This window comes from Sinohyriopsis cumingii, chromosome 15, assembly GCF_028554795.1.
Source record: "Sinohyriopsis cumingii isolate HCF-2022 chromosome 15, ASM2855479v2, whole genome shotgun sequence".
Lineage (NCBI taxonomy): Eukaryota > Metazoa > Mollusca > Bivalvia > Unionida > Unionidae > Sinohyriopsis > Sinohyriopsis cumingii.
This window is the reverse complement of record NC_142975.1, coordinates 7,934,483-8,006,571: the sequence shown is the minus strand read 5'-3', so window position 1 is coordinate 8,006,571 and position 72,089 is coordinate 7,934,483. Positions and strand designations below refer to the sequence as shown.

Genomic DNA, 72,089 nt, shown 5'->3' with positions numbered 1-72,089 from the left:
AACCCCAAAAATGAAATAATGAATTCAGATTTCAAATGATGTGGCGTTAAATGAAATGATCTGGCATTAAATAAAATGATTAAAAGAACAAAACGGAATGATTATATCTGCTTCCAAATGACGTGCAATTAAATAAAAGGATGTAGTCTAAAATGAAATGATTTAACTCAACAAATGAAATCATGATTTTAAATTCCAAATGATCTGATATTAAATAAAATGATTTAAAGAACAAAACGGATTGATGAAAACTGCTTCCAAATGACTTATTATTAAATGAAATTACGTAGTATGAAATGAAATGATTTAACTCGACAAATAAAATGATGAATTCAGATTCCAGATGATGTGGTATTAAATTAAATGATTTAAAGAACAAAACAGATTGATGAAATCTGCTTCCAAATGACGTAGTATTAAATGAAATTATGTAGTCTAGAATTAAATGATTTAACCCAAAAAATGAAATGATGTATTCAGATTCCAAATGATCTGGCATTAGTTGAAATGGTCTGAAGAACAGAATGGAATGATCAGATCATATTCCAAATGATGTGGTATTAAATGAAATGTATGGAATGTAAACGGTCTGATCAAAGTGTAAATCAGCTAGCGTAAATCCAAACAAACACAGGGGGGCGCTGTTAGCCAGACTTACAATAGACGGGCGTATTTACAGCATTCGTCTGAGATTTTAGCAGACGACATTTAACAGCTAAGGTTAGTGTTTCTTCTCATTTGATATAAACAAGAACTATGTTTTCCAATCAGGATAAATTGACTATCCACATTAATGAATGTCTGTGTATTTTATTTTAGAATCTGCCTTGTACTGCACGAATTTTTAATGCTTCATCTCAGCTAGAACTATCAGCTAAGTGGATTAAATCTTCATCTTATTTGATAAATAGTAATTACCATGTTTAACGACCTAACGTAGCATACGCACTAAAGCAGCAATTTGTTGCCCGCCACTTTTTTATGAAAGCTTTTTCATTCTCACACACACACACACACACACACACACACAAGGGCGCGCGGGGGGGGGGGGGAACTGACCATAACCGGTTATTGACATTATTTAGATTGTATCCATTTCAAACGCATGTGACGAAAGGAATGCTCTGATTGTTCTTCTTTAAAGGAGACCAGAAACCAATGGAAATATTAGATAATAATAAAGGTACTATAGCAGTAAACCTTATTCTGAAGTATCATTTGCGACCGAAATGCCAATATTAAAATATTGGCCTATCTTCTAGGAGCTGAATTTCCGTGACCTCGTATGCAAAATTTCCGCGCCTATTCGGTTACTTTCGGGATGTGACGTCATAGTAGCGACTCCAGCAGCCCAAGTGGGAGTTGCCAGAGTAAAAGACAATACCGTTTTGCGTTGCTTACGGGTGTAATAAAACATTAAGAAAAGCCAGTGGACAACATTTTTTTTTTCTTTTCCGAAAGATAAAGGCATACTGAAAGAATGGATACATTATTACAAACGAGTCGATTTCAAAGCAACACCATACAGCCCTATGTGCTCGTTACATTTCTCAAAGAACTGTTACGAGAGGGATTCTGAAAAAATGGCAGCTCAAGGATACGCAAATGCTAGGCTTAGACAAAAAGTTGGCTCTGTTCCAGACATAACGTTGAATATTTTAAATCCTGGGAAAAGTCTTAAATGTGTGAGTTACGAAAATAGGCAGAAGGCCGAGTAAGTGACCACAAAATGCAACAATCAATTCACAGATCTTTTATTTACACCAGCAGTGCTAAAAATAAATCGGATAGCCCGACACCCTGGGTCCCTCTGATTTTAGTTCCGGCCCATCCGCGCGCGCGGGAGGGGGGAGCTGACCATAACCGGTTATTGACATTATTTAGATTGTATCCATTTCAAACGCATGTGACGAAAGGAATGCTCTGATGGTTCTTCTTTAACATCTCTAGGTAGACAGTTCCAAATGATTGGACCCAAACTATTTTTATGCAATTCCATTTCGGGCTTAGAAAGAAGAAAGTTATAATTTTGCATAGAGCGATGTATCGATAGACCAGAAACTGTATTGACATTATTTTTCCTTTTACTGAACATATCGTTTATATAGTTTGGCGTCGAATCATTAGAAACTAAGTCTTTATACTTTGAATAAATTTATTTTAGTAAAATTTCCACGTATGATGTTGTCACTCATATTTATACGTAACATTACTTTCATGTCATCCGCTATCATTATTCTCATCGCGTTCTAAGTCATACTTGCTGTACATACCTTGCATATTGATTGGAATGCATCTATCGCTCTTCTTTTCATAATATATTTTCTCAGCGCGCGCCTGCACATGTGATACTGCTGACATATATACATATTTTACAATCACCATCACTATTTAGCACCACTTAGACCAACAACTGGATGGCGCCTCCAGTCATGTCAGAAAAATGCGGAGAGGTGGTTGAGGGTGTGTACAGCACCACAATAAAACAAATATGAAGAGAATAAATTAAAGACACCAGCAGCACAAATATCATGTTCACCAATAATAATAATAATAATAATGATAATGATAATAAGAAGAAGAAGAAGAAGAAGAATTTACTTGACATAATAAATCTGTTGATTGTGCACAAAGTTAGCTTTTCTTAAACTTTACGGTTTCGCTTGTTTCTGTTACTTAGTTTAACACCAAATAGTTGTAACACTTCATATGACCCAAACTTAAAGTAGCAAGAGATGCTAATTGTTGATACACGTTCCATGTTGATTTGCTTGATCTTTTTGAAGATGTGGACAGTATGTTTTTCTAAGGGCTCATCACATACCACTTTACCAATATGGAAGTCCTTGTAGTATTGAAACATATCGAAAGAAAAAACAGCAATGGAATCGATTTCTTTTCTTCTGTCTGAATTATCCCAGTATCATATCTCTATGATTCTTGTACAATATTTTGTTTTCACAATTTTTCAAGGAACTTTACAAAATCATATATTACCATGAAGGTTCCATCTTCGTTTTTATTAAAAATGTAGACGCACCAGAAATAATATGCAGATGGAAACTGGAATAGAATTACGAAACTACCTGACATTAATAATTCATTCAAACTAGATATTCTTATAAAATACAAAGTTATTATTTTGGTACTAGGTTATATATATATATATATATATATATATATATATATATATATATATATATATATATATATATTGGAAGATAAAAGGCTAAAGGTTTGGCTTATGAAAAAGATAAAATGTGGACAGAAATAGAAACTACAAAAGAATAACTATTTAATTATTATGCAAATTGATAAAACTTGTTGCACGAATGTTGCATGCACAAGGTTCGTGTAAATTTTAATCATAAACGTTTATAAACTTCCATGTTAACATCATTTCAAAAATTAAATAAAAGTTAATTTTTATTTTTATTTTAAATTATTTATTTTAATTTAACATTTTAATATTTTAATGGCCATAGTTTCTTCAGTGGTACTTCTAATATACATATAGCCATATATTATTACCGTTTACTGGTAATACATTTAAAATATAGCCAAAAAACAATGTCATGCCTTAAGTACATCCTCCTTTATAGTGACCAATATATAAGAAATAAAGCAACATATACACTGAGTTTCTTGATATGAGGAAGCCTGTAAAACTGACGGGATTATACAATTTTGGAGACAACGCTGTTATTGGTTGATCTTAAAATTAGTCAGTACTGAAAAGTTATAAGCTACCATGACAATAAATAAATAAATAAATAAATCTATGTATTCCTCTTCCTATTAGTATTGTAAGAAGGAGAAGAAAAGCAAGAACAAGAAGAAAATGAATTATCTAAACTGATATAATGGTATGGTGATGACAACAATGATGATAGTGCTGCTAATGGTAATGATGATGAGCTGGAGGTTGCTTATTTTTTTATTGAACATTATTTTTAACCTGATTGTATATATTTGTGATCACCTAAAAAAAACTCTTCTGCTAATACACTTTTGGGAACCAATGAAAATTGGACTTAAATATTTCATGATGAGGTACAGTGCTTTTGTGGAATTGGTTTTTATATTTGTGTGTATGTGACACAATTACACAAACGTATAAATTTTTTTTCTCACTTCCACAGATTATCACATCATCAGCTAAGGGTGATTTACCCTAGCTACCTTATGTTTTCTCGTCGCGGAATACACAAGGATGATAATGTCCTACTTTAATTATAAGTTTGAAGCTCTTCTGACTAAAATGGACTATTTTAGTAATAAACTAATATCCCTCATTCATTTTATCTGATATTAAGTGGCATGACAAGGAGATCAAACCTTTGGGGGAGTAGTGCTCCACTGAGCTATTGGGCTTGACTTATATTTGGAAGCATACGATTAAGAAACCTTGATTTTAGGTATATGATGTCAGGAGAAGGAAGTACATAATATAAACTTGCATGCACCAGTGTTGTAAAGGAGGGTGGGGGTACGGACGGAGTGTTTGCTCCGGGCGCTAGTGGCATTGGGGCACCAAAACCATGGATGGGCGCCAGAGGTGTCGTGGCGCAAAAAAAAACCCTTAGGCTATCATCGTCGTCCCGACGCCATTTACCTTTAGTACGCCACTGCTTGCATGCAAAGTTAGAATGTAATTATACTTTAAAACAAACATTGCTCTTGTGGCAATGACAATTTGTTACTTTTGACATGACATATAATTATTATTATTATTATTATTATTATTATTATTGATATTTTGTTCTTGTTTGCACTGCCAATGACATCAAAGTAGAAAAGTGTTAAAATTTGCTTCGCTTCTGTAAAACAAGACGAGAGTTTGAAACTTGCGGCGGCATCCCAATTCTTTTGTAAATAACTTTTTTGGCATTTTTATTTTCAAAATTTCTTTCAAATTCGCTCATCCCAAATTTACTTTTTTAATTTTTATCTTGAAAATGTATCGCTTTTTTATATTGATCGTTCTATGTGTCAAGCTGTCTAACAAGAGGTCACAATTTTTTAAACACCTTTTTTGTATTTTTAAATTCAAACTTTTTAAAAAAGTTTGCTCATCCCATTATTGTTTTTTGTTTGTTTACTTTTTGAGAATTTTTTTTTATGTTGAAACAGGCAAGTGAGCTAGGTACAAATAAATACCTAAATAGCCACTACTTAAATTGATGGATATCAGGTAAAATCTAGCATGGGTCCAGCAGTCAGCAGAAAGTACAAGCTTCGACCGTTCTATGGCAGAGAGAGAGAGAGAGAGAGAGAGAGAGAGAGAGAGGGAAGAAGAGAGAGAGAGAGAACACGTCTTTACCCTAAGGGCTACGTGGTATCACTTACAAATCGCTGATGCTGTTGTCTTCTTAAATAAAATTCTGATAGAATCCATGACCTTTCCTTGTTATTTTCATACATCATTTGCTAAATTTTGGGTTTATTCAAACATGATCTGTGCTTCTTCTTCGCCATAAAACACTCCAAAGGAGGTAACTGTTTATTGTTCACGTATTATTCTTTCAAACTATATGACTAAGTTCCCCCACCCCCCAAATTTTCAATACGTTTGGAAAGGAGAGTGGAGTGTTTGAAGTACGCTAAGATTCGTGAATAAGGGATTCTAAGAAAAATTATATTCGATATCAAAGAGGAAATATAATGAAGAAAGAAAAAAAACCCCACTAATATGTCGCTGCAAACTGGATTCAATGGCGGAAAAAGAATTGATAACATATGGACCTTGGACGAATAATGCGTATGCACGTAGGGCCGGTAATGTAAAATATACCAAAAGTGATGGGAAACACATTTTTGGCTTAGTGTGTAAGGTCATTAAACATGGTAATTAATATTGATCAAATAAAATCAAGATTTAATCTCTTTAGTTGATAGATCTCGCTTTGTTGAAACCTAAGAAACTCGCGCAGTACAGGGCAGAACTTGAAGAAAAAATACACGCACATTCATTAATGTGGATAAAATCACTTTATGCTGATTGGAAAATATGGTTCTTGTTTATAAAAGAAAAGAAACACCTTTGCTTTGCTGTCCAACTGTCGTCTGCAAAAATCTCAGCTGAATGCTGTAAATATGCCCGTCCATTATGTTTCGGCGCGCTGACATCATACGTCATAGATAACAGCGCCCCCCGTGTTTGTTTGGATTTACGCTAGCTGATTTACACTTTGATCAGACCGTTTACATTCCATACATTTCATTTAATACCACATCATTTGGAAAAAGAGCTGATCATTGCATTCTGTTCTTCAGACCATTTCAACTAATGCCAGATCATTTGGAATCTGAATGCGTCATTTCATTTTTTGGGTTAAATCATTTAATTCTAGACTACATAATTTCATTTAATACTACGTCATTTGGAAGCAGATTTCATCAATCTGTTTTGTTCTTTAAATCATTTAATTTAATACCACATCATTTGGAATCTGAATTCATCATTTCATTTGTTGAGTTAAATCATTTCATTTCATACTACGTAATTTCATTTAATAATATGTCATTTGGAAGCAGATTTCATCAATCCGTTTTGTTCTTTAAATCATTTTATTTAATACCAGATCATTTGGAATTTAAAATCATGATTTCATTTGTTGAGTTAAATCATTTCATGTTAGACTACACCATTTTATTTAATAGCATGTTATTTGGAATTCTGTTTTGTTCTTTAAATCATTTTATTTAATGCCAGATCATTTCATTTAACGCCACATCATTTGAAATCTGAATTCATTATTTCATTTTTGGGGTTCAATCATTTCATTTCATGCTACATCATTTCATATCACACAACATCATTTGGAATCTGAATTCATCATTCCGTTTGATGGGTTAAATCATTTCATTTCACTCTACATCATTTCATTTAATACCACGTCATTTGAAATCTAAATGCATCATTCGGTTTTGTTCGTTAAATCATTTCATGTGACACCACATCATTTGGAATCTGGATTGATCATTTCATTTGTTAGGTTAAATCATTTGATTTCATACTAGATCATTTGATTAATGTAATTTTGGCGGCGACGGCTGCCCATAAAGATTACCAAGTGTGATTGCTGCATTAAATAATGAAATCACTCGAACAACTGCCATGAAACCTATTAGCACGATCGAAAAGAGAAAAAAAAAACGTATACCAGTACAACGACGTGATTAGTCAGCGCAGCCAGTGCTTGGTAATGTGATTGTAAGATAATTATATGAATCCGGTGAACTTGAAGGTGGTAAAAAAAGAGCGACTGATCCTATCTGGAGTATTACCACACACAAAATTTCCAGTGTGGTTACATCTACGGGTAGACCAGCAATCTACAGACTAGATTCAAGTGCTCCTCAACGTGGATATACACGTGAACAATTACAAGTAATTCCTGAAGACACACAATTACCACCGTGATAACTTAACTAGCACCCTTATGCCGATTACACTCAAGACAGGTCAGCATCACATTTTCACGCGTATGACCAAGTCTGCTATCTTTTCTATCCATGATACATTGTCTTGGATCATTATCTGAATATCGCCACAACATTATACGATTACAACTTGCACAATGATTTTGTTGTTGTTGCTGTTTTAGTGCTATGACAAATTCAACATCAAAGTCTTGTTTTTCTTTTGTCACCTTGTTTATAACGAACTATTTTTTTCCCTTACTATATCAATGTCATCGAGGACATCATTGATGGTTTCTGTAATGTCTATGACAAATCTCCGCAGCTGAGATATTCTTCTGACTCTAGATACTGCGAGAAAAAATAAGTTTGACCATTCGACCCGATCATCAACAGTCCAAACTCAAGTATTAGAGATGGTCAACCCCTGAGATGAGTAAATTGTCATTGCGTATCCTAACATCCACGGGGATTTATCAGCGCGTTGCGCATCCTCAACAACACTGACATCAATCAAAACAACATCATTTAATACGAGATCTGTTTCTCAGTCTGTTCTGGTATATCGTCGATATTCTGTCTTCGTATATCAACTGGTCTATAACAAAAGAGTACACGTAGATCTGAACATTTTTTCTTTATGCAACTTAAATAACCGCTGTTGAAGTGTATCATGAACTATCTTTTTACTTGCCACTATCATATCATTATGTATCCACACTTGCAGAAAGTCGTTCATAGAAGTTTCTGAAATTATTTTACGCTTATTTCACATTGAATTTTATTCGGTTGTAGCCTGACTAATTTTTTTAGCTCCCTTAATTCTACCTCAAGGAATATATGATCGTCAGTTATCTCCTCGTAATAATCCACAAAATTCTTTAGCCACCCGTGCGGAGATGACCCAACAAAAACAATGGTGGTTGACCGTGATCGCCGCACATTATCACAGCTATATTTTTCAATGACAGACAATCGAGAAACATTTTTAATATATATTTAGATACTGTGCACACTTCATCCCAACAAATAATTTTTGGAATATATTTCTTTCCCATTCGGTCAGGAGTCTATGCGTCACCCTTGTATCGAAAAAAGCTATGATAAGTACATGATTTTGCACTCCTTGTTGTTTCATTTCTCTTGTGAGTCTCTGTGTAGGTGTTAAAAGAACCATATCATTTGAATTCTATCGAAATAATTCGATCACCCGAATCGTCTTAACAGAACCTCCCAGTCCGTTTAGATAGACCGTCTTGTGTCTGGATACTGGATCATACAGATGCCGCAGACGATAATTCTAATATCTGATTATTTTTGTAATCATAACATCTGCGGATACAGAATAATTATATAACATTTCTTGTTTTAGTCTCCATTTACCCCACAATGCATCAGTACTTGTAAATTGAGTCAGTAATTCTGAATATTTGTTTTCGATATAGAATGAATCCGTAGCAACTCTGACTGCAGTGGTAGGGAATCTATTTATCATCGATAATAAACTTATAGAAACATAAGCGAGCATTGAAGATCTTAAATGAGTAAACTGAGGCAACTCACTATCAATATAACCAACAATTGTACCTAATCGTGTTCCGTTAGACAAGTAGGCGTTTTCTCGACTTACAAATATATCTCTCTTTGTTGCATCGGTGATAATAAAATCATATTCACTATCATCTAGAATTAATCGTGCATAATCTCGTTATGATCCTATGCCCCGCCTTGAGTAAATTTACGATCATTCTTCCACCGAGATGCTTTTCGATTTTATCATCATCAGGTGGTGGTAACCAAAATTCTATCTGCTTCCGATATGATATAATTGCCTCACTTACAATCAACGATATTAATATTTTACAATCAAGCATTGATCGTAATAAAACTACTGGTGCCCAGCGTTTTTCTGAAAAGTGCCTACCAAACCTAACATAACAGATCGGTTGAAGACCTTTAGCAAACTCAAATGATACAGTACAATCGAATCCAGTTAGATCAAACTCATGTAGAGGTCCGTTTATCGATACTCTGGTCATTTCGTTTGTGGGGTGCCCACATCATTTAAAATATCCAGAACATTCTCCGTAACCAAGAAAACGTCCTGGATAACACTCGACCATATCAACTGAGATAACGTCAGTGTAATTATATTTGTATTTCACAATCCAACGTGTCCATATTCACAGCAGCTTAGTTGTACGTCTTCGAGAAATTCAAATCGTGTTGGCTTCTCTCTTGCAAAGTGAGCTGCAACCGATGCAACTGTAAAACCATTATTTAGTAATTGCTCAGTATTTTCTGTTCAAAATTTCTTTACGATATATTTCGCCGTTAGGTCGTACACATTGATCATATTTTTCATCATCTGAACTTTTAAATAACCACGCTGATACATGATCGTTTTTACTTATTTCGTGAATAAAATCAAACATACCTCCTTGGTAAAATCTTACAGTCCCATCTAGTGGAAATATATCGACTGCGCTGGTCCAGGCATGAGCATTATGATCAATAAAATTAATTGGAGCTCCTGTCGATTTATTCCTTGATTCATATACAATCTCACCTGTTACCGTTGCTACGATTATTGGAAATTTTAATTATTTCCTAACTCGGCGACATCATTTATTGAGCTCCGGTACCCTTGACCGATTCGGCCCATTTGTTTATTTTATTTTTTCACGTCGTAGATCCGTTAACCCATTTCCACGCATCGCATTTGTTAAATGTTCGATTACTCGTTCAGCTACGCAATTGAGCCTTGACTCTGTCAAGGATAAAAAATCTCACTGGCGCAAAATCGTTTTCGCCTGCTCATCGTTCATTGTAGCATCAATGACTTCATCAACACCTTTGGTGTTGCGTATAATTTTGAATGTCGACCACGTGTAAGATGCTCCATGGTCGCGAAATTCTTTTTTAGCATTCCGAATATTATTAATCAGAGTATTCGTCAGATCAGCCAGAGCTCGCCTCCACAAGTCAAGGGTTATTCTGTCAAGATCGAATCTGGATTCAGGAAACGAAGATTTCCAAGGCCTGATTGTAGATAATATCTCAAACTCATCCATATTATATTTCAGACAAGTATTTAAATAAAAAATAATATATATATATATATATATATATATATATATATATATATATATATATATATATATATATATATATATATATATATATATATATATATATATATGATGATTGAAATAAGAAATGAGTGCAGAAAATTTAAAATTCTGTAGATTAGCTTGTGTTATCGAATAATTTTTAAGAAATTCTAGCTTGGGTTTTTCTTCTGACTTAACTACAGTTTCACAAAACTTTCGTGAACAAATTTAAAATCAAATAAAATTCGATTTGATATTTCTCTCTGTTTGATAATTTCTTTTTCCGGAAATGACAAATCAAAGATATTCTGTAAAACTCCGTCAGATAGAGAGAAACGGGATAGATTGCACAATTATCACAATAATATTGACTTGTAAATAAATATTGTTTTTGTTGGGGTTAATTCTGTTTTGTCATGTATTTTTAAAGTCACAAAATATAATAGTTGAAAAGAACAATTTGTAATACTGTAATGTTAATTCGACAAACCGAAATTGAACAAGGAAGTAAATAACTACGGTCTATCGCAACAATCAACCTGATTTCAGGGAAGTATCTATTTCAAGCGCTGACAGTTATCTCCATTATGACATTACTTCCCGTTGACTTCTATCAAGGACTGTTAGTACAGGTAGGTGTAATCGTTTATTAAGGATAAATAATATATTTTTTTAAAAAACAATATTCCCGTTTTACTGAGAGAGAAAAAAATATTTTTCTTTTAAACGTATATTTAGTATATAATAAATTACGAAAATATAAATGATATCATTCCTGCTATTAAAAAGTTAGAAAAAGACGGCATACATATATCTGATGAAATAAATCCTGAACAAATTATTTCTGATTTTGAAACATTACAAGAACGTAAAAGGAGGGGAGATAACGTTACCATCAGAACATCGACTCGTAAATTTTTTTTAATTCAAACATGAATGTTTCAATCGCTGGCCGCAGTAAAAGAAAATGACGTGAGTCAATTCCTCTCTCTCTCTCTCTCTCTCGTGCAATCAAAAAAAATTATATCAGAACTATCTCGTGAATATGAGGCAAAAAAGACAATTAATACTCGTATAAGACAATTACGAAAAAATTATGTCAGAAACTGTTAGTGGTAATGAAAAGGAAAGTTATACTCATTCGTGGAAATGAAAGTGAAAGTGTGTCAGATTTTAGTCCATCTGTCAGTAAAACAAATATCCATCCTTGATGTTATCAAGGAGGAGAATTATTATTTTATTTTTTTTGCTGTTTTTAATGTGTTTCATCCGTCAGTGACATTTTTAAAGTATGTCCTGTTCCCTTGATTTTATCAAAGAGAGATAACACTCTACGAGTAAATCATTAAGATTTTACATATAAATTCAGACTTAAAACCTCTCCACGAAGGTCAATCAAATTATTGCTTTGGTCAGTTAGTTTGAAATTTATTCTTGATAATAGCAGATTATGACATCGAAACAGACCGGGTTAATTGGTTCCTGCACAATGAGAGATCCAGGTGGGACTTGCGGGTAAAAGTATAAAGAATATATCCTTGCTGTGCCTGCGTTGATATTTCTGTGTTTGTCTGATAGCTTCCATCAATTACGTCACATACAAGATTGACAGCCATCGTCGAGGTTATATTTTCGATTCCCGGAGAAATATGACGGACCTGTCAGTGTTGTCCATTGTTGTATCTGAGAATGTTATCCTGGGGTGGTGTTATCTTTCTCCACTCGGCGAGTATTTTAGGGATGGATGATATCGTTGAAGGATTTTTTTTTAGTTCGTCTGGGTTATATCCAGGAAATTTAAAATTCGGTAGATCATATTCTGTTATCGAATAATGTTTAAGAAATTCTAGCTTGGGTTTTTCTTCTGACTTAACTGCAGTTTTCACAAAACTTTCGTGAACAAATTTAAAATCAAATAAAATTAGATTTGATATTTTTATCTGTTTGATAATTTCTTTCTTCGGCGATGACAAATCAAGAAGGTATTCTGTAAAACTCTATCGCATTTTTTCTTGATATTGTTTGTGTTTTTCTTTAATGTCACCGAGTAACGTCTTTAAACGTGGTATACCACCACCAGTCTTATAGGTGCCATCAGTGGCAAAATATGTGTACTCCCAATGTAAAATCACATCAATTAACAATATTTTACCGTTGCCATCAGAATCATTAATTATTGATTTATAAAAAAATATTCTAGGTAATAGTGTGGAACAATTCCCCAGTACGAGCTTTTGTTCGAAGTAAAATCAACCCGTGTAGACTCAGGTATCGGTGGAGGTATCGGCGGGGCAACACCAGGCCATCCTAGCACTAATCTGGTCGATGACTGATACATATCCACGGCGCAATCGGGGAAATATATCTCTATCACGGCAGACAGTGTTCGTTCATGAACTGTTATTGCTATCTTGGATTCTTTCTCGGTGATATTTTGTATTCTGCGCTGGAATTCATCATCGATTTGTTCTATTTGATAACTGCCGGATGGTATTCCAACAATTATTCAGTCAGGTGTTCCATCTGGTTTATTTTTATTTGCAAACATCAACGAATTATTCGATTGTAAACCACCGAATGAGTTTGATCTGAGATTTGGCCAACTGTAGTAAACTGGCAACTGCGCAAGTGCGAATTCTTTTACTGGAATCTCGGTTGGAAAATTAATGCTGAATTCAGGGTCGGTTGAGCTTACTGATATCATCATGGTTTTCAGCGGGTTTATATTTGCGACTATTATATCAAATTCAAAATCTGATATCGTTGTATCGCCAAGGCTGGATGATTTCAGCAACGATAATTTCGAGTACGCGTTTGTTGCCGTGTGTAATCGCACAGATAATCGTGTAATTTTATACTCGTGCACGTGGATATCTTTTTCGCGATAATATTTTTTAAAAAATCAGCGATGGCCGCCGATGATGAAACACATATCGTTGCTATTGCTACCGTTAGCGGGGTCAGCGCTGATAACACTACCCCGGTGGATGCAACGAGTGTAGATACCAAATATACAAACAGCAATGGCAACTACAAGTCTTCGGTAGTTTTTTTACTTTCGCGCTATACTTGTCAACGATGGTTTTTTGTGATGTTTGCCATTCACGTACTTGATCATATCTAAACTTTTGAACGTCCATTATACCTTACACAGCAACCAATTGAGGCACTGCAACAACAAATTCCAGACACCACCAATAAGATGTTGCGGATAATTTCTTATCAGCTGTTTCTAGTATAAATGTCTCTTCGTTCGCGCTATTTAACAAAGCAGACACGACCAAGGAAAACTTATCGGTTGAATTCCGCCAGGGATATGAAGTGTATGTACTAAACTTTGCAGCTCTGAACACAGACAATCTGTACACACCAATGACTACCGCAGTATGTTTGATAGTATTATTTTGCTGTGACCATGTTGAGAATCCCAAAGACACTGTGTATACTATATTGGTGATCTGTTTTTGAGGAATTTTAATCAGATTAATTGTGTTAACGACATCAGGAATTCCATTTTACGACATCTTCTAATGCTTTTTTAATCATTTCAATGTTCGTCTTGGTATCAGAGAGTTTCAAGTCAGCGGTCAACGGGGTGCCAAAGAAATCGTCTGCGATTTTATTTAGTTTTTGAAAATTTCGAGTGGTGTTCATGAACATATTTACACAAACATCATGCTCGGCCCGCAACGTTGATAGTTTACCATCAACTGTGCTGTAGTTAACGTATAAATATTATTTTGTTCCCGCGTCTACATCGGATATTGGATCTTCGAGCACTACTATTTTATTTCTGTTCATGCTGAGTTCACCTGTCATTGTGTCACCGGTATTCTTCAAACGATTAGCAACACTTCTTGGAATTTCATCTCTGTTGGTTGTAAATTATATATTTGAGTCTCTGATTCTAGGATGTTATCCGTGGTAGCACCGAGAACTCTACGAATTATATTACGAATTATATAATTCCATTTGATATTGCTCGTTTTCAAAACACCGTATTTATCCTGAAAAACAACAACCTCATCTCGGTCAACCCAAGAGAGGTTCATGAAATCATTATAATCGTCTTTAGTCGCGTAATTTGACAAGTCTACGCCGTAAAACTTTTTTTTTTACTCGCAGTAGTATTACCGCGAGATCTTCCGTAACCATTGTTCTTTTCTTTCTGATCTAAATCAATGATTTCTCAAACTGTCGACTTGTATAATTGTGGCCAACTTTGTGAGGTGGCAACGATGATTTTGATACAGACTTGAGTACAGCAAGTGCTTCATGGCCACATATCGGTGTGTTAGTTAGTAGCGTTGAGTGCCAAACTTTTTCTTGTTGCGGTGTAACATACTTGATAAATTCCTGCGGTGGAGCTAATCCATCCGAATGGAAATAAATAATTCAACGTGGATCAATCGCGCATGATACCCAATGAGTTCCAGGTCCAGTGCTGTTATCAAGATTAATAATACCGGTTTCAATATTGTTTGGTCGTTGTGGTAATTGATCTCGCATAAAAACGCCTCTAAAAAATTATTTTTAGTTGTTTAGCAGCATCAAGTTAATCAAAATCTGACATCGGTAGGACGTGTAATCGTCCCATCAACGAAGTGTTCCTGGAAGTCTCAGACCTTTTCCTCGATAAGTTCCCGGAAGTCTTAAGCCCTTTCCCGTTGCTTTTTAAAATGCCATTCCAGCAGCTGTTCCAACAGCTGTTCCAACAGCACCTAACGCGGATGCTTTTGCAACGGCTGGGGCAGCATCAGCAGCTATCAGAGCTGGTACTGCTGAGACAAGTGGGAATATCCGGCCTGTCATAGCGATATGGCTAGTGGCACCGGCGGAAAGTTTTAAGTCGTATTCCAGTCTTGGATTGTTTAGCTTTATTAAGATGTTTAAGATGGCGTTCTGTCAACGACAGTTTATCTTCCCCGCCTGGAATCTGATTGTGCTTCAGAGTTATTGTGGTTCCTGTTTTTTCACTGATGCAGTTTGAAGTTTCTTGATCTGACCAGGAGTCAAACTGACACTAACATCATGATATGACGACTTTTATGATAATACTCGTATTTCTAAATCACGTGGATTAAGGTAAGACATTAAGATTTTCCACTGGGGTATCAACAACCTTCATTCGACGACCAACACCTCGATTGCTCTGTAATTAGCACCATCACCTGGATTCACGTTGGCTCTAAAGTGTATATCAACGACAGATTGCCTGAAGAAACCTAAATGTTCTAGTGAAAAGTAATAGATTCGATACAATGCTGTAAAATCCAGCTGAGATTTGTAAACCAGTATCTTCGTTTGATCACGTCCCATATATGACAACAATCAATGATACCCACGCGCAACATAATTGTTTTCAAAATTTAAAATTATATCCTCGGATGGTTCTTGATGACCGTTTATTCGTAAAGAAACCTCACTAACTCCAAGAGTATCAAATATCATATGGGAGCGTTCTTGATTACCCACCCGATCAGTATTATGCAGCGCAACAAATATGTGTCTCGGTGCAGAAATACCCTGCTGAGTCGCTATTTGCCACGTAAGTAAACTAATCGGCAACATTACTTTGGATACTATCTGTGAACACTGCAACCATGACAACAGAGACTTACCACCTGTGTTCATAAAAGAAAGTAATCGCTGTTCTTCATCACTCGATGGAGTCATTACTGGTATCCACAGCGACAGTTTAAACAGTATTACTTTACCAGCAGCAGTAGCAGCTGGTCGCCAAAGAGCATCGTTATTGTCACCTTTTTGTACAAGCACAACTGTGTGTTTCGATCCAAAGATGACTTTTCGGACATTCTGCAAAATCCAAAGATATGGGATTGTGGAATCGCGGATGAAAATCTACGGTCACCTTTCAGCGCTAATTTACGTGTAGCAAATCCATAATTTTAATTGTGGTTGTAGCTCTGTAACATCAAAAATTCAGCGCCGGGTCTATCTAAAGCTACAGCTGGTTGTGGATCAGTCACAGTATTTTGTGGTGCTTGTACTTGAAGAAATTGCTTGTTATCAGAATGATTAGTGTTATCTTTAGCAAATATCATTGACGGACCGGTTGATCTTGTATAATCGACGGAGTATCCTGCTAACCCTACTATTGTTGTGGCAATATCAACCTCCTTTTGATTTGTCTCGATGTTGTTTTTTTTTTCTTCTCCATCGATCATGTATGTGCCCCTGTCAAATAACGCCATAATACCGTTATTAACAAAACCAAGACATTCCTCCCATATGGTGTATTGAGAGGAACATCTGTTAGAAGTTCACCTTCTACTTCAATAAAAGCCTCAGCGGGTAGAAAATATCTACTTGCATCATGGACCTGCAATTCAATTCTTCCTCGTTACGTGCGTCATAAGAATAAAATTGATAATCGCGCACATATTCATCTTTGTGAATAGTTTCATCCATGTCAAATGCTGTAACGGATACACGTTTGAACATCTTTATTATACTACTCATTTTTTAAATCGTGGTCACCTGGATCTTTGGGAAACTCTACCTCCTGAAATAAAACTCGTGTTTATTTTTTCATCTCCACCTTGATTTACCAAGACTGCTAGTTTTTGATTTGCTTCAAGGCTTATTATTTTACTCACATCCGCGGGCATAACCTCTGTGGATGGTAATTTTACTGGTTGTTGTGGTTGTACCGGACGTCTGCATAATAGTCGTGATATTCTGTCTTTGATTGCCGTGAAGGCTTTACCAGCAGCACTAGCAACTGTACCAGGAGCTTTTTCACGAATAACATCGATGGCTTTCATTGATAATTGTTTTGCGATTGGTGCTGCTTTGGGAGCCATCCTTCTAAATAATCCCTGAATAACATTACCGAGTCCATCTCCGTAATACGCTCTATAAACAGGTAATCGTGAGTTTACTACTCCGACCATCACGAGTCTGCGGTGACCGTTGTTGTGTATGATCATCTTATTTGTTATTTATTTGTTTAATCGCTGTAGTAGCCGTTTGCGATTTAATCAATGAGAGATCGATAAACATTAATATCCATGATAACGCCGCGAAATAATCGTTGACAAAAATCAGCTGCTTCATGGATTATTTCCGGAGAATTATTACCGGCTCGCCTTCCTCCTATAAATAACTTCTAAATGTTGCACATCCTCGAGGATATTGTTAGGACAAGCAACAAGACCACTTCCTTTAAAACCACTACCAGCATTTGCATCGTAAAATATATCTGTAAATTGTGGCAGAGAAAGTTGTTTTTTTCTGTTGCTGTGGTGTGAGTAGCTGTGGTTGTTGTTTTTTCTGTTGTTGCGGTGGTTGTGGTAATTGTGATTGCTGTATCCATGAAATATATTTGTCTACTGCGTTAATAAAGGTGATATATCTAGTATCACTGTTTCTAGCCTGATCTACTCCATAGTGTATACGGAATATCCATTTGTACCAATTATCACGACTTATAACATCATCGGCACACTCAGAGTGTAAAACTTTGATTATAACTTTGCACGACAAACCCATCTAACTCATCTCTGTTTTTAATCTTGGACCTTGCTTATTCTGTTTCTGTTTCTGGTATACATTCTTTGATATCACTTATTTCAGCGCGAATTTTGCCAATACCTTCAAGTATTTCTTCACTGATAGGTGGAGGTTGAGCTGCAGCTATTTCAGTCGGAAGTTCTCGTAAAATCGTTTTGCTTTCTTAGTTCTCGCTGCTATTTTTTCAGTTTGCGCAGCAGTTTGTTGTATTAGCACAAGTAGACCTTCAGTAGCCGTTGCGACTCTTTCAGTAACTTTTGTAACGGGTTTAAACAATTGTTCTGCACCTTCTGCAAACTCAGCTTGGCCTTCTTGTCGCGCTTGTAGTTTTTGTTTAACATAATCTGTCAACGGAATATATTTCTTAATTACTTCTAATCGCTCTCGAGCTAATATAGCTGTGTAAGATTCATACGCTGATGTCATAATTTGTAATAATTTTATTTAATTAATAGCAGCAGAGAGTGCGAAGTCTCCTACTGGGCACCCAGCTCTTTCTAGCGATTTCTTTTTGTTGCGATTTTCAGGAAGGCTTATTTTTGCAATTCGAGGGTGAGTCAGTTAGAGATTTTGCGATTTTCAGAGGAAGGCTTATTTTGCGATTTGACAGATAAGTCAGTTAGAGTCTGTTCACCCTCTCTGCTACGAGGATAGCAGCACACGTGCTCAGTCGTTAAAGCATCTCTAAATAAGGTCTCACTGGACAGTTTATCTGGTGAATTTTCATCCGACAATGACCTTTAGATGATTTTTAGATACTTACCTCTGTAGCAGACACATGTAAATACGTAAGCCACATCGGCTGCTCATTTGCAGCCCAAGTTAGCATTTGATCTCCAATACTCGTCTGGCTGTGACGGACAGTCACCAACAAGCCAACCCATTTCCAAGCCTAACTCTAAGTAAATCTCAACCACATTACAGATTTAGCTTCCGTGTGAATTAACAAATGCTAGGCTTGTGATAATAAGGTTCATGCCTTCTACCTTAAAAATTAGGGAGGTGTCAAAATACGGGGTGTCAAAATACGAACTATCCAGTGAGACCTAACAACTCCGATGAGTAAACTCTACTTTTACAGGCTTGTTAGCAACGAGGTGCCGTTGTTACAACTTCTCCCCCTTATTACGCTGTTTCTTTTCTCCTCGACGAAATTCGTCAGGACATTTTTCGTGGATGGACCTCTATCCCTTTGAGATAAAATGTCAAAGAAGGGTCTATGTTATAATCTTACGGCATGTGGCTGAGTCGGCTCAACAACATTCCTCAGGACTTCTTTCGTGACTACACTATCCTCTAGAGATAACATGTCAAGAGGGATCCTTGTCAAATCTCTTTAAAGGTGATGCTTAACGACCAAACTGTATAAGAAAGATATAATCTTCTTGCGGCATGTGCTTTACCCGCCCTCCACTCCCCTTTATGTTACCAAGATTTCTGGAAAACGGTTACAAGTATGCTAAGTTCCCCAGTTCCATAGACTTCAAGACAATATTCAAGTCAACTGAAGGCTTCTTAAACTAGTAAATACTCCACATATTTCTCCTCTAAGGACATGACGACCACACAAGAGAAATCTCCAATTTCACACTTGTACGGTTATTTGTGGTTTCCCTTTTATTTGAGTCATTAGTAAGCTTTTCGAACCCGAATACTAATACTTAAGGCCGTGTTTCACAGGACACGACCCTAATGCCTAACACAGCTAATTAATCCTATATCAAATTACTAAACATGTATTCCTATCAATATCCTAAACCATTCCTACATATAGTCCGTGATCTGTCTATATTCAGCTTTATATAACACTCGCATTTTTCCAATCAGGTTACAATTACACCAATGCATGCCCTAAAAACTTTCATCTGCATTAACTAAGTGGTAACCAATTACATACTGAATTAGGAATAATGAATAAATAAAAAGCTCGGTGTGAATAAGGAATAAGTATTCAAATGTATGAAAAGTATTTGAATCAGGAATAAGTAACTAGTTACTTATTCCTTATTGAATCGGGAATAAGGAATAAGTAACCAACTTGATTTCGCTTGCTAGACATCAGTATATACTGCCACACTGCACACATCGTAGCGATATGACTCAAAAATTGTTAGGTACGTTAAAAATCCAAATCACACACACACACACACACACACAGGTTAAAGGAGGCAGTTGTATGTGATTGAATCTGATATCTGCATGAACCTTTTTGGAAAAGCTACAACGCTTTTTATACGATGTCAGAACATGCTGGTCTTCAAAGGCCAAAACAATGGAAAGCGGCAACCATTTTGGTGTGCAATGCTGTTTGTCTACAGAAAGTAGTTCAGCCCCCTGACCGTTTTTAAAATCATCAAGGATAGCAGTACACGTGCTCAGTCGTTAAAGCATCTCTAAATAAGAACTCCGTTGGGGTAAACTCTACTTTTACATGCTTGTTAGCAACCAGGTGCCATTGTTACAACCCCTCCCCCTTGTGAGGACGAGTTGCAGTTAAAACCTATCGAAGCTTTGTCGAGATTCGATGCTGTGTCATGTATGCTAACTGGGAAAGAGTATGCACACGACTATCGTGCACATAATTTATTTAACTTCTTTCTGCGGCCGTTGATTAAAGGCGTATTAGAGCTTCTGCTGAACGTTGTTTAAAATCATGCTGACTTTAAATAAATCTTATCTTATCCTACCTGATACGTAAAGGGCATTTGCACGGCTCTGTAGCAATCGCGGGAATAACTAGTCCAACTTTTTTTTTTTTGTTGTTGTCATTTTAGAAATGACATTATCAAACATTCAGTTAATTCTTATATACAAATAAATTCAGAACCTTTAATGTCACATTTGCAAGTAGTTTCCTTTAAAACTAGCGCAGTGTTGCATTCCGTTTTTTCACAGAGATCCAGAAATTGGGAGGGGGTGGGCAAATTAATTTGAGATGAAACCCTTGACACAGTCATGGGTGGTGAAGCTCATGGAAACTCCTGCAATTTTAGCGTTTCCAATACAAAGTTTTATCCCTCATACTGGATAGAAAACTTTCTTTAGGAAACGTTCTGTTTCACGCTAGTTTTAAGGGCATTTATATGTTGGGATAGTGAACCAATAAATATGTAACATTGTCATTTCAGGGTTGAACGCATCCCCTCCCCTTAATATGTATGTTGTAATTTTATAATTGCAATCATGTCAGATTGTTGAAGAAGAGTGTTATATTAGTGTCCACAGTTAATAAATAGCCCCAACAAGTTAATGTTTCTCATTATGTAATGCTAGTCCTTCCTTAAATAAATTTCTTCTATGTCTTTACTAACTGATACTCGTAATTTTATTTTTAAAGGGTCCGTGTGTTCGCAGGGAGATTTGATACAAGGTTATTCAAACCGATTCGGACTTGTCACTAGTGCATTCGCCGGTTGACATACGAATAGTCTTGACATCCAAAATTAAAATTCTGAGATTGGGTATGTGCATTTCGTTGCTTTGAAGGATATGTATATACCCCTTTATACCCTGTAAATATATTTCCTGTTTGACATTGGAATCCCATAGACATCTAAGTTAGCCCCTACATATGCATAGTAAAAAAGAACAGTGGTCGAAGTTAAGTGTACCACAAAAGGCAGTTTCACGTTGGTAGACCTAGCAACACAATCGACTGTTTTAGTCCGATTTCGAGTCTAACAGCCGTTGTTGTAGCTGTTCTTGTGTTGTTACAAATATTCAATTTTCTCGTTATCAACGTGGAAGGAGGGTGCATCAACTCAAACTCCAAGTAGAAAGGAGGAATTCGTCATTATCTCTGTTTGTTTTTATTTGGCTTTGGCTGTAAACGCCAAATATATACAAATTTTAACCAAAAATCTAAAAATCTAACAAAGTATGGAACTCGATATTTTTCTTGCTACATATTATGCAACTCAATAAGATTCATTGATCGAATATGCAATGTCCTGAAAAATTAAATAAAACTTTATTTTTTTATTAAAAAAACAAAACAAACCTGACTTTCTTACGTGCGATTTTTTTTTTAAGGAAGACCAGGAACTGGATTCTGATATTAAGTCTGGGAATAAACTATTTTAAAACTAAACTGAATCAGATGAACTAATCTAGTTAAGTTGTACTACTACTACTACTACTATGCGATATACAAGAGAAATAAGCCCTTTTTAATTGTTTTGGAGAGGAAATTAGGTCAAACACGCCTGGATATTCCTGAACAGTCTATTTGCGGGGGAAATTAGAAAGGAAAGAAATCAATAACAGCAACAACAACATATACCATATATATTTAAAAGCCGCTTGTCTCCAACGTTATTTCGAATTATTTTGTATAAATGGAGCAATCCATTTTCGGAATATGAATTGGCTCACCTTGGGAAGAATGTACCAACTTAAAAACCGAAGTAATGCAACCTGTGACGCGTAATATTAGGATTTTCCTTCTGTAACATTGTCTAAAACGTATATATTCTGCATATACAAATTCAGTCACAAAACGAAACAAAAATATAACATTTTTAAAATATTGATATATGCTACTGCTGTCTACGTTCGCTGATTTGTTCAATACAGCTTCCAGTGTTCCAAAGGTTAAAAGCAGAATACATTATGCGGATTTACCTGTAAAATGTACAAAGTAAAGGATACTATTGGATAACGATGGCAAGATACGCTGGCAGTGATTGGTTATGCGGGTTTGTGTACATTTAGTTTCGTTTTAAGGTAAGTGTATGTTCGTACTGGTAGTCACGCCAGATGTTAGATTCCGAGCAGGAAGAAGACACATCAAGTCACCTTTTTGGGTTCGTCATAGCGCCTTGTTCTTTTCTAATGATGTATTTATAGCTCACCTAGCCCTATCACCAAGTGAGTTCATGTGACCCAGTATCCATCGGGTATCGCCCGTCCGTTGACAATTGCTACCACTCGGGAGGCCATGTTTCGGATTCGATTTCGATGGAATATAGGTGGAGTCGGAGGTATTATGACCCTCTGGTTGAACCGTACCGTTTATGAATAGCTATATAATTCATCATATCATTTCGACCAGTTGTGCGTCGGCTGATGGTAAGTATCTGACCTTACATATTGTTACGGTGTTTTAAGTATTTTACCTATTGCTTGTTAAACAAATAATTTCCACATATTAAAAAATAAATTTTGTTTTTAAGCTTGACTTGGAAATGTCATTATATAACAAAAACGCGCGAATTAATACGCTTCTGCTTAATTACAGGGTATTACAGGTGCAATGACAAGTTCAGCATTGCAACAGAAAAAAAAAGACATTAGCGGGTCGCGTTTTTTTTTAAATCACTTTGTAACCGCTCGGAAACAATATAGACTACTCCATATTTAGAAAATGCAACGTCAATATCATTAACACTTTGATTTCATAAAATAAAAACAATGTTCCAAATTTATAAACAAAAAACAAGAAAGACCCAGACATAATCCCCCAATCTGTTTATTGCTTGAGTGCAAAATTATAATTCGATTATACGTTGTAAATGAAAGAAGATGGACACCATATAGCATGATGACCTACATTCGACTTGAGTATATAAAAAAATCGACTCGTAACTGAATGTTTTCGACTTGAGTATAAAAAAATCGACTCGTAACTGAATGTTTAAGTCCGAAAATGAAAGTAAAACAGTGTTTTCGCGGAATTCGTTTACAAAACTGAATTTCCTGGAGATAAGGGGTAAGCATATTTCTACTTAAAAATTTTCTGTCAAATTTTCATTAAAAATATAATAATTTATATTTTAAGAGTGAAGGTACAATACTGTTTGGCATTTCTGCGCACCATAGGTTTCGATCACCAATAATGAAGCAAAACGCATACCGAATTCGAGCGACTAACTAAAACAAAAATACTGTAATGCTTACCATTTGAAAAGAGGCAATTGTCACCAGAATATTCTGTTCAAAATAATATTAATTTTGGACGCACGAGATACCCCCCTCCCCTCTCTGTGTTTTCGTGACTCGCGAGATATCGGCCTATTCTACCCACAGCTTTGAAAATATGTAATGATTCAATAGATAACTGCCAACTTACTAGATTCAATAGATTGCTCTTTGCCTGCTTAGTAGATTCAATAGATCACTTTGTGTCAACTTACTGGATTCAATAGATCACTCTTTGCCTGCCTAGTAGATTCAATAGATCACTTTGTGTCAACTTACTGGATTTAATAGATCACTCTTTGCCCTCCTTCTGGATTCAATAGATCACCCAATGTCAACTTACTGGATTCAGTAGATCACTTTGTGCCCACTTAATGGGTATAATAGATCATTCTTTGCCTACTTATTGGGTTTAGTAGATCACTCTTTGCACACTTGCTGGGTTCAATAGATCACTCTTTGCCTGCCTAGTAGATTCAATAGATCACTTTGTGTCAACTTACTGGATTCAATAGATCACTCTTTGCCCTCCTTCTGGATTCAATAGATCACCCAATGTCAACTTACTGGATTCAGTAGATCACTTTGTGCCCACTTAATGGGTATAATAGATCATTCTTTGCCTACTTATTGGGTTTAGTAGATCACTCTTTGCACACTTGCTGGGTTCAATAGATCACTCTTTGCCTGCCTAGTAGATTCAATAGATCACTTTGTGTCAACTTACTGGATTCAATAGATCACTCTTTGCCCTCCTTCTGGATTCAATAGATCACCCAATGTCAACTTACTGGATTCAATAGATCACTTTGTGCCCACTTAATGGGTATAATAGATCATTCTTTGCCTACTTATTGGGTTTAGTAGATCACTCTTTGCACACTTGCTGGGTTCAATAGATCACTCAATGTCAACTTACTGGATTCAACAGATCACTCTTTGCTAACTTACTGGGTTCAATAGATCACTCTTTGCCTGCTTATTGGATTCAAAAGATCACTCTTTGCCTGCTTACTGGATTCAATAGATCACTCTTTGCCCACTTACTGGTCACAAGATATAGATTTTTTTGATGATTGTTAATCAGCTATCCTAAGACAAGTGTTTGAATATGGTGAATGTTCTTATTTCCAATTTATTTTTCGAAAAACCAAAACTAGTTCCACTACCAGTCTAATATAGGTGTAAAATACCTATATGGAAGAATTTGTGCTGATATGAATTGTGATATGGTTACATACCAGTACTGACATATTAATATGATGTTACATACCTATTGTTACTTGTCACTATATTTGTACAGATAAAGAATTGTATAAAAGAACTAATAGGAACAGGAGCAGGTTGGAAGCCTAATCATTTGTCCTCCAAACTATGAATCTGCATTTTAGGATGCCAATAACTTTTGAGACTGTGTCTTATATTGTTGAAATGTTTAAGTGCATTTTCACAGAGGCTATTCTTTTACCTGTATGTAGTGCCTAGTGGAGGGAGAACACAGGTGAAAGTAACATTTCTTGGAAGAGAATAATGATAGTAAACAAACTTACATTCTGAGAATAAATTTTAATTTTGTTTTCAGTTTTTAATGAGCTGCTGAGTAACCAGGACTGTAAAAATAAGTAGTCAACTTAATGATTTAGGAGACATCATGAATAATAACTGGACGTGGGATAGACAACAGGGCAAGTTTGTCCCAGACAATTCAGGTAAATTATAGAGATACAAGACTCAAGAAATAATTTATTTATGTCATCTTGTATAATAATAATAATAATAATAATAATAATAATAATTTGTATTATTATTATCATCATTATTATTGTTATTATTATTTTTATTGAAGGTAATATGTCTGAGATGCTTTCTGTAACTTTGTTGCAACTGAAGTCTTGGGCTTTTTTTGCCCTCTATTTTAAACATTTCTTTGTTTGTTGCCATTGTTGTTTTGTATCTTTTTTGTAAACTTTTTGCAACATCTTTCCATTTTCTATTTTGTCCTGCAGTGCATATATACTTTTTCTTGGAGGGTTTTGGCTTCCTGGGGATTTCAACAAGGTTAATGTCTTTACCCATTTTAGCCACCTATCTTTTGCATAGCATGATATAAGGCTGCCATATCGACCAAAAACTGAATTGTTTTGTTATGGTTTGCAATGATGGAAACATTGCTGTTTAACCTTTCTCACTATCTACATGTTCAGCTTACTAAAATGCCTATGGCTGTTATAATTTGCATGCCATATGGTACCTTGCTCTGCTGCAAACTATTTTATTTTGTACTGATTTTCTTTTACCTCTCATTATGACAGGATTCAGCTTGTAAGATATTTTTTGTTGAATATATCCAACAGTTTCAATAACACATTACTATAATCATCATTTTACTGTTTTCTACTGTTAAATATATTTGTTCTCAGACATGTTGCAGTCACTGTTCACAACAACCATTCTATTTAATCTTCCCCTCACCCCCACCCATGCCAAATTTCATATATAAATATCCTCTTTGTAATGGTCACTTGCCTAACCAAACAGTGGCTTTACTCCATTTTAAGCCACTAGCATGTATCTACAGTGACCACTCATTGTATGATACTTAATAAGCATTGCTTCATGATCCTTTGATAAAGGAGTACTCTGTGACTTGATCTTCAGACATTTCTTATCTCATTTATACTCCATATTCCTGTCACAGTGACAGTGTAACTCAAAGATCTCATGTGTTGAATGAATAGCAAGGTTACAGGTCTTATAATTAAGGTATAGGGTCAAAGCAACTCACTTGCTGGATGGTGTGAAAGTGGACAAGTTATCACTGCATAAATGGAGGTCGCCTTTTGTGCCACTTTGACAAGGATAGTTTGATATCTTCATCTATTTGTGAATTAAAGCTATCGCTGTAGAAAAAAGTTCTTTGTAAATAGGTATGAGTTACATCCCTTCACATTAGGGTCAGGGGTCATTCAGTATTTAAAACTTACCTCTAAAAGCAGGCGATGTTTTGGTTAATGAGACTGGCAAGGAAAAGCCATATATGGCTTCTCTTGATTTTCTGTTCATCACAAGCATTTTCAGTCGCACTAAACTGACCTTTCTATCAAGGTGAGTTGAGCAACTGGCTATTCTGGAATGGTAATCAACTAAACAATAAGAAATGTTATCTCTCCTAGGCTGGAATTTGTGACGCACACTTCTGTCCCTGAAAGAAGTCTCTGGGTGAATAAATTAGTGACAAAATGAATATGCACTGTGCCGTGTATGTCACTGAGATACATGTGATGGAAAAAGAGGCAAACTTAGGCCATTCAAGAGATTTGCAAAAGTTGGTCAGGAATTTTTATTTAATATCGGGGATTTTTATTTACCTGGCTATCTAGCAAGCAAAGAAACACAAATTCACTTTTTCTAAGTATGTTACACATCATTCACTATATGAGTCCTCTCACAGTAATGTTACTTTTCATGTCCCTACATGTAGCACAAACATTTTTAGCCATTCTTAGTATATCATTGCTAGATTATATCTATGGCAGTCCTCATTATTGCTTATATGAGCAATCAGTAGATGTGTTATTTGTAACTGAATTCAGGCGTCTTCAGGAGTCATTGTTGATATTGTTATGACTCTATGGTCATAAACTAACAAAAAGAATCAAAACTAACACATTTTGTACCACTTCACAAATAATTTAATTATCAAAGTTATCCCATGAAAATTTAAGAGGAACTTATACTGTTATGAATTAAATCCAAATTAATCCTAAATGTTCTACTCAAGTACAAAATAATCAGATTTTCTAAATGGAATTTCAGATCCTTGGATGTACTGTCTGCAAAGAGTCCTGATTTATCTAAATAGCATTGTCCAGAACTCCTTTGAGTAAATTCACAATTGTCCCATAATAATATTTTAGTCCAGTGAGCACTTTGTAATTCCAATGAATAATATAAACAAATGTTTCCTCTCCAATATCATCTAAACACAACATTAAATACTTCTGCAGACTGATGTTTCAACTAGAACATAGGAAATAAAGAATGAATAAACTGTCCAGCTCTACCTGCTTATATACAGGCATAGAGTCCTAAAATGCAGTTTTTTCCTACTCACTTCATGACATTTTACCAATACCCGACATCACACACAAACCCAGCTGACAGACCCATCCAATGGGAAATAACTTTATTATTTATTAAAAACTTGATAAAATTATTTATAGATCCTATGCAATCTACAGGCACTATTAATATCTTAAAATAGAATCTATACTTGTATGCAAAAATTAGCTATGTAATATTTTTTTTCACAGATAATCACTACAATTTACAATCATAAACAAAAATTTAAAATAAATATAGATATCCATAACAATATCAACAATTAGGAGATGTTGTGTCACTACTGAAATCCAGATTTCTTCAGGAGTCATTGTTGATGTTACCAATTAGGAGATGGTATGACATTACTGAATCCAGGTGTTTTCAGGAATCATCATTGATATCACTAGTTAGAATATGTATCATTACTGAATTTTTGTGTCTTCAGGAGTCATCATTGATATCAGTAGTTAGAATATGTATCATTACTGAATCTAGGTGTCTTCAGGAGTCATCATTGATATCAACAATTAGGAGATGGTGTGTCATTACTGAAACCATGTGTCTACGGGGGTCATCGTTGATATCAACAGTTAAAAGATTATGTATCATTACTGAATCCAGGTGTCTTTAGGAGTCAGCATTTTGTTTAAAAACTAAAACTTGTTTTGGACATTTGATTCTGCACTTTTCCTCCCTTCACACTGGTTTGTAAATAAAAACAGCAGTTTTTATGATGCAGCTGCAAAAGCCAAAGAGGGCATATTGTTCTGCTGTAATATATCAATATAAATTTGTACAACTGGTAGAAGATAAGTGCAATGATTCTTAAAGAAAGTATATGTTCAGTGATGTATCTGGGGTGGGGGGAGGGGAGAGAGAATGAACTTTAGAAACAGTTATGCTGAAAATATTTCCAGCAGTCTGAACAGTGAAGTAAGCTAATACTTCAGAGGACACATGTACAAAGGCTGTTTTACAAAACAGATGGGAATCACCAAATGTAGTTGCATGCATGCATGCAGTTACTAGTTGGTTTTGTTATTTTGTGCAGTCAGAAACTAAGGTTTCACTCTGTTTTAGAATTAAACAAGTTGAATTTGCAGTGGTCCTGAACTGCATTTAACCACAGACAAATTTTTCATATAAAACATCATCTCAAGGCAGGTTTTTTTAAAGGACCCAAAGATTGTTTATTTTCTTCACCTTTTATTAAAGGTTGTACTTGCCAGTCAAAACGTTTAAGAATAGACCAGTACATGTAATAAGAAATGCGGACTGGCATCGATTGCACAGATTAATTTGAAAAGGCTTTACAGGCTAATTAGTGCTAATTAGTATGGTTATAATTAATTAAATTACCTTTTTAGATCAAGCAGCGTAATCTTTGAAACCTAAAAGCTTTATACAGGTCTGATCCACTTTGTTACAGAAATCTCATTCATATTTGTCAGAATGAAATTACAGATAGATATAATATCATTTTTCTTTGTTTTAGGTGGACAATCAGGCCCGCGTCATCAGCCCCTTATGGAATCAGGTTGGGGACAGGGGCCACCAGCTACCCATAATGAAGCACCTGCTCACAGACCATACAATCATCCAGGCAGACCATTTGGGCCATACGGTAATTATATGTGAATAGTTTCACAGCCTTCCATTTGTTGTTCCTTAAATGTTTCATGGGACCAAAAACATAACAACACTAACACTAATTAGTTTAATTGAAAATAATAAAAAATGTATGCAAAAATGAAGAACAGAACAAAATATAAAATTTGCAAGGATCTAGATGACAAATACAACAGTTAAAAATATAATAGGGGATAATCTCATGTGGTTCTCTTATTATAAAATACAAGACTACAAATGAGACTGTAAGACAAGAATACCCTTTCCAGCATGATTCAGTTGAAGAAGGCTTGATTTAATTTACAAAGGCCACAAAGTCAAACAGGGCCTATAACTTAACTTTGTCAGAAGATGGCAAAATGGTGAAATTCATGTAAAGGGGCACTCTACAGATATAATGAACTTCTGATAGAGTGACAACTGTAAAGTGAAGTTGTTTGCATTTGCAACATGCACATTGGAGAGAATGTTGGCATACCTCTATGTTACTTTCATTTACTGTGTCTGAAGTTTCATTGGATATTGTAATTATGGAAATTATCATGATCTAAGCACACATCAGAACTGATGTCTACTCCCATATGCTAAAAAAATCGGCCTGAATAAGTCTAAAATACATCATCTACATCAGATAATAAAATGGGGACAAAATTTTGCCAGACTGACAGTACCAGTTTCTGAAAGTGCAATGAATGAATTGTAATACATTAAAATGTAAAAAAAAGTTATTGGCTCTTTTTTCGGGCAATTTACCTCTGAAGTGCAGGAAGTGAAAATGACCAAGTGGTATTTGCAGATTGTTTTATAGGTACACATCTGAAGTAAGGTCATTCTGTATACTCTATAACCCAAATTACACCCATCAATCATATACCAAAATAAAGAGAATTTAATGTTTTTTAACAATGCCTAAGATATAAAAGGTAATTTTTAATTGACCAGTATAACCAGTGAGGAGAACCTGGGAAATTCCTTGTCTGTAAAAGTTTAGCCCAATGCAAAATACAGAATTTACTGAGTGCCACCTGAGCCTTGAACTTAATACAAAGCCGTTGTACTGCATTGGTGTCAAGAGAAAGAATAATGTTTGCAATAATTGTACTTCAGGCACATGTAACCACATGATCCAGGCTGTGTCACAACACTGGTGAGTACCACTATGTCACATTACTGGTGAGCATCAATGCAAAGAGCTTCAAACAACAGCAATAAAAATGCTCAGAAATTTGATAATAAATTCCAACTGTATTGCCAATAGTTTTAAAGGAAACTTTAATTGATCTTTTCTCCAGTTAAGGCCCATCGATGGGTAATTATTGTAGACAAATAACAATAATTATCTCCACTGTCGATATTGTTTCCTGTGTTCCTATCCATCACTTGCACATCTGAAGGAGCAGTCACATGACAGTTTTTGATCACTGCTATATATGAAGTTCAATCAGAGTTATTAAGTTGGAATGAAATTATCATAGATGATGGGAACAGACAGATGATAACTATCATAGGGATGATTGGATGGACATGTTTAACATAGATATAATTATGACAAACTGGCAGATGCATGGAGCGAGGAGATGGAAGGGATAGACATATTAAACATAGACATGATTATGACAGACTGGCAATTGGGAACATGGGGATGGAAGTTAAGGACATGTTGAACATATATATGATTATGACAGACTGGCAGATGGGATCAGGTAGATGGAAGGGATAGACATGTTTAACACATGATTGGGACAGGATTACAAATGAGAAATAGGGAATGGAAGTGATAGAAATGTGGATGAGAAGTAGGGAATGATAGGGATGGACTTGTGGATGAGAAGTAGGGAATGGAAGGGATGGACATGTAGATGACAAGCAGGGAATGGAAGGGATGGACTTGTGGATGAGAAGTAGGGAATGGAAGGGATGGGCATGTAGATGACAAGCAGGGAATGGAAGGGATGGACTTGTGGATGAGAAGTAGGGAATGGAAGGGATGGGCATGTAGATGACAAGCAGGGAATGGAAGGGATGGTGATGTGAAACATATGATTGGGACAGGATGACAGATGGGAAGTAGGGAATGGAAGGGGTGGACATATGGATGAGACATGGGGAATGGAAGGAATAGACTTGTGTCACATGCATATGACTGGGACAGGATGACATATATGAAGTTGGGAATGGAAGGGATGGACTTGTTTCACATACCATACATATGATTGGGACAGGATGACAGACAGTAAGTCAGGAATGGAGGGGATGGACTTTTTTCTCATGATACATATGATTGGGACAAGCTGGCAGATGGGATTCATTGAAGGGAATTGAAAGGATGTACATGTGTTATGACTCTATGGTCTTAAACTAAGTAACAGAAAGAAATGAAAACAAGTTTAGTAAAATCCAACAAATAACTTAATTCCTTAGAGTACAAAGTGAAAATTTAAATGGAACTCACAGTATTATGAATAAAGTCCAGATTAAATCCTAAATGCTCTATCACAAGTCCAGAAGTGTAGAGTGTTCCGAATTAATTACAGTATTGAATGTGTTGATGTGCCAGTATTCTTGGATGAGCAGATGTGCCAACATTCTTGATGTATCACAGTGATATAATCCAGATTGTTCTTGAATTAATTCACAATAAACCCTAAATAGTGATTTAGTCCAAATGACAATCCATACTTTTGCAATTCCAATGAATAGTTTTCAATCATATGATTCCTCTCAGATTATATCTGAACAAAGAAGTAAATATCTTTATAGCCTGAACTTAAAGGGTAATGAATAATTTTTGATTATTATAGCCTTATGCAATAACATAAGACACAATAAACTGACCAGGATGATAGTTAGAAGTTCATTTCTAGAGCATTCTAAGGCAAGACCTTGAACAAAAAACTGGAAAGGATGGGTATTCTTAATATAGATATGATTGTATCAGATGGAGCTGTGGTATTGGAGGCACGGATATTGTTAACATATCTGTGACTGGGGACAGAAGCAGATGGGAGCGGGTTAATGGAAGTGATGGATATGTTTAAGATATCTGTGTTAGAGACAGACAGGTAGGTGGAAGCAGGTTGATGGAAGGGATGGATTTTAACATATCTGTGTTAGAGACAGACAGGTAGGTGGAAGCAGGTTGATGGAAGGGATCGATTTTAACATATCTGTGATTGGAACAGACAGGTAGGTGGAAGCAGGTTGATGGAAGGGATGGACATGTTTAACATATCTGTGATTGGGACAGAGAGGCAGATGGGAGTGGGTTGATGGAAGGGATGGGCATGTTTAACATATCTGTGATTGGGACAGACAGGCAGATGGGAGTGGGTTGATGGAAGGGATGGGCATGTTTAACATATCTGTGTTAGGGACAGACAGGTAGGTGGAAGCAGGTTGATGGAAGGGATGGACATGTTTAACATATCTGTGATTGGGACAGACAGGCAGATGGGAGTATATGGATGGATTGGATGGACATGGTAAACATAGATATGACAGGGACAGACATGCAGGAAGAACTGGGGGATGGAAGGGATAGATTTGGTTGACACAGATATGATGGGGACAGACAGGCAGAGAAGAACCGGGGGAATGAAGGGATAAAATGGTTGCCATAGATATGACAGGGACAGACAGGCAGAGGGAGCAGACAGGCAGTGAGGAACTTGAATCTAAATTTATGCCTAGTCTGTACTTTCAGTTGACCCCTCTGTAACAGCAAAAAGGGACTTATCATTTTAATGTTGTATGTCCATATGTCAATAAGTCAGATATCCATTACAAAACCATTTTAGTGTGATAATACATAAACTATTTGATGCAAAGCCTTGAACTCTAGCACACTTTATGTGGTTGATTAGAAGGTAATTTGATTATATTTTCTGGTTAGTAGGTGCATTTGTATTTATAAGTAGATGACCTGATAAAACATTCAGCTCTTTACATGAATTTTTCAGTTTTGTTTCCCCATTTTTGAACTGTTTGGACTATAGTCAACTTTAGCAAAAATATTGTTTGCACAGTTTAGCAAAAAACTATTTGAGTAGAGAAATGAAATTTGGTATTGCATTTTTGTATGCATTAATAGATGAACTGATTGCATTTTCATATCAAGAATTTTTTTTTTTACAAAGATCCTCAAAGAAAATAGATGCTATGTGAATTCATGTTGCACACTTGCAACACAAGACCACTCCGTTGATCAGAAAATAGTTGACTAGAGGACAGTATGACAAAATAGTTTATGGTACACATGACAGATGGAATGACCAAATATAGTTAGTAACGGGTTTGTTATTTTGCATGTAGTCAGAAAGTTAGGTTTCAGCTTACATTAAAATTACAAACTTGGATTTTGCAGTGGTCCCATTTTTAACCACAGAGTTTTTTCACTTATAACATTGCAGTTTCTTTAATGTACGCAAAGATTGATTATTTTCATCACCATTGTTGTGAAAGATTATCACCAGTCAGAAAGATTATCACCAGTCAGAAAGATTAAGATTAGATTTATAAGAGGACATTCTGCATTAATTCCACAAAATAAATTTGAATATGCTTTTCAGTTAATTAGCATGTCTATAATTAATTGTTTATATAGAACCAGGAATCAAATGGTTGAAATCAGGATTTATCAGTTTTGATAAAGAAATCTCGTTCATATTTGTCGGAATGAGGGTTTTTTGTTTGTTTTGCAGATATACATGATATCACTTTTCTTTGTCTTAGGTGGACAATCTGGCCCATATGGTCAGCCGCAAGTGGGAGCCCCTGGAAATTGGGGACAGTGGCCTCCAGCTAGTCCTAATCAGGCACCTGCTTATGGCCCATACAGTCAGCAAGGAGGACCTCTTGGCCCATATGGTGAATATTTTGTGAACTGTTTTACTGCCTTCAGTTTGTTACTTTCTAATACCAACAATAATTAAACACTTCATACTTAAATTGAAAATAAAACTAAAACATTTGCAAGGATTTAGATTACAAATAGTATCCCAAACAGAAATTTCTCATGGATTCCATATGGAATAATTAAGCAATCCGTATGGAAGAAATATGGACTGAAAAACTTATAGAATGAAACAATTTTTTTTTCCAGATAAATTCCATAAGTACTTAACATCAAGTGAAAATTCAATATGAATTAAAGTTGCAACTTTAATTGATGAGCACTTTTTTCCATTTGGAAAGCAGGCTCAATTGTGTTATAGTATCATGGAAAAATTAAGAACCCAAACGATCTGATTCAAATAGAAATATTGGTGGGAGTTAGAGTACATGTATATTTCAGTGTAGCTGATGTAGAAGGATGAATACATACGGTACTCATAAATTTGAAGAAAATATATGCATGTTAGTTTTTTTTAATTTATTTCTACAGATGTTTAAAAACAGGCAAAGACAAGACCAAAAATGTAGAGAAAATGTAAACATGATCAGAATATTAATATCTGGTAGTACAAGAACAGATGAATATTTGGACTTAGAATATTTGGTACAAGGTGGATTTTTAGACTTGATCAGATGTTTACGATGAAAAATAATTTTTTTTTTTGCTTCCTATTAAATAATGCTCTACAAAAATCATACCCTAGTGAAAATGTGACTGAAATTTCAGCAGAATTACAGTGAAATTTTTTGTCATTTACTCAAATGTCCTTTTTCCACAAAAATTATGGTATTTTAGGAGATTTTGCCAAAACTTCTGAAAATATGAGTCAGATTTTGTGATTGAAATATCACTGACTCTGCCAACATTTCTGAAAATATCAGTGAGAATTTGTGATTGAGATTTCACTGAGAGTTTGTCTTAAATTCTAAAAATATTGTGATATTTTGTGATTGTAATATCACTGACATTTTAATTAAAAAAATATCAATAAGATATAATGAAATTTATTTTTTGTTTCTTGTACGATTTGAATTTTATTTTTATTTTTAATGTAATTTTCAGCAACATTTAATTTTCCTGTTTCTGACAGCTGTAATTTTATTATTCATTTTGAGCACAATAAATTATTTCCACATTTTTCCTTAATGTTATATTTCTTTTTAAAATTTTGGTTGTTGTTCTTGTTGTATTTTTGTTTAACTTCAGTTGGATTTAATTGCCCTCAAACAAGTTTTCTTGTTTTCCATTTTAAAACAGAATTTCTCTTTTCTCTTGATTTGAATCAGATTTTCCTCGATATAGACCCTTTTTTTAATATCGTCTCCGAAACTTTTTAAAAATAAATAATGCTCTATCCAGTCCCATTCTGCAACGAACTTTCTAATAAGTATATGTTCTGTTTATTATTTAACAGATAATCATTGTAAAGAGCTTTCTGATTAGTCAAAATTTTGTACATGCCCAATGAATTGTCGCGTAATGGAAACTGATGGGATTGAGCATGCTTGTTAAACATGGCAATTTGAATTTTCGAGCGGGATACAAGTTTGAATAACCATTTGAAAAATGTGTGGCAATGAGAATAGCTTGAATGCAAATTCAGTGGGAATGTAATTGGTCAATCTTTATGAAAACTGAACGCCAGGACAAGCATTTTGCTTTTTGTGCCATAAAGAGCTTTACAGTAGCGGCTAATGTGCTAAATATGACAAGGAATTGAACTAGGATGATTCAAAGTTATATAACACCAAACCGATTAACTTCCAGAATTTAACGAGGGACAACATATAGCTCACTGGTGGGAATTGTTGCCAGATATCCATGTCTATCAAAGATAGTCATATCTTTGCGGAATGTCTTTTTTCTTGGCTGAAAAGTAGAATCTACTTTCAATCTCTTAATTGAAATAAGGCTCTGACAGTCTATATCCTTAACTGAAATAAAGCTTGTCTATATCTTTAATTGAAATAAACCAAGGTGTTTAATGTTAATTTATGTTCCTCCATGATGTGGATGCACCCTTAAAATCATATCAGTTTTGGATTTGAACATAAGCTTGAGTTTCCTAATTTGGAGGTCACTCTAATTGTGCTTAACATGTAGATTATCCAGGAGTTATAGATCATTTTGTCAGGATAGGTCACTCTAACTGAGCTTTACATGTGGATTATCTAGGAGTTATAGATCATTTGTCAGGAGAGGTCACTCTAACTGAGCTTTACATGTGGATTATCTAGGAATTATAGATATTTTGTCAGGAAAGGTCACTCTGAGATATTCATGTGGATTAGCTAGGAAGTATGGAGCATTTTGTCAGGCATTTAAGATATAACTGAAATAAATGTTTTGCTTCTCACAGAAAAACAAAGTAGAGACAGTAATATAAATAATAGCTCCTCACTTTCCAGTCCAGGAGGATTTTTGTTATTACAAATACTGGAAAACATACAAAGCAGAACTTCATATTTAAGACATGGATGATATAACGGCCACAATGATCCAGTCATGAAAACCTTTAAGGTGTATACATGTAATGGCAATCTGCTATTTAATACAAAATTGTCATATCCAAAGTAAAAACAGATTTTTTTAATTAAAAGAAAACTTAATCTTTTCAAGAGCAACAAAATGGAATGAGGCCAAATTTGACAGAAATCTTTCAGGCATGAAGTCTTTACGGATTTGAATAAATGATGCAGATTCATTGTCAAACATAGCTGCCATTAAAAAAAAATCTAATAAAAAGAACCATTTAAATTGCTTCATTTTAACAACTGCTCAACAGAATTTGACAAATTTATCAGAAATAATTTTGGCATGAATGCCTTTAAATTTTGTACAAATGATGAAATCATTCAGTAAATGTGGCCACCATTAATAAACAGAGCAAAAACCTTTTCTTAAAAACTGCACAACAGAATTTAATTAAATTTATCAGAAGACCACCATTACAAAATCATAAAAATTCGTGAAATCACTTCTTGAAAACTGCTTCACAGCATTTGGCAAATATTCAGACATAAAGTCCTTTTAAATTTATATGAATGATGGAAATATGCCATTGAATATGGTCTCCACTAATAAATGTATATCCAAAATACTTAAAACAACCCAGAAACTACTAATAGAATTTGATCAAATATTAGCAGAAAGCATCTGGACAGGAAGGTCTATTAGATTTGTATAAATGATGCTGATACTCTCAGGTATGGCAACAATTACTAAAACAAGATATACATCAAATATTTCAATATCAGACATGGCAACTGTTACTAAAAATAGATATACATAAAATATTTCACTATTAGATATGGCAACTTTTTGACTAAAAAAAGCAAAGAAAACATGGAAACTCAGAAAATGCTGCAATTTAACTGCATTTGACAAGAAGATCTTTCAAATTTGTACAAAGGATACTGATTTTCTATTGTATTTGCCCACACTACTAAAACTGAATGAAACATAAAATCTCACTGCTCAACAGAATTTGAAATTATTTTACAGAAAGCAATAAAAAATAAAAACATTTCAAATTTTCACAATTTCTGCTGGTTTATTGTTCCACTACCCCATTGTTACAAAAATTATAGAAGTTGAGTGAACAAAGAACAGCAGCAAATGTCATAAATCATCATAGTAACCCATGTTTCATCACCAACTGCCCTTACATTTGGACTTAAAACAGATCTTCATAGGGTAATACCAGCTTCTTGTATTTTAAATAGGTTAATATGAAATATTTGTATGCCCGCCAAAACAGTGGAATATCATATTTTGTAGTGTTAACGTTGTCCAACTTTTCTTTACACCTTTGTTATATTTTGCATTGGGATTATTGCATGCACTGTGGTGGACTATTCATGTTCAACAAGCGCTGTCTAGTTGTAGCTGTTTGGAATTTGTTAGTTTCTCAAGAATATCTGAGATGGTTTCAACACTCGACAGTTACAAGAAAAGATGAAATGATCTCGTTATTTCATACAAATTCTTTTCAACCAGAAGAGCATTAGTCTGTTCAAGGGACTCTTGTTAAATTTACCTAATTATCAGATGAAAATAATAATGAATTTTCCTTATAAGATTCCAGTACCAGAGAATTTAGTTGATATTAGTATGTGAAATGTTAGAGACAATATTTTATAATTACAGCTTAGAGTAACATTAGTATAGGAATAGAAGTAGTACAATCAAACATAAAAGGTATCAACTTGTGTAGCATAAATATTGATTATGTGTTACCAAAGACCAAAATATTGAAAATAGCTCATTTAATCAGGAACACAGTCTTTTATAATCTGAAAATTGTTAAATGTGACTGTTAGGTAAGGTGACATTAAGTGTAGACTGGTCCAAGTTGTTATCATTAACACTAGAAATGTGCATGCAGTTATGTGTCTGAATGTCATGGGGATTAGACAATTACATCTAGCTGATGGCGTGAATTGGTAATCCACAGAACTCTGGTACATTATATCAATTCGTCCAATTTATTCACTACCTGACTGATGGATCTTTTTTCTTTTTTACAGCTGGACAAACAGGATTTTCCTCCCAGCAGTATGGGCAGAATTTCCAACTAAGGAATCATATGCCACCAGGCCATCTATCAAATGTACCAAGTAATCAAAACCAGCAGAGAGAAATGGGGATGATGAAAGGGTCTGGACAAAGAGGTGGCCAAAGAAGTGATCGCAGAGGGCGAGGTAGAGGTCGTGGGAGAGGGCGAGGCCAAGGTGGAAGAAAAAGAAACATCACAGATGAAAAGAATAGTGAGGTTGGCTCAGAGTGTGGAAATGAAGAAAGTGATGAGAGTGAAGAAGACTATTCTGATTCAGAAGATAATGATACAGACATTGCAGATAAAACCAAACCAAGAAGCCACGATTTCAAGACTTCTACTGATTCATTGAGGAAAGACATAACTCCTCAAAAGAAAAGCATGGAAGATCCAGGTATCCAGACAGACAGAGAACCCACTGAACCTCCAGAAGAAAATGAAGTCTTTGAGTATTTGATAAAAGAGGTGGGAGGTCCTATATCTGTGAAGAATATAGCTGCAAAGAAGCTGTTCCCAGTAGAATTTGATATTCCAGGCTGGTTTCGTAGCCATCAAGGACGATTTATTATGTTTGAAAACAAAAAGAAGACTTATCAGTTTATTGTTCCCTTTTATGAAGAAGCAACATTTTGCTTGGATTATAATCGCCTAGGCAAGCAAGAAAGGTGTGACCAGTCTGATTGTCCCCATGCACATATTTGCAAGGATTTTATCAGTGGTTGTTGTAAACAAGGACAGAAATGTCCATTTTCACACAACTTTTATGACAGAGCAAATGCTGGTCTGATATCAAAGCTGGGACTGGATAACTTCAGTAATGAAGAGATACGTTTGATCTACAGCCTGCGGTTTCCCCATGTTTGTGGCCAACACGCTCCAAATCGCATCTGCCATATCACACCTTGTGCTTATCTACACATTTGTATAAACAATCTGTTTGGCAGATGTGAAAATGGATCCGATTGCAGATTGAGCCACACCTTTGAAACAGAGCAGAATAAAAGTGTTCTTAAAGCCTACCAGATAGCAAATTGGAATGAGCCTTTGTTGAAGAAAGTGATTTTCTTGTCTGCCGTCACCAGTAAAGGAAACACAGATCATGACTCCAAAGAATCAATACCAGACAAGAGAAGCATGTCCCAGAATAGATTGAATAGAAGAGCAGACAGCACCAGCAACCTTCAGAATGAGCAGAAAAGCAAATCTCATGGTAGAAGTAAATCGATTGATGCTAGGAAATTACATGGAGGATCTTTTGCTGTTCCCTCCAATGAAAGCCATGGTTATGACATTGATTATGAAGAACAGATGACTAGCAAAAAGGAAGAAGTAAAACCTACATCCAAACGGAGAGACTTGCAAAAAGATAGGATACAAAGGGAAGAGAAGTCTACTGGAAGAACTGGCTCACTGGAACCAAAGTCTGTCAATCCAGACAAAGATGATGGAGGCATAAAAACAAAGGGACCCAGGCCAAGAAATAAATTAAACAATAGAGAAGATAAAACATCTGCAAGTATGTTTATTTTATAGTGATTATTAATAAGATATATTTCTAAAAGAATTACATAAAGCAATGACCTTTAAGTCTGATGTATGAATAACTGAATTTCATTTAGCTGAGGACCGCTTGGTGCTTTGCGTACTCATAGACTTCTTGATTGGAACATAATCTCTATAAAAATATAAAAATGTTTCTGGATTCCCAGATCATTAAGATCATAAAGTTTTCAACAGAATAGAGTCATTGGTATGATGTGTGAAGTTGGCACAAGATATTGGATTTTGCATAATTTAACATGTATCTGTGAAAGCCTGGACCAAAATCTTTGGTTACGTCCTGTGGGCCATTGGTGACATAAAATATACATGCAAAAACTCATTTATAATGCTTTCATATTTATATTTGATTGCTAATGTCATGGAGAAGGCTTAACCTATTGGAAATTCTCTTGCTGAAAAATAGCATTTGGTTGTACACATTATTGTAATCCTTTTGTCTTGGTTGTACATTTGTACACAGCAGCAAGATACTTACGCTCTTCTTCTGAGAATCGTTTACTCATTATTACAAGTATGAAAACAAAGTCATATGGACAGTGTTCTTTTGCATACCAGGGCCCAGCAACGTGGAATGATCACAGTGATCACATTCAAGAGGGCTCTTAAAACTCACTTATTTCGACTGCAAGAACAAAGTTAATGACCTAATAATGTTTCCTACCTTAAATATTCTCAGCATGTTTTTTATGTTTTCTAATTTCATGGTGTTTGTTTTTGTAATCATATCACTATGTTTTTTATCTTATAGGTGTTGTCTAATGTTGTAAAGCACTTAGAGCTTCTAAAGTTTAGGCACTATACAAAGTCCTCATTATTATTATTATTGTAATCCGTCTGTCTTGGTCATACATATTAATGTAATCCTTCTGTCTTAGCTGTACACATTGCTGTAATCCTTCTGTCTTAGCTGTACACATTACTGTAATCCTTCTGTCTTGGCTGTACACATTGTTGTAATCCTTCTGTTTTATGGTAATCATTCTGTCTTGATTGTTCATGTTATTGTAATCCTTTATTTCTTGATTGTACACATTGTTGTAATTCTTCTGTCTTGTGCATATTATTGTAATCCTTCTGTCTTGATTGTAAACATTATTGTAATCCTTCTGTCTTGGTTGTACACATTATTGTAATCCTTCTGTCTTGGTTGTACACATTATTGTAATCCTTCTGTCTTCGCTGTATACATTATTGTAATCCTTCTGTCTTGTACACATTATTGTAATTCTTCTGTCTTGTACACATTATTATAATCCTTCTGTCTTGATTGTACACATTATTGTAATCCTTCTGTTTTGATTGTACACATTATTGTAATCCTTCTGTCTTGGTTGTAGACATTATTGTAATCCTTCTGTCTTGTACACATTATTGTAATCCTTCTGTCTTGTACACATTATTGTAATTCTTCTGTCTTGTACACATTATTGTAATCCTTCTGTCTTGATTGTACACATTATTGTAATCCTTCTGTTTTGATTGTACACATTATTGTAATCCTTCTGTCTTGTCTGTATGTATTATTGTAATCCTTTTGTCTTGGTTGTACACATTATTGTAATCCTTCTGTCTTGATTGTACACATTATTGTAATCTTTCTGTCTTGATTGTACACATTATTGTAATCCTTCTGTCTTGATTGTACACATTATTGTAATCCTTCTATACATGTTATTGTAATCCTTCTTTCTTGGTTGTATACACTATTGTGATCCTTCTGTCTTGGTTGTAGACATTATTGTAATCCTTCTGTCTTGATTGTACACATTATTGTAATCCTTCTGTCTTGGTTGTAGACATTATTGTAATCCTTCTGTCTTGATTGTACACATTATTGTAATCCTTCTGTCTTGTACACATTATTGTAATCCTTCTGTCTTGTACATGTTATTGTAATCCTTCTGTCTTCATCGTACACATTATTGTAATCCTTCTGTCTTGATTGTACACATTATTGTAACCCTTCTGTACATGTTATTGTAATCCTTCTTTCTTGGTTGTACACATTATTGTAATCCTTCTGTCTTGGCTGTATACATTTGTAATCCTTCTGTCTTGGCTGTACACATTATTGTAATCCTTTTCTCTTGGTTTTAACACATTATTGTAAAATCCTTCTGTCTAGGATGTACACATTATCGTAATCCTGCTGTCTTGGTCATACCTATTATTGTAATCCTTCTGTTTTGGTTGTACATGTTATTGTTACTGAATTTGCTTCTTGTACACATGTTTAGGTTCGAATAAACAGTAACTTAAGAAAGATTGAAAACAACAAGCTTTGACAAATTTAATAAATAATCTATTGCCCTCAAAAAACTCTGTAAAAATGAAAAATTAAGAACTTATGGTTTTAAGAATCAAATCCAAAAATAATCCAAGAATAATCCATGAATTAAATTTAGAAGTCCTAATAATGAAATATTCTAATGAATTCAAGTTGAGTCCCAATGAAGAATCCAAAGCTTAAAGCAATGACGTATAGTGTTATCAGTATAGAGCTGATGTGTACAGTCCTTTGTGAAGCACAGAAAATATATTCTGGTGTTTGAATTCCGAATAAAATTGACTGCCCCAAGATTATACAGCAACTTGAAATGCAAAACAGACTCCTTAATAAGGGTCAGCTTTCCAAAATCTTTACATCTAAAAGCACTTAGTCCCAGTATGACCTTGACAAAAACCAATCATTTTACTCGAAGAATAAGATAAAAATAAAAAGTTTTTTACTTTTCTCACTGATTTCTAAATTAAGGTCAGGAACGAGGTCAGTATTAGGTGTTTACATCTAAAGAATCATGGTCAAACTATTTTCTGAAAAAATATCAAGTTCCTAGTGAACAGAATTAATTATTTTGACATATAATGAAATTAAAAATAAAAGATTTTAAAACTTACAAACAGTTAAATTAAATCAAATATACATGTCAAGGTTGCTGCAATGATTGTGTCACATTGGAAACCTGCACCTCTGACAATTCTGCCTGAGTATGCAACATCATAGTCCTTGGTACTAATGCCAAACATTCAAATGAAGAAGACAAGATCAGCTTTAAGCACTACAGTGTAATCAGCTAAATTTTATTCTACAGTGTTGTCAGCTAAATTGTATTCTACAGTGTAGTCAGCTAAATTTCATTCTACAGTGTAGTCAGCTAAATTGTATTCTACAGTGTTGTCAGCTAAATTTCATTCTGCTCCATCTAACAATGTCATGAACATCAACATTAAAAGATAAGTAAAAGTGGGAAAGAAAAAATGTCCAAGGATTGGATTGATCATATCAAACTATTGATATGTGAAACAAATGTACTTTAACATTGATTTGTGTCACAAAGGTACTTTAATATTATGTGATACAACAGTATTTTTACATTAATATGTGACACACAGGTACTTTAACATTAAGGTACTTTAACAGTGATATGTGATATAGAGGTACTTTAACATTGATATGTGATACAAAGGTAGTTTAACATTGATATGTGATACAAAGGTACTTAAACATTGATATGTGATACAAAAGTACTTAAACATTGATATGTAATACAGAGGTACTTTAACACTGACATATCTGATACAGAGATACTTTAACATTGATATGTGATACAGAAATACTTTAACAGTGGTGTGTGATTCAGAGGTGCTTTAACATTGATATGTGATACAGAGATACTTTAACATTGATATGTGATACAGAAATACTTTAACAGTGGTGTGTGATTCAGAGGTGCTTTAACATTGATATGTGATACAGAGGTACTTTAAGAATGATATGTGATACAGAGGTACTTTGGCATTGATATGTGATACAGAGATACTTTAACATTGATATGTGATACAGAGATACTTTAAAATTGATGTGTGATACAGAGGTACTTTAACATTGATATGTGATACAGAGGTACTTTAAGATTGATATGTGATACAGAGGTACTTTAAGAATGATATGTGATACAGAGATACTTTAACATTGATGTGTGATACAGAGATACTTTAACACTGATATGTGATACAGAAATACTTTAACAATGATATGTGAAACAGAGATACTTTAATAATGATATGTGACACAGAGATACTTTTACATTGATATGTGATACTGAGGTACTTTAACATTGATATATGATACAGAGATACTTTAACATTGATATGTGATACAGAGATACTTTAACAAAGATATGTGATACAGAGATATTTTAACAATGATTTTTGATACTGAGGTACTTTAACATTAATATGTGATACAGAGATACTTTTACATTGATATGTGATACAGAGATACTTTAACATTGATATGTGATACAGAGATACTTTAACAATGATATGTAATACAGAGATATTTTAACAATGATTTTTGATACTGAGGTACTTTAACATTGATGTGTGATACAGAGATACTTTTACATTGATATGTGATACAGAGATACTTTTACATTGATATGTGATACAGAGATACTTTAACTCCTATTTGTCATCACAAATAGCATTCAGATCTATATTTCTTATAGTATTGTACCACAAGAATGGTGATTCTGTCTTTTATGCTTGATCAGTTGTATTTAGAACAAGGTGCTTCAAGCATTGAACTGTTTGCAGGATTCTGATAACTAAAGTCCAAGGATACATTTCTTCAATAACTGAGGGTCAGCAGATACCAAAAACTGTAAAATCAATTTTGAATATTGAAAGTCTAAGACTTGCAACTGACAATGGCACTATCACTTCATAGAGCTATAAATTACCACCTAGATGGGGTGCCATGAGTGGCCGAGTGGTTTAAAGCGCTATCTCTTAAGAATCACTGCCATCTTACTTTTGTGTGCATGGGTTTGAGTATCGGATTTGGCCAAGGTGGTATGCAAGAAAGTTTGCCAGTAGCTTCTCATGGGTCAGTGGTTCTTTCAGGAGTTTTCCCGTGTTCTTCCTCCACCATTAACACTGGCCACCATGTATAGCCTATCATGTGCTGAAAAATGACTTTAAACACTACAACAAAAACAGCCACTTAAGTAAACACTGTTAATATTTTATGAAATACTAAAAATCAGTTGCAATCTTTTACATTGCTTAAGTATCATTTAACTACACATAGTTGTTAGTACATACCATTCATATTACAAATAGGTCTATTTTTTTTCCCTCACTGATGGTGGACTTATTTTTAAATCATTTGTCTGTAGGGGCAGATGACTTTATATAATGGTTCTTCAGCCATCATGCATCATGCATCTATTATCAGTTGTGGTTTCAAACTTTAAAAGAAAAACAATGTACCAATTTTGTCCAAATTTGGCAGAGAGATTTCTGGCATGTCGGCCTTTCCTATTTTTACCTAATGGTGATGCTGATCTATGGTCAGATACATCCACGGTGATCAAGAATAGAACAACATCTAAAAGACTTCTACAAACTGGTGAATGGAATCTGATCAGAGCTAATAGTAAGAATCTTGCAGTGAAGACCTTTTAATTTTATACTGATGATGCCAACCCACATTCAAATTTAGCTGTAATTACTAAAACTGAAATCTTGTATGTTGTCCCTCAGCATTTTATTGCTGTCTTCATCTTCTCATTAAAAGCATTTGACTAGTTTTATCCAAACTTGGCACAGAACATACATAAAATTTGTAGAAATGATTTGAATCTGCCATTGCTGAATACAATTTTGTCACAGATATATCTAAATGATGCTGATTCAACATGAAAATATTGTCATGATTACTAAAATAAAATAACCTCTAAACAATATCTCCAAATAGATTTTTGACCAAAACAAACATTAAGCGTTCTTTCATAAAGACCTTGCAACAAATTATGCTGATCTGTTTTCACTTATAGCTGTTAATAACTATACAATAAAAACACCAACAAACTATAAATTAACTTTTCTCCAAAACCACTTTATGAATTGGGATCAGATATGACAGAAGAATTCTTGCGGCTCAATTCCTTTATGATTGACAAAAATGATGCTGTTCTGCCATAAAATATGACTGCCACAAAATATGACTGCCATAATATATGACTGCCACAAAATATGACTGCCATTATCATATTTGCTAGCTTATAAGATATGTTAAGCTGCACATGATGGCAGCTGCAGATCTGGGTCTGTACATTTAAGAATAATGAGTAGAACAAACAACATAGACCCTGATCTGCAGGCACATTATGCTATGGCAGATCTTGAACTTTGTTGTTTAATGCACTTTGACTCGACTTGTGATGTGATGTGATGTGATTTTGATCTTTAATGTAGCTTTAACAATTTCTCAGTCATATCGCTACGATGTCTGCAATGTGGCAGTTTATAGTGATGTCTAGCACTGGGGCATCATGCCGCAGACATGTAGCATGATGTCCCACCCAGTCACATTATCCTGACACCGGGCCGACCAGTCCTAACACTAACCTCTTAATGCTGAGCGCCAAGCGAGGCAGCTGTTAGTACCATTTTTGTAAGTCTTTGGTATGACTTGGCCGGGGATCGAACCCACGACCTCCCGCAGACTCAACTTGTAAGTGAATATATATGATAACAGATTAAAGCAGTAAAATATGTACACAACTTAGAAAACACACTGAACAGGTTTGAACAACCTGCATAGGGGCCATTGAATCAGAGGGATGGATATCTTGATGAGTTTTGCACCCTTATTGCAAAACTAGGTCACAGCGAAACATTTTATGCTTCACTAACTTTGGGCCAATGTTGTTTTTATTTAATGCCTCCATCTTTGTTTATGTTAGAATTATTGAACTTGATTGTATGTATCTCACCATTATAACAAAAGAAGGCTACTGTTACCTACATTTCACATTTTTGTGGCTTAACCTTTGCATGTAACTTAGTTTTTGGTACTCTGTATAAATACTCTTATACCAAGAATCATGCAACTTCACCAAGGAATACAACTTAATGAGCACTACACCCTCATGACAATGTAGATCACTGTGTACCATTTTTCAACCTTCATTGACTTAGGTTTGGTCTCAAGCATGGCTTCATGCCAGAATCATCAAACTAGATGATTACATGCATCCCTTTATGGCAAAAAAATCACTGTGACCTTCACATTTTACTGAACTCTGTTTTTGCATTCAGTTAATGACCTTGTGGATTTTCTTCCAGAGCAATTGAAATTTGGTAAGAAGCTGTATCTAGATGAGTATTACAACCTCAGTTTAAAAGTATGTCACTGTGACCAATATTTCATGTTTAACTGACTTAGGTTAGCTTGTAGTTTTACTGTTCATGCTTAAATCATTAAAGTAGATGATTGTATGCATATCTGTTGGGTACCACAAACAGACAAAGAATGTCACTGTGATCTACATTTCACATTTTACTGCCTTAGCTTAAGTTTATGCATCGAGCTCCTGATTACATCACTTGCCTGTATTGCTATATATGTACTATCCTGTGTATTCCTTCAATTTAGTACTAAGTGATTATGACCCATATTTTACATTAAGTGACTTGGGGTTAAACTGTATGTTTGATGGTCCTTTCTCTGGCACATGAAAGTGACGATGAGATGCATTCCTTACAACAGAAGAATCTATTATCAGTACAATGCTGGCTGTATAGTGCCAGTTAGAAGTTATAATGTTAAAATTATAAAATGATTTAGAATTCAGATCAGAAGAGAATTCTTGAAGAGAATTCTTTTTACTTCAAATAAACCCCACAATTTAAAAATGGGGCTAAGATTTTGTTGTTAAGAGACTTTAGTTTGTATTTGTTTTCTGCATGATTAATAATGTACTCAGTGGCTACTGGACACTACCAGAAGTAGACTTTCGGTATGTAAAAATCGATGAGGGCCCCAATATAGAGCAGTTCTTCAGCTGACTGTGATACCCTCTTTAAATAAAGTCATTATTATTATTATTATTATTACTATTATTATCAGTATTATTGATTACACTCTGGTTTGCTGACCCATTCGTATTCTCTCAGGACAGGTTTCGTTGTATCCACAATCTAATTTTGCTTTTCCTTGCAAAAAACAAACTTTTTTTTAAACATTCACAATGAAATAGATTCCAAAGTAATTGACGGTACTTATTATTTTAATGTCACTTAGATGCAGTTCTGGAGACGGATGTTGCCCAGTCCAGTCCGATCTGTGACCTCTATCTTGTCGACAAGTGCAAGACAGCTACCTGTAAATTTCATCACAATGACAGCATCAAGCTGCCATACATCTGGCAGATTCAGATATTTAATTCATGGCTGACTCTGGACAAGCTGCAGATGATTGAAGTGGAAAGAGCCTTTTGTAATAAGAGTTGCACCATTCAGACATCGGTGAGGATATGTGTGCTATTTTTTAAACATTAGCTGGTGACATTAGAGTAACAAAAATTGTCAGGCAGGATATGTTGTGACTTTTAAGGGGTATGTTCAGTGACATTTAAGTAATTTTGTATGCATGTGCAGTGCATCACTTAGAGGTGCAAGACTTAGAGTCCAGAATCCTGTTGGTGTCAGAACTGGGGGTCAGACTGAGTATAAAACAAAGCTTGGTGTCAGAACTGGAGGTAAAATGTGGTGGTCTCTGGATGCTCAGATGAGGGTAAAGGGAAACACTGCATGTGCGAGGTGTTACAGTCATCTGGTCTAGAAATATATCTTTCTCGTTTAAAATGACCTTTTTTGTCAGAGCTTATTGTTTATATAGGCTAAATACAAAAAATAGAATATCTAGATTTTTTCCCAGTTCAGAAAAATTGTTTCTGTTTGAAAGAGAATTTTTGGATTATTGTGTATATTTACTTATATGTTGGCTCCATGCACTAATGGAAATGTTTTACATTTGCTGTCTATGTTGGCTCCAAGTGTTAATGGCATAGTCTTACATCTATTATCTATGTTGGTTCCAAGTGCTAATGGCATATTTTACATCTGTTATCTATGTTGGCTCCAAGTGCTAATGGCATAGTCTTACATCTGTTATCTATGTTGGCTCTAAGTGCTAATGGCATAGTCTTACATCTGCTAACAGCATAGTTTCATATCTGCTATCTATGTTGTTTGCAGTTGGACTCGGCTTTTAATCAAGTAATGTACAGCACATGCCAAGAAGTTGAATTTATAAATAAACTAACATCACCAGGTTCAAAGTGTAATGCAAGCATATTTTTATATCTGCAATTGTGTGAATATATTGCTATATACATTCCTCAGGCCATCAGTATCTGTGCATCCATCCCTCCTTCCATCTGTGTCTGTGCATCCATCCATACATCCATCCTTCAGTCCATCTGTGTATGTGCATCCATCCATACATCCATCCCTCAGTCCATCTGTGTATGTGCATCCATCCATACATCCATTCCTCAGTCCATCTGTGTATGTGCATCCATCTATACATCCATTCCTCAGTCCATCTGTGTATGTGCATCCATCTATACATCCATTCCTCAGTCCATCTGTGTATGTGCATCCATCCATACATCCATCCCTCAGTCCATCTGTGTATGTGCATCCATCCATACATCCATCCCTCAGTCCATCTGTGTATGTGCATCCATCCATACATCCATTCCTCAGTCCATCTGTGTATGTGCATCCATCCATACATCCATTCCTCAGTCCATCAGTGTATGTGCTTCCATCTATACATCCATTCCTCAGTCCATCTGTGTATGTGCATCCATCCATACATCCATCCCTCAGTCCATCTGTGTATGTGCATCCATCCATACATCCATTCCTCAGTCCATCTGTGTATGTGCATCCATCCATACATCCATTCCTCAGTCCATCTCTGTATGTGCATCCATCCATACATCCATCCCTCAGTCCATCTGTGTATGTGCATCCATCCATACATCCATTCCTCAGTCCATCTGTGTATGTGCATCCATCCATACATCCATTCCTCAGTCCATCAGTGTATGTGCATCCATCTATACATCCATTCCTCAGTCCATCTGTGTATGTGCATCCATCCATACATCCATTCCTCAGAATATCTGTGTATGTGCATCCATCCATACATCCATCCCTCAGTCCATCTGTGTATGTGCATCCATCCATACATCCATTCCTCAGTCCATCTGTGTATGTGCATCCATCCATACATCCATTCTTCAGTCCATCTGTGTATGTGCATCCATCCATACATCCATCCCTCAGTCCATCTGTGTATGTGCATCCATCCATACATCCATTCCTCAGTCCATCTGTGTGTGTGCATCCATCCATACATCCATCCCTTAGTCCATCTGTGTATGTGCATCCATCCATACATCCATTCCTCAGTCCATCTGTGTATGTGCATCCATCCATACATCCATTCCTCAGTCCATCTCTGTATGTGCATCCATCCATACATCCATCCCTCAGTCCATCTGTGTATGTGCATCCATCCATACATCCATTCATCAGTCCATCTGTGTATGTGCATCCATCCATACATCCATTCCTCAATCCATCTGTGTATGTGCATCCATCCATACATCCATCCCTCAGTATATCTGTGTCTGTGCATCCATCCATACATCCATCCCTCCTTCCATCTGTTTCTGTGCATCCATCCATACATCCATCCCTCAGTCCATCTGTGTATGTGCATCCATCCATACATCCATCCCTCAGTCCATCTGTGTATGTGCATCCATCCATACATCCATTCCTCAGTCCATCTGTGTATGTGCATCCATCCATACATCCATTCCTCAGTCCATCAGTGTATGTGCATCCATCTATACATCCATTCCTCAGTCCATCTGTGTATGTGCATCCATCCATACATCCATTCCTCAGAATATCTGTGTATGTGCATCCATCCATACATCCATCCCTCAGTCCATCTGTGTATGTGCATCCATCCATACATCCATTCCTCAGTCCATCTGTGTATGTGCATCCATCCATACATCCATTCTTCAGTCCATCTGTGTATGTGCATCCATCCATACATCCATCCCTCAGTCCATCTGTGTATGTGCATCCATCCATACATCCATTCCTCAGTCCATCTGTGTGTGTGCATCCATCCATACATCCATCCCTTAGTCCATCTGTGTATGTGCATCCATCCATACATCCATTCCTCAGTCCATCTGTGTATGTGCATCCATCCATACATCCATTCCTCAGTCCATCTCTGTATGTGCATCCATCCATACATCCATCCCTCAGTCCATCTGTGTATGTGCATCCATCCATACATCCATTCATCAGTCCATCTGTGTATGTGCATCCATCCATACATCCATTCCTCAATCCATCTGTGTATGTGCATCCATCCATACATCCATCCCTCAGTATATCTGTGTCTGTGCATCCATCCATACATCCATCCCTCCTTCCATCTGTTTCTGTGCATCCATCCATACATCCATCCCTCAGTCCATCTGTGTATGTGCATCCATCCATACATCCATCCCTCAGTCATTCTGTGTATGTGCATCCATCCATACATCCATTCCTCAGTCCATCTGTGTATGTGCATCCATCCATACATCCATCCCTCAGTCCATCTGTGTATGTGCATTATATCCCTTAAACTTCATTCCTCAGTGTCTCATTCCATCAGTGTATGTGCACCATTCATTCCTCACTGTCTCAGTCCATCATTGTCTGTGCTTCATCCATTCCTCAGTGTCTCATTCCATCATTGTTTCTGCTTCATCCATTCCTCAATGTCTCAGTCCATCAGTGTCCATCCATCCTACTACCTTTCACTATTTTCATGAACTCCAAAACTAAATGAGGAAAGGTAATCATATTTGCTTAGATGTTTCCTTAGATAGATGCAAACAAAGTTTAGGATCTTTGACCCCCACTTCCAATCCCCCTGGGTAGAATCAGAGAGTCAGTATATTTGTAATTGCTTCTATCTAAAGCAAAAATGGTAATAAAATTCTGATTGAAGGTATGAAATTATGTTTTTACCCTGTTGCTCCCTTTATGCAAAAGACAGTTCCATTGTATGCAGTGTTCATTATATAATTTAGATCTTTTATGAGGGCCGCATCTACAATGCTAAACTTGAGCTAGACACCATGACTGCAGTTGTAACAGACAGTAGAAGCTCCAGTTTCACCATGAACACCAGTGCAAGACGATTGTCCACTAAGTCCTATGCAGAGGGAGCCAAGCCATCTGCAGAGGACCTCTTCAAGACTCAATGGAGATGGTTCTTTACAGATGAATTTGGGAGTTTTCGCCTACTGGAACCTGTAAGTTTTCTTATCAATATGTTAAATAAAATATGCGCTGAAGTCAATATATTTGTAAGGATATGATCAAATTTTTATTACTGACACAAAAATGTTTATAATATGGTACAAAATATAAAACATATTTGTTTGTAACATATTGTTCACTCAGTAATGTGGAGATGGATATGAGGATTTGGTGCTGGTGCACACTACTTCTGGTCAATGTAAAGTCAATCGCGTGGATTCACTCTCAGATTTTTTTTCAGCTATTGGGTTTTTTAGGGCACCCTACACAGAGTTTACTGAATTCATCCCATGAGTAAACAAAAACAAACCGATGGGAGATGCCATAAACCTGACCATGGCAGCTGTTAATTTCATACATTTACCTGTACAAGCTGTCAGTTTCATACCTGTAGGTGTAGTAACACTATCTATGATACTAATCAGTAGCCTAGCTGGGCATATATATATATATATATATATATATATATATATATATATATATATATATATATATATATATATATGCATAGATCTGCTTTTGTTTTGTTGGGCATAATGCCATTATCTCACACATGAAAGGCTATACAAGGTGGCCTGAGTGGATTTGGTGGAGGATTAACCCTTTGAATACCCAGAGAAGAACCACCGAACCATGGGAAGCTACTGGTATTGAGTTTCCTCACATACCCACACTGGTATTGAGTTTCCTCACATACTAAGAATCAAACCCATGCAGACAGAGGCATTATGTGAGTGATCTGCAAAGGTTAGCACCATAGTCCACTCAGCAAACTGTGGCCCCTGCACAGGCATGTGAAACAATAGAAGAATTACCATATTTTAATCGCTCTTCTGCTTCTAATAGCATGCATATCAGGCAAATCACCTAATTCCACCACATGTCCCTGTTTTCTGATCATGTGTATATGTACCTACAAGCATACGCACATGCATATATTTACTTACTATTCTGCATCCTGCAGTACATTCAATGTTCTTCCTCATTTTATTAGATTTCATAAAAGTGTTTGGTATCTTGGTTAGGAACATGTCTTAGTTTTCTCTTTAATTTCCAAACTATTTACAAGACGTTCTTTAAACAAGTTATTGAGACCAGCATACAAATAAATGTTCCTTTTAAAAATCAATATATAATGTTTGCTTCTTGCTCCACTGTGTATTAACACCAGAGACATGTAGGACCATATTATTAGGCAACATGCTAAAATGGCATTGGTCAAATTGATGCCAAGGCAAGCATTAATTTTACATTTTGGAAATATGCATGTATACTATACTGAATCTGTATACTTTGAGAAGTTCTTTGATGTAATATATATCTGGAGATTTCAGCACTTGCTGCAAAAAGAATGGAAGAGCTTGAAATCTCAAATCATATTTTCCAGTTAACTCACTCATATACACGCCTGTTGTATTGCTCTTAGTTGTCCTGGTGTTAGTGACAATCCATGTTGAATTCCCACCTTTGGGCTTTGATCAGCAATACAGAGAAATTAATCAGTTAGTAACTGGATTCCAGTCTGATGCCTTAGTTACTTTAGTTATTTGAAATATCATCCTTCATTTCATTGGACTTAGTGTTGTCATCATGTCTTTGGGTGATTTTCATCATTTACAGTGACTTTTGGCATAATTGTCTTCAGTCTTGTAATTTTCAGCATTGTGTTTAATAATTTAGCCCTTTGCCTTGCACCTATTTCCTGTTTATACATCTGATTGTTAATTTTAAGGGTTTTAGTATACTTGCTTGTGGTAGGTGCTTATTTATTGTTATCCTTTTATAAGTAACCAGCTTTAGGGCATGCATTACCATCTCCAAATTTATCCTGGTTTTGTTAGGTTTTGAATTTTCATTCAGCCTTCAGTAATTGCCACAAGTAGTTGGGAAATGTAGCCATTAGAAAGCTGTTTGGGTCACTCACCCCACCTGTATGGCTTGCATTTATGTGCTTGCAAGGATGGATGTCCTTTGAATACAGTACCCTCTGATCAGAAGAGGTGTGGGACTTGGCAGAAAGCTGCCACTCCTGTCAAGGCAGTAAGAAGATAGCTCCTAATTTTAGGAAACCCAAGCTTCAAAGAGGGAGGGATCAGTGACACTTCCTGGTCTGGGGAAGTCACCAAAATGTTTGACCAACCTCCATCTCTGTGCAAGGGAAGCGCAGTTATCTTCTCTCTTGGGTAGATCATAGACCTGCATTCATATCAAGATCTCGTTGATTAGACTTGAATTCCATGAATAAAGACTCCAAAATCATGTTGCCATTACCTGATTGGTCATTGGCTGATGCCCAGAAACTGTACACTGGGTTCTGGTCAATGGGCGCCAGACTTTATTCACCATGTAAAGTGATCAGTACTGGTCACTCAGCACCTGTCACTGGATAAGGCAATTTGTTACTGAGTAGACTGGCAATGGGTACCTGGTCGCTTGACACAGGGCTTTGATCGCCAGTAGAGGGAAAGTGATCAGTTGATACCTCTCTTTTTATGCAGCTTTTATCACCCATGAGGTAAAGGGATTCAGTCAACACTCCCCTTTTCTTATATTTCCACACGATCTCACCAGTTTTAGGAAGTCACATCATCTAGTGCTTTGTTACTCTCTCCCATGACACCATGGATGAGTTTCAATATATTTATGGTTTGGTGGATTGGGCATCTCCTCCCACTTCATTACTGAGTAAAAATGGAGGGCTTCACCACTCCATTAATTGATCAAAATGCATTTTCTTTAAAAGATTTCATATTCCAAAGAGAGCATAAATGGGATAGCCCTGTTTTCCTCATGAGTAGAGACAGGACATTTACACCCTTATCATGTTAAATTTAAGTCGCCTTCAACATGGCATTAGGATGGACGGGATAGTCCGGAGAGCAACATCAAGATGACAAACTCTTAACATCTACATGTCTACTATAGTTCTTCATGCCCACCATAGTGAGAGTTTATTATATTATGGTGTCTGTCCATCTGTCACATGTTTAGTTTCTGCATAATAGCTTGTGTTGTTCATCTTGTGGTAAGGATGAACCCTGTAAAAATTGTCACAGGTCAAGGTCATTAGGACTTAAAGAAGAAAATTATTTCAGCACAATAACTCATTTTCTTCACAATCTACAGTTAACAAACTTTGTGATAATTTGCACTTGTGATATGAAAGTGCTGTATCAATTTTTAGGTTAGAAAGTCAAGAGGAGTATTAATATTATGCAGGCATATAATGTGCCATTCACAGTGTACTTGTTGTAGACGCCATTGAGTTCCCAAAAAGCATGGCTGTGTCAGGTCCTTCTCATTACTTGGGGTTTCTAAATAAAAAATGGACCTTCTTCTGCTCCCAAACTTAGCAATGGTCAAGGAATATTCACATTAAATTGACTTAAGGCCAAAGGACCACAACTAAACAGTCAATCCCTATTCATCCATCTTTCTTCAATCTTGTTTCCAGAAGGGCTAGGATAAGAAGTGTACAGATTCCTATGAAGGAAGGCAGTCAACTCTATGAAGTTGTACATTTTCTCACTTCCTAATATCCCAGTAAGTACCATAGTGGCATTTTTTCCAGAGGTTTTGTGGGACTTAAAGGATGATGAATGAGTGCTTTGTATAGTTACTGGCTGCACTTCCAGGTTCTTTATACTTTATCAGGTCCCCTTCCCCACCCTCTTTCATTTTACAAAATAGTCAAGTGAAGAGGTGTACTACACCCTTCTTAGGAATAGTGCAGTAGGGCAGACAACAAACATTCAAAGTCCTGAATTTTATTCCTGAATCCTTCTAATTTCAAAAATGCAAGAATAGTTTGACTCATAATTGTTCCTCTTAACCTGCTCAACAAACATCTTCAAGATCGACATGTGAGCTTCACTCAGGAATGCAATAAGGTCAGACAACAGAGCTATCATCATTGGCCTCCAGAAATGCCTACCTTCACAATGTAATTATCATGCCCCATGTACAATTCTGGTGTGATTTTGCCTAGTCCTGAAGGCCAGCTTTCAGTTTTGGGCACTTTTCTTTGGCTTGGCATCCATTCACAGAACTTTAACCAGGGAGAAGGGTGTAAAAGTGTCTCACTTTAGTTCCAAGTTCCTTAGAGGTCCCGTCATCCTGTACTTTGAGAACTGCTTAATGTACAACATTTTCAGACATGTCCTTCAGCGTGACTTGTCATTTTGTTGGGACACACTGGTTCATCTAGTCCTAATCCTCAATCAGGAGAAATCAGAGTTGATCCCTTCTCTGAATTACATTTGTGTGGGAATGAGTTTCCTCATCTGTCAAGGATCATTTCTGTTTTCTCTGTACATGATCCAACACATACCATCTCCCATAGCTTGCTTGAGAAGACTTCATTGTTGGCCCATCTCTACTTCTTTCTGCTGGCGACTATGAAGATGGCAATGAACTTAGTTCTTCAATGAAGGCTTCTTGTGTTGCCTCCCCAGATCCTGCTGCTCGCAAACTGGAGACCTTATAGGGACCCCTGTCTGCTTGGGTCCCCTTAGGACCCAAAATGTGTCACCATCTAAGTTTGTGGCAAAATCTGGACAGGTGTCTGTACAAGAGTTCAGCTAATACTCTGATACTTCACTCCCTCCTGAACACTGGTGCCCTAGATTCACACTGGAGTACACTGGAGTGTTCACCTAGAGCTTAATGGGATATTACTGCAGGGCATCTGGTCTTGGAAATAATCTTCCCTTCTTACTGACAACCTAGAAATGCTGGCTGTTTTCTAGATTTACAAAGGTGTGTCAACCGATTCAGACACTGCTGCATCATGGCCACTATGGACAACATGTCGATCATAGCATACCTCTGACATAAAGGGGACACTCATGCACCTTCTTTTTCTTTGGAAGTCTATAACAACTTCCACTGTTGAACTTTAAGAGATTGCTTTTAAAGTCTGCTGCATTCCAGGCAAGAGAACTATCCTGGAGACAGTTTGTCCCAATTGGGACAAATCCTCAGAGAACAAATTGGTAGCAGAGACACTTTTTCAGCTGTGGTTAAAACCATTAGTAGACTATAGTATACTCAATGAGGTTCAACAACAAACCCCGTCTTTATGTCTCTGCAATACCATACCAAAGGGCCTGGGCATTGCATGACTTCAGTCAGACATGGGATTGACTGTACACCTACACCTTAATACCATCAGTGTGATACCCATTAATCACCACCTATACATGACTACCAAACTGTCCTGACTAAGTACTCACACTGACCTGTTGTTAGATGCCCCTGGAAATTATCACCGAGGAAGAATATAACTATCACAGCAAACAGGATCCTTCTTGCTTGACAAACAACAAATTTCCCATCATCATATCTGACTTTTATTAAGCAATTTATCTGGCAAGAGGTTTTTTAGTGCACTGCCCAGTCTAGAAATCAGTTTTTTTTCAAGGTTTCCATAGCCAAATAGAGATTTTCATGTTTTTGGTATGGTACTTGCAGAAAATGAATTGATTTATTAAAGATTACTGAACAATCCTCTTCAATACCTATAAGTTCTCTATGGGTTCATTATAGTGTTAAGCTGCCATCTTTCAAAATTGATAAATTACTTTGAGTGTCCGATGTGGAGTATTTCTTATGTTCTTTTGTCATCTAATTCTCCTTATGAACTGTTGACTCTTAACCTTAAGACTGTTTACTCTTCAGAGCATCTGGAGTGGAATTGCCTTGTCAGTGGAAAAGGGATGAGTGAGTGTTCAACTGTTAACAGCTAGTGATTCGGTTTCTATTCTTTGTCAGACTGGATTTCTAGCCAAGTATCAGTTATGTTTGAGTTCTCTCGATCCAGTTAAAATCCTCCATCACAGCTAAAATCCTCTGTCAAAGTTAAAATCCTCCGTCAGTTAAAACTGTGATGAGGATGAACAAGATAGACTTCTTTGCCTGATTATGGCATTTTTATTGGTAAAAATAGAAAAAGGAAAAGAAAGTGTCAAGCCTGTCTTGTTCTCCTTTTCAAAGGTACTTCTTATATTTGGGCAGTAGCCATCTTGAGCTGGATTTTTTTAAAAAAGAGCTTATCAATTTCTCACTGAGAGAGGTCTGTCTTTTAATCAAAGTCCATGATGTAAGATATGTTGCTGAATCATGGACATTTCTTAATGATTATTCTGTTGATGATGTCTTGACAGCTACATTTGCACTGTCTCCAGCTTTTCTTCATTCTCCTTTTGGTTAGTGAAAGGATTTGTACATTATGCCCAGTTGTGTCAGTCCATCAAGTTGACAATCCATCCTCCAGTCTGCAGCAGTACCCTACTGACAGCAAATGGTAAGTGGTAGAATCAGTAATAGCAGATAACGTATAACTACTTTGCAGATGTATTTTTACTTTGTTGGTAAAACTAATTTTATTTGTACAATACTTCCATGCTACTTCTGGAGATTGGCTCCCAACTCGAATGTTTCTTTAGTCTTTGGTCACTGATTTGTCTGCTGGACTTGTTAATGCAAAGGTGAAAGTTTGAATCCTTCCATAATAACAGCCAGGATATTAAAACTACCAAGCTTAACCAAACCTTAGAAGGAAGATATTCAGAAGAAATGAAGCTGCAGCTAAGGCATGAAACTGGGACCAAGTTGCTTATCATTCTAGGACATACAACTACTTGGTGTTCCACTTACTAATTGGATGAGGGAAATCACCTTGAACTGGAGGCTTGTATCATGAAAGTGATAGCAATGTAATACTATAAAGTATTTGTCATGCAATTAAAATCAGTTTTCCCTCCTCAAAAATACATTTTTCGCCAAATAGCACAAAATTAAAATCCATGAATATGAATGCACAGTATGTGGTGTCTTTTTCCAGGAATTACTGCAGTTTACCTTGGAGCAGAAGTTTACAAGGAAATGCCAGGACACTTATATGTTTTGCCGTGAAAGCTATAAGTTCAGATACCGCATAGATTTCAATAGCATGCAGCAGATAAATATGGAAACAGGAAAAGTGCGGAAACTCTTACGACGTCCCTTGTTTGTGTCAGCAGAGGATGTGGTGAATAAACAGTAGTAAGTTTGTTTTAAAAAAATTGTATGCTGTATCAAAGAGAGAAGGACTGATAATATTCTATCATGGTAATGTTTAAGATTGAAAGAAAAATTGCTATCTTGTGTGTGGGGCCAATTTCATATAAATCTCTTTAGAGGAGAGGGAATACACTTTTATTTTGTTGAAAGAAGTTGGGGTCTGTACCTATTTCCTTTTTGTACATTTTATTTCTCTATTTGACAGAGAACATTATGTTATACTGTCCTTGGTACTGTCCACATGTACAGTTGTGGATAGCATGTATTTGGGGTACAGAAGAAACTTACTGTTTTGGGGTCAAAAGATCCTAGGCCATAGTTAACCCTTTACCTCATAGAGCATAGTTACAAAGTGCAGCACACTATAAATAGAACACCTGTTACCTGTTCGACTCCATACGCATAGGCCTGCCTGTTAACTGTTAAGCAATGTAGTGTATGTTACGTTTAACAGCAATTTTAACCATTTCACATTTTTGGTACACATCTATTATGTAAAGTCTGATTGTTATAGCTGTGTAATTACTTTTCACGGAAGAATTTTTTATGTGCTTTAAAATCTTGAGAGAACTCGTTCACCATCATTTCAGTGAGGCCGTGTGACCAACTGTAGCTACCATTTCTCATACTCGAAATTTACAAGTTTTTTGTCCATGTATACATCATTTAAGTCATCAGAATTTGATAATTTATAAAAACTAATTGATGTCTACATCAATATCAGAGCCTTTACCAAAGTTATTGAATCTTTCATCGTTGTGATTCCAATCGTGAAAACTTCGTAAGTACTGAATGAAATCTGCGACCGCCATTTTGGAGAGTGACGATTACGACCCAGTTACTTTAAATAGCAGATATTGACCAGTGTATAAACAGTGACCCTCTGATCTGACGTAATTGTCATTCACAGAAATGAATGTAGTATCTAATAAGGGTTTTTCCCTGAAGGTGGCGGTACGAAAACCGGCTCAAATGGCTGATGTTTAAAGCAGGCGTCAAAAGGCGCTTCCATGCGAATGAAGTAGAGGGGTCCAAAGACACTTGCATGAAGTAAAGGGTTAAGGTCTTGGGGGTCAAAAGATCGTTAGTCATAGTTAAGATCAGTTATACTGAAATAATAACAACAGTTTCCTCACAATAACATTACTTTCTATGACAGACTTGGACCGAAGGTAAAATATTTTGGTGTCGGATATCAAGGGTCAAGGTCACTGAAATGAGATAGATTGTTTTTGCAAAATTGCTTTATTTCCTTACCAAAAAGATTAAAGAGGGATTGCACTTAAGGTATAGAAGATGCCACTTAATTTTGAGATCAAAGGTGAAGGTCATTCAAGTTTTTAAGATAAACATGAACTTTGGAGAATATTACTTTCATTGTCAAGCAAGTTCCTACATCAGACTTTGTAGATGGCTTCCACTTCATGATTCCAGAATAAAAAAGCAATTGCTTGTTTGTCTTTTTGAAGGTAATTGTACTAGTAACAATAAATGTAACATTCAATTTGTTAGTTCCCAAACATATGTAGTAACATTACTCTGTTTCCAGGCACTGATTTTGTGATCCGCAAAACCTGATGTAGTAACAGTACCACATAGCTATCTCCCAAAACCATGTACATATAGTAACATTACCTTATTTCAAGGTACTAATATTGTGATCTCCAAAACCTAGGTAACAGTACTACATAGCTATCCCCCAAACCTATATACATGTGTAGTAACATTACCCTATTTTCAGGTACTGACTTTGTCATTTCCAAGACCTGATGTATATTGTAGCTCAGGGGTTGGCAACCTATTTTACACAGAGTGCCACTTTTTCCAGATTAATTATACAATGAACTATCACATGCCACCATTAAAGATAAACACTGTTAAAATCAAGAATTTTGGTTGCCGCACAAAACCTCTTGATGTGCCACCTTGTGGCATGCATGCCTAATAGGTTGCTAACCACTGATGTAGCTTATCCCTCAGACACATGTAGTAACATAAACCCTATTTCCTGGCACTCGCATTGTAAACTCCAAAATTAGTTGTAATAATACTACATAGCTATCCCCTAACTCCATGTAGTAATATTTCTATTTTTCTAGGTAATTGTATAAAATTGATTTTGTGTTTTCCAAAATCAAATGTAGTAATAATGCTACATTGTTTAATTACCACAAAATCCATGTAGTAACATTACCTTATTTCCAGGTGACAGTGTATCAACACTGATTTTTGTGTGTGAAAAGCCTGACATAGTAATAATACTACGTTGTTAATCCTGAAACACATGTTGTAACGTTTCCCAATTTCCATGGCAACAGTCTAACTTTCATTTTGTCATTTATAAAATCTGATGTGTAGGATTATTCACTGCCTCCAGAAAAGTTGTTGTCCTTCTTATATCACTTTAACTTTGTATTTAATATTAAATATCACTACTATTTGCGAATTCCAGTGGCTGAAGTGGTTAAGAGCATCTATGATCTGCCTCAGATGCAGGAGTTCGCGTGTTCAAACCCCAGCGGAGTCATACCAAAGACTTATAAAAATGGTACTAACAGCTGCCTTGCTAGGCGCTCAACATTAAGAGGTTGGTGTTAGGACTGGTCAGCCTGGTGTCAGAATAGTGGTCTGTTATGATGTTACTTCATAGGTTTGGGAGATAGTGGGAGAGCCAATCTTCCCTCTAAGCTGTGCATGTGTGCACATGCACACACGTCACAAAACCAGTGCACACAAGAAAACAAAGAGCACACACAAAATAAAATTTTGTTGAACTTTTTGTGTGTTTACTGTGTAGCTATGTAGCATAAATTGGTGTACTAAACCATACAAATATCAAATGGCACCACACAATGAGGTATTATTCAACGTAATTTTTGTCATGTTGGATGTGATTAATCAGCGTTCAACACTGCCCAATTTCTGGTTGACTGTGGGGTGTGCACTTTGCTTCTGAAATGTTGCACATGAGAACTTTTCTGTACACACAGCTCCCAAAAAATTAAAGGGAATGTTCAGGATAGCTATGTATAAAGTATTGTTACTAGATCAGCTTTTGGAGATCACAGTATCGGTACCTGGAATTAGGGTAGATTGTTATTACATGTACATGGGGGATAGCTATGTAGCATTGTTACTACATCAGGTTTTGGAGATCACAAATCAGTGCCTTGAAATAGGATAATTTTACTAGATCGGTGGGGGATAGCAGAATAGATCTGTAATATTGTTACTACATCAGGTTTTGGGAATCACAACATCAGTGCCTGAAAATAGAGTAATATTACTGGATGTGTTTGGGAATTAACCATGTAGTATTGTTACTAGTCAATTTCCCTTAAAAAGGACCATCAGGCAATTGGTTTTTTATTCTAGAAGCCACCGATAATACAAAAATATATAGATTCAGATATGAAAAGGTCAAATGTCACATTGATTTTAAGATGAATAAGAAAGTAATGGTTTATAGGCATTACATTTAGTGTATTAAGAGTCTTTTAAACAGATGGTAGGCCTATAATGTATTATGCAGGTAATCTTCATAATTCTTTCTAAGAGACACTGTGGAATAGCAATTAGTTAAACATAGAACAAAATAAGATAATTGACTTGTGAACTGATTATTTAGTTTTGACAGTCAAACAAAACAGGTGATGAATAGAAATAACTGAATTAAGCAAATTTTAGATGTATAGCTTTCAGGTTAGAACATGGTTGGGTTTAAAAAGTGTAAGGTGAAGGTGCTCATTGCATGTGCAGGTGCTTAGATCCATCCGAAAACGTCAAGCCATACATGTGTCATGTACAGATAGTTTTATATCTATATAGTCAAAGTAGAGAGTATTTCTTGTTAATTTATTCATAGTCATAGTCACAATGGTCCAAGCCTAGGGATTGCTATTTTGCAAAGTAATATTCTCTGGCTACATGTCAAATGCTAGGTTATTGGTGTATTACAGTATAAATTCTGGGCATGGATCCAGAGAAAATATTTTGATACTCATCTTTCCCTTGTTATAATGCAGTAGATGGGGTCCATAACTGCCTAACATGTTATGCACAGAATAGCGTTATACCGAGCACTGAGATAAATACAGAGCTGTGATTGAGACTAGCGTAATATCCAACATTAAGCAGATTAGATCATAGGTGGAGATCTTTGCAATGCATGCACCTGTTACTGTTGGTAAAAACTCTGTGTTTGTAACTAGCCAGCTGGTCATATGCATAGTATATGCAGTGTAATGGTCATATGCATCTTATATGCAATGGTCATATGCATAGTGTATGCAATAGTCATGCATTGTATATGCAGTGGTCATATGCATAGTATATGCAATGGTCATATGCATAGTATATGCAACAAATGGTCATTAGAATATGCAATGTGCTTCACTCTCTTGTACATAGATCTGCTCATTATGAAATTTGTGCAGTTGATTAGTTATATTGTCCAAACCCATTTTTAAAACTTTTTGATCATTATTCTTGTGTGTTTGTGCAAGTTCCTAAACATGATCATGCAGCATCAGCTATACTGTTGTATTTAAAATAGGACTTGGGCTATTTCACAGGTGTATTCATTTGTCTTGGACTCTCCATCCCTGGGACAGGGCCTGGAGTAAGTCTAAGAACGATAGAATAGGAATCAGAATGGGAAATAGAATAGTCAAGTAAAGATTTGGGATATTCGCCCATCATGGGAGCCTGAAATATATTTGGACATAATGGTTTGGAAATTTGATGGAAAAATGGGTTAGAAATTGGTTAGAAAAATAATTTAAAATAGGATATACATGTACTATGTTTGTAAGGATTACTAGTTTTACACATATTTTCATAAAATTCAAAATCTTTACACAATTTATCATGATCATTTTCACAGTCCTGAGAAGATTGTTGTCCCTACTGGGGTTAAAGTACCTTTACCAGATGGCTGGGTCCCATGGGATCTAGCACATGCCTTTGAATTGGTGGAGCTGAAACAAACTTCTCCTGAATTTAAAAAGGTGGAAAGCTCCTTCCTGGCCACTCTTAATCCCAATGAGATTGACATCAGCTATATCTATAGAGTGCAGAACAGGGAGTTGTGGATGGCCTATGATGGGTTAGTATTATTTGTATGAAATACAGATGGGAATTTTACCTCTTTTTTTACCTCTCAAATCTGGAAAAGCAAGTGAGCTTATGGAATCCAGACCCAGTGTATCCATAGTGTTTACTGGTCGGCTGGTGTCAGCATAATGAGACTTGGTGGGACATCATGCTACATGTCTGTGGCATGATGCCCCAGTTCTTGACATCACTATCTAACTGTCACACTGCAGGAATCAATGTAGCGATATGACTCTAAAATTGTTATAGCTGCATTAAAAACCTAATTCACACACACACTCACACAACATCTCAGATGAGTTTGATAATGGCTTAGATACACACATACTAATGAATTAATTTTGCATCTGATTAGCTGACCTTATTACCATCCTAGGAGCCAAATTTTGGATCAGAATTTAATCCAACTTGGAATATATGCTTATGTTATATAAATCTTGATCAGATGAGTCATGCTCAGGATGCATGCATAATAATCAGATAATCTAGCATGAGATTGGTTGAACATTTCTAGCACTCTGGAAGCCATATTTCAGAACCAATTTATTTGTTCCTAGATTAAAATGATTTCAACCTCAAAAATGACTACCATGACAGCCATCCTGAAAATCTTTATGGTCTTACTTAAATGGATGATATACCAGCATTATGGTCTTACTTATATGGGTGATATACCAACAATATGATCTTACTTAAATGGATGATATATCAGCATTATTGTCTTACTTCAATGGATCATATACCAGCATTATGGTCTTACATAAATGGATGATACATGGATGATATACCAGCATTATGGTCTTACTTATATGGGTGATATACCAACAATATGATCTTACTTAAATGGATGATATATCAGCATTATTGTCTTACTTCAATGGATGATATACCAGCATTATGGTCTTACTTCAATCAATGATATACCAGCATTATGGTCTTACATAAATGGATGATACATGGATGATATACCAGCATTATGATCTTACATAAATGGATGATATACCAGCATTGTGGTCTTACATAAATGGATGATATACCAGCATTATGGTCTTACATAAATGGATGATACATGGATGATATACCAGCATTATGGTCTTACATAAATGGATGATATACCAGCATTATGGTCTTACATAAATGGATGATACATGGATGATATACCAGCATTATGGTCTTACATAAATGGATGATACATGGACGATATACCAGCATTATGGTCTTACTTAAATGGATGATATATCAGCATTATGGTCTTACTTAAATGGATGATATACCAGCATTATGGTCTTACTTAAATGGATGATATACCAGTATTATGGTCTTAACTTAAATAGTGAAGCATTATGCCCTGGTTCTGAATGTAAATGGTGCTCATCTGACCCCCAAAATGGCATTTCATCTGACTTCCAAAATGGCACCTCATCTGACCTCCAAAATGGCACCTCATCTGACCCCCAAAATGGCACCTCATCTGACTTCCAAAATGGCACCTCATCTGACCCCCAAAATGGCACCCCATCTGACTTCCAAAATGGCACTCCATCTGACCTCCGAAATGGCACCTCATCTGACCTCCAAAATGACACCATAAAGGTCCTAATGTAAATCTTATTACCACTCCTTTTGTATCAAAATGTGGCATTGACAAAAATATTTGAAAACTAAATTAGTTTAAAATGCAGTGGTGCAGATCTGACCAGCAGCATATCTATACTTTGTTAAAGAATTTTAAAACCAGACATCATTGACCAATTTATCGATGCTTACGTGTTTATAACTCATTGATCTAATGAACACAGTAACTCGAGCAAGTTAATTTTGACCAGACATTGTGTTTGGTTGCATTCCAATGAATAACTTGACAGTCAACACTCTGAAATTGAAGGGGAATGGTATAGACTTGGACTTTAAGCTTTACTGGTTTGTTAGTGAGCATTTACTGGCTTGTTAGTGAGCACGTGAAGACAAATCTGAAGATATTAATGGACTTTCATTGAACCCAGTGAAGAATGTTTTTAATGATTATGATTTTAAAAAAAACAATATGAATTACAGATTTAACTAAACTAAGCATGTTTGCAAATCTTTACATTATCTGAGACAAGTTCATTGATCTTTGATCTATTTTTAACAGGATGAAGGTCAAAGACTATAACAAAATATTTTGTACAGCACTTTGAGGCACTTTGAGGTATCTTCAGAATAGATCAACTTGAACATGTAAGGATATTGTTTTATTTCTGAATTTGATATGAAGGAGTTTCTCAAGAGATTTCTTAAATATCTGGTAGTTAAAAATAATAAAAGGGTAAAACAAGTAAACTTGTCATGGATTCCTGGAAACCCTTTCAGATCAGTAGAGCATCAGTCCCTCTGAGTGACCTTTGTTAAAGACAAGATCATGGTTAACATTTTATGGCTGTGTGGTAAACAGACTTGCTGAATAGGTCTCTGATTGGTCATTGCTTTATTGTTTTGATATCCTTGTTCCCTACATCACATCAGCACAACTTAAGTCTTCTGGTTTCAAAACCATTTTCTTAACCCATCAGACCAGAAAGATATTCAAAGGGGATAACTTAAGAAAGTTGTTGCTCTTTTTGTGTTTCTATAACTTGACTGTTGTAATGGTTGCACATTTTATTGGAATTGTTTATAGCTTGTAGAATGTTTATTATCAACTGATATATATGTGTTAAATATAAGAATTGATAAGAAATAAATTTCAAAATAACTATCTACTATTCTGTTTTAGGACTTTTTAATTGTTGGCTATTTTTTCACTGCTGACAAAGCAGTAAACATTGATATTTTGGCATTATGCTTCAGGCAGACAACTAAATAAATGTTTGGTAATTTGTCTTTGTGTTGCAGGCAGAAAAAGAGCATGAAGATCAGCTTGGAGAGAGCAGGTCAAACAAAAGAAGTAGATGAAAAGAATCTCTTCCATGGCACAAACTCCATGGACACTGTGCAAGGAATCTGCACCAACTGTTTTGACTTCCGTGTTTGCGGCAAACATGGTACAAGATATGGGAAAGGGGCTTATTTTGCTCGAGATGCCAAGTACAGTCACTGCTACACAAATAATTCCAGTAGTACAGCTGATAGGTACATGTTCTTCGCTAAGGTCTTGACAGGAGAGTATACTATTGGTTCTTCCACCTATACACGGCCCCCCGAAAAACCAGGAGGCACAGCACACCAACTGTTTGACTCATGCGTCGACAGTGTAGACAACCCTTCCATATTTGTTGTCTTTGATTTGAAGCAATGCTATCCAGAATATCTTATCTGCTACAAAAAGCTGGAAGAACTATCCATAAAGGAGACAACCTTGGTCAGACCAAGCAAAAATACCACACCTTCTATGGTAGAACAAATTCAGCCTTTATCATTACTGGATCAGTCTAATGAACCGAAATCAATGATCCACACGCGTTCATCATCAGCAGAGAAGGACAGTGTCTTGACTATGTTTGATTCACTTTACAACCTTGAAAAGCTTAAAGAGTTTCCCATAGAGGAGGCAACCATAGGCAAGCCAAGCAAAAATACCAGACCATTGCGGGTAACCAGAATTCAGCCTTCACCTTCACAGGATCACTTTACTCCATCAGCGTCAAGTATCTGCAGGAGTTCATCACCCATAGAGACACACACAGTCAGTGGTCTCTCAGATCCACATTACAGTCCTAAAACCCGTAAGAATATTTCTGCCTTGATAAACAGTTTTGATGACATCACTATCAGCTCAAGTCCTTTGCATCTACCTTTGACTGACTCTCCTCCACAATCCTCTCGACGTCGATTTGGTGAATCTAGCAGCCAGACGGTATATCAGAGACATGGCATTGTTGATGAATTTGAGGAAAGACTTGATCAGGCAAGGTAGTCTATCAGGGTTGTTGTATATTCAGCTTTAAAGGTGATCTGGCACTGTTGTTTTCTTAAATATGTAGACCTTGGTTTGAAAATGTGTAATACATTGCTCAGTTTTTTGATGAAATTCTGTCACTTACAATAGGAGCTACTCTATATACATGCTTAGAAGTCAAACTGAAAACAACAAAGATCCTGATCTGCCATAGTATAATGCTCCTCCAGATCAGAGTCTGTGTTGTTTGTTCTGAAGATGACTCCTAAGAAACTGCACAGACCCAGATCCACCGGCACTTTATATGATGTCAGGTCTGGATCTGTGCAGGTTGCAGTTGGACTTGTCTTATAAGTGAGTATATATGGCATTAATTGCTACAGTTTTAAATTAATGCTAGATTAATCATGTTAGATTGAAGCTTTAAAATAGCAATTTGCCTTGAATTTAGTAATCATTATTTGATATGACACTATTAGCAAAAGACAGACGGGTAAACATTTTGACAGATGGCATCCATAGGCAAAGGAAAGAAAGTCACAAATGAAATCATAGTATCATGCACTGGAAGATCTGGGTCTGTGTGTTTTGTTTGACTTGTAATACCTAGCAAACTATATGGACCCAAATCTGTTATCTGATCATGCACTGGAAGATCTGGATCTGTGTGTTTTATTTGACTTATCATGCCTAACAAACTATATGAACCGACCCAAATCTGCTATCTGATTATGCAACAGTAGATCTGGGTCTGTGCAGTTTGCAATTACATATGACTTGTATATGAGTTTATAAGATAGTTGTTTTATTTAAGGCCGGTAAAATTAAATCCTTAATTTAATATTTCACAGAATTTTGTTTGAATATTTATTTTGGTACGTAGTGGGAATAACCCAGCAATAAAGTGACAAGCACCATGGTTACTAAGTGTGAATTTGATTCCCTTTGCACACCATTTGCTAAACCTTGATTACTCAGTGTGAGCTTGACTCCATTTGCAAACAATCTTTAAACCTTGGTTATTGACTGTGTTTGACTCCATTTTCAAACCAATCTTTAAACCTTGGTTACTCAGCCTGTGCTTGACTCACTTTGCAAACCATTTGCTATAACTTTAAACTTTGACTTATTTTTGTATGCATTCATCTGTATGAATTTCTTTATGAAAGGCATCATTCAAAACCACTTACTTAGATTTTGATCTTTGGTTGTCTTGTTCATGATGGCAGTTTTACTTCTTTCAGTTTGTAGCTCCATCATGTATTGTAAGCCACTTTCTGATTGGCTTGTGCTTGCGGTGTGTCAAGTATAAAAGTTGCACCAGAGATCCAGTCTAACCTTTTTTGCTAAAGGCATGTCTATCTCTGCCAGAATAAAATCCCATAAGTATAGGATATATATTTTTTTTCCCTAATTTGTAGGTCTTTTAAGCACAAAATGGGGTGTGGGCTTCAACTTCCTTCCTTTGAAATTTAGTTATGGAACAGCTTTAATTTTATGGTAAGATGATTCTAAACCCTTTTCCTCTATGTCCCATATTTACATGTAATTTTCAAACTTGATATAGTTTAGAGGACTGGGTTTGCAATATTTTATCATAATTTTTATATTTATGCTCAGAGGTGGTTGTTTGAAAAATAATGTACACAAAAATAATTGCAAATTTTGGGAAGTGAAACTGCACAAAAAATAAAGGTCCCAACTTTCTTATTAGTTTGTCTACATGGAATTCACATCTTCAGGATTGTCGGATATGGAATTCACGTGCATCCAACAAAACTGCACTAAAACTAAATGCATCATGCATCTGCAATGTACAACTTGAATTTATACATGTGTGCACTGCATTTGACAAGTTGTTAACTTTTAATACACAAAAATAATTATGATAATTATGAGTTTTGCTGATGAACTCTGTGCATGAAAAATTTCAAACATTACATGAATTGTGGTAGAATTGATAGTAACACCTGTTACGTTGCATCTCCATGTACAGATGGATTGGTGTGTATAAATTATAATTATTGAAAAGGTTTGTTGCATCTACAATTACCTGATTGTTTCAGGCATATGTTAATCTAACATGTTCCAAAGGAGTCGACTGTGCAGCTTAACATAGATTAATAACTAGACAGAAACCATTTAATTCTTGTGTCAGTACATGTATTTATCAGAAGAAACAAAAGGATACTTCGCTCATTGGCAGTAGATTTCTTGCTTCAGGTTTTAGGTGACTATTTCTGCTTTTCATTATTACTGATGATTCGGGGCAGGCATCACGATCATGATAATGAAACTCAAAAGAAATCTATGGAGCCATTACATGACCTTGTTATGTCTGAATCTATGGTATAATGAAGTTATATATAAATATATAAATACATACATACATACATACATATAAAGAGAGAGAGATAAACAACCTCTTATAATGGGATACTCTTATAAAAAGCAACTTGGGTTTGCAAAATATCATGTGCAGTTTATCAGTTCCCATTTTTACCCTTTTAGATCTGAAAGAGACAAACCAGACAGTGCTCCACATATCAGAAAAACAGACTCGCCTACATATGTTCCATTAGAACCATTCCTATATCCAAAACCACGAGTAAGCATTATAAAGCCAGAGGAGGATAAGAGAATTCCTGTGTATCCTAGAACCTGAGAAATCAGTAGGAAGACCATGGACACGGAAGATTAGTGAAAAGGATGAGGTTGGGATGGTTTAGAAGTTTGTGAAAAGCAAAATAAATGTTCAGCTTCTGATTAGTCGAGTTTAAATAATGCTGAACACAGTTCCCCAAAACATCACAAAAAGCACTAGGGTTTATCACAACAGTCATAAAGAACTCCTTCATTTATTAAGTAATAAGCTTCATAGACATTTTGTTGTACTTTTAGATCCTGCTGCCTTTGAGTAGACAAGACTCAAAGTAAATGGAATGATTTGAAAGTATATGTATCGCTGTCACTGTTGACCAGTTTATCCAACTGTAGTTCAGCTGTACATGTAATTTTTATATTCATAATGATAATTAAGATTACAATTGAAATTAAATCATCACTGTAAAAAAATTAACAATT

At 35.8% G+C, this 72,089-nt stretch overlaps 1 protein-coding gene across 2 annotated transcripts; it reads left to right on the top strand.

Moving 5' to 3' along the window:
• The first annotated feature begins 22,806 nt into the window (after nucleotides 1-22,806).
• LOC149781226 (uncharacterized) lies at nucleotides 22,807-71,849 on the top strand. 2 transcript variants are annotated; one of them, XM_089934722.1, is made up of 11 exons: nucleotides 22,807-22,879; nucleotides 25,576-25,702; nucleotides 29,593-29,721; nucleotides 34,458-34,592; nucleotides 39,150-40,694; nucleotides 48,837-49,060; nucleotides 52,720-52,944; nucleotides 59,796-59,995; nucleotides 64,899-65,120; nucleotides 68,003-69,019; nucleotides 71,517-71,849. In XM_089934722.1, exons 2-11 carry the CDS (start codon nucleotides 25,645-25,647, stop codon nucleotides 71,668-71,670), a joined length of 3,909 nt encoding a protein of 1,302 aa, XP_089790848.1. In that variant the 5' UTR covers nucleotides 22,807-22,879; nucleotides 25,576-25,644; the 3' UTR covers nucleotides 71,671-71,849. The 2 variants fall into 2 exon arrangements, with proteins under 2 accessions (XP_089790848.1, XP_089790847.1); XM_089934721.1 differs by having other exon boundaries at nucleotides 22,816-23,144.
• Nucleotides 71,850-72,089: the final 240 nt, after the last annotated feature.

Bases quoted from the DNA above. Each gene is read 5' to 3' on its own strand.
- LOC149781226 (XM_089934722.1), top strand. From the start codon at position 25,645: ATGAATAATAACTGGACGTGGGATAGACAACAGGGCAAGTTTGTCCCA. The intron at 49,061-52,719 runs GTGAGGATATGT...TATATAATTTAG, and splicing joins GTTGCACCATTCAGACATCG to ATCTTTTATGAGGGCCGCAT. The intron at 69,020-71,516 runs GTAGTCTATCAG...TTACCCTTTTAG, and splicing joins GAAAGACTTGATCAGGCAAG to ATCTGAAAGAGACAAACCAG.